At 31.7% G+C, this 72,089-nt stretch overlaps 3 protein-coding genes and 1 long non-coding RNA gene across 9 annotated transcripts; 2 read left to right on the forward strand and 2 right to left on the reverse strand.

Annotated features, from left to right (window-relative positions):
• The first annotated feature begins 18,251 nt into the window (after positions 1-18,251).
• Positions 18,252-24,782, forward strand: LOC121120776 (putative ferric-chelate reductase 1 homolog). Its single transcript, XM_040715649.2, is given in 3 exon segments — positions 18,252-19,663; positions 24,004-24,296; positions 24,298-24,782. Coding segments are annotated over 3 exon segments (1,860 nt in total). The 5' UTR covers positions 18,252-18,384; the 3' UTR covers positions 24,586-24,782.
• Positions 24,783-43,724: 18,942 nt separating this feature from the next.
• Positions 43,725-44,985, reverse strand: LOC139905747 (uncharacterized). The gene is made up of 3 exons (XR_011780780.1): positions 44,295-44,985; positions 44,103-44,241; positions 43,725-44,040 (listed from the first exon to the last, which is right to left on the reverse strand). It is a non-coding gene; the product is annotated as an uncharacterized lncRNA (long non-coding RNA).
• A 5,113-nt stretch (positions 44,986-50,098) lies between these two features.
• On the forward strand, positions 50,099-54,472 carry AIMP2 (aaRS-interacting multifunctional protein 2). 6 transcript variants are annotated; one of them, XM_040713870.2, is made up of 8 exons: positions 50,099-50,372; positions 50,655-50,792; positions 50,881-51,003; positions 51,636-51,873; positions 51,930-52,457; positions 52,702-52,930; positions 53,490-53,919; positions 53,974-54,472. In XM_040713870.2, exons 1-8 carry the CDS (start codon positions 50,265-50,267, stop codon positions 54,382-54,384), a joined length of 2,205 nt encoding a protein of 734 aa, XP_040569804.1. In that variant the 5' UTR covers positions 50,099-50,264; the 3' UTR covers positions 54,385-54,472. The 6 variants fall into 6 exon arrangements, with proteins under 6 accessions (XP_040569804.1, XP_040569805.1, XP_040569806.1 ...); XM_040713871.2 differs by having other exon boundaries at positions 50,111-50,372; positions 51,930-52,409; XM_040713872.2 differs by lacking the exon at positions 50,881-51,003 and having other exon boundaries at positions 50,111-50,372.
• Positions 54,473-55,875: 1,403 nt separating this feature from the next.
• Mapmodulin (acidic leucine-rich nuclear phosphoprotein 32 mapmodulin) lies at positions 55,876-59,116 on the reverse strand. Its single transcript, XM_040713874.2, has 6 exons — positions 58,957-59,116; positions 58,741-58,884; positions 58,152-58,271; positions 57,504-57,771; positions 57,304-57,438; positions 55,876-56,361 (listed from the first exon to the last, which is right to left on the reverse strand). Exons 1-6 carry the CDS (start codon positions 59,002-59,004, stop codon positions 56,285-56,287), a joined length of 792 nt encoding a protein of 263 aa, XP_040569808.1. The 5' UTR covers positions 59,005-59,116; the 3' UTR covers positions 55,876-56,284.
• Positions 59,117-72,089: the final 12,973 nt, after the last annotated feature.

The raw sequence follows: 72,089 nt of genomic DNA on the forward strand, positions 1-72,089 counted from the left end.
GCTGTTATTGCTTGAGAAGGAGGACATATTGAATAAACAATATGGCTAAATATAGTATTACAACAATTCACAAATTGGTTTTGGGTTGTTTTTTCTGGACTCCATTTCGTAATTAAGTCACCCAAGTTTTGAGTCCCCACTTCGTACGTATATCAAAAATTATTAATTTTTTTTTTTAAGTTCAAATAAAAGTTTTACTTTCTTTTTTAAGATTATAAAATTATGGCGAAAAAATAAAGAAATGTTATGAAATACGTTAGCTTTGTAGTTCCGATTAGAACGGGGGGGAAATGGACCTTAAAATTGCAATGGTGTTAAATATGAGTTAATTATTGAACTTAGACTTTATCAATTTAATTAGAGAATAATAATTTTTCATTGTTTGATGATTTTACTTGAGCAAGATTTGTCTCAATCCTCAAAAACTCGACTCAACTCAATATTCAATTACTCGAACTTGATAGCTATAACTCGAATCCAACACTATTGTTTTTAATAATTCCTTTTCAGTCTATTCTAAAAGACACAAAGGAGGATTAGATCTATATAGTAAAAAGTAAGTGTCAATGAATAATGAAATGGACTGAAAGCCTCTACCTAAGGATATATTTTAATGAACGACCTGACCTCCTACATGTTAGTTAGTTAATGATAATATGAAGTTATATAGGTACATTTTTTTAATAAATATCATTAGATGATTGACTGCTTCCTTGGGGCAGGCATAAATCCATGCACACCCATATAAAAAGTAGGTATAGTAAAAAGAAAAACATTATTTTTACAATAGATGGCACTAGTAATGGGTATCTCGCGTTGTATAAGTGTACTCCGTTTACACATGATGGTGTTAGAAAGATAAGATTTTGCATTAAAAAAATCTTTTTGTGGCAGTTGACTGATTGTTTGACTTAGTATTGTTTACGCACTCGACAAAGATGGCTACGAGGAAAGAAAAAATACCCCATATTTTACAGTTTTTCTTCGAACAAGGTGACAACACAACCCAGGCGGCTGAAAATCTGAATATTGTTCAAATTCTTGATTCTGGAACAGCCAATTACACACAATTTTCGTTGCACCACGTTCCAGATGGTCAATTGTCAAAAATGTGTTAAAATAAATGAAATTTTCGAGTCTGACCGTCATCAATTTGTATCGCCTCAAAAAAAAAAGTTTGAGCTACAATAAATCCGGGATAATTCAAAGTTTGAGAAATGTTTATTCAAATAAAAGTTTAGTATTACATTATTAGTAAATGATTTGAAAGTTTGAATAACAAATACTTAGAAATGTAAATTTAATCGAGGTTTTCAAACTTACTTTCTATAATCAATTAGTTACTCAGGTTAATAAATATATTTTATTTGAAGTCGAATTGATTTTTTTTTAAATAATTTTTGTAGAAATACACATAATGTGTCATATATATAATTTTTGATGATATTCCTCAAAAATTATTCATTCTTATTTTTTTAAAAGATAATAACAATGTACGTATAGAGTGCAGTATTTTGAAAACGACACAATTTTCGAATTAACGGAAATTAAAAAATAATTAATGTTCTAATATAAAATTTAAGCTCAATTAATATATTTTATTTTATTTAAAACATTTAGTTATTTTTCCTCCATTCCTGGAAATGAACCAATCATTATCAAATTTCTAATTTTATCAATTTTTTTTAAAAACTTTTATCTAGATTGTATTTTATATAAATTGGTAATATTTTGTATCAAATTAAATCTAAAAGCATTTTTTCTATTTTACAAAGTCCTCAAATTTTCTAAACACAAATTCAAAGGCCCAAGGAACTTGAAACTTAAATTTGAAGTTACATTGAAGCACGGAATATTATTTTTAAATTTGTATTAAAGTGCAGAAACCAAATTTACTAAACTTTATTCGAACATAATCCAAATGCAATGATTTAAAAAATAGCTGGTTTGTAAAATGTTTGACTCTTTTATTTCCAAAAAAAAGTTGATGATTGTACCGAAAATTTTTTTGATAAAATAATATTTTGCAGGTGTCTATTTGGATTTTCAATATTTGATTAGAGGAAAAATTTCATCAAGTAACTAATTTATATCATGAAATAATGTGAAATGTAGTTCGTGTTTTTTATATTAAAAGCATAAATTAAATAAAATCTATTGGTCAGATAAATGTCAGTAAAAGTCAGAAAGGTGTGTCCAATGTCAAAATGATACACATTCAAACATTTTATTGATTGCCCAACCATAAGATCAAAATACTAGCAAAGTATACAAACTATTATGTATGACGGATATATGATTTCTACCAAATTTTGAGCAGAAATCCATTAAAATAAAAATTGCAGTTTCAAATTCCATTGATCCTAGTTTTTGTTTTTTTTTTCTTTTTGACAACTAAATTTAATAATATTTGTAATATTTTTTAAATAGAAATAAAAATTCCCCTGTCCTGTATAGTAAAGGCTTGTATAAATCTATGATTTTCAAATATACATATACACCTACATATATAGGTTTGAGCTTTATGTTTGTAACTGTAAATATTTTTTTTAAATAATAGAAATTTTATGAATAAAAATTATACTTTTCTTCAGTTTATTTTTTCCTATGAACTTCAAATTTAAAAATTATTTTATAAGTTTCAAGGGCGTCCTCTGCATTTTGGTTTCATCAGCGAATTTTATTTATTGATACCTCATATTTTCAAAAGTTATTAGGATTATTGTGATCGGAAGCGAGAGAATGCTGAGCGACTCATGGATGATAAGTTAGATGAAGAAGAGGGAGCCGATGCGATTGTGGCAGAGGAGTTTCGAGAACGGCTCTTCATTACCTTATTATATTATAATTATTTGTGTGGGCTCATAAAAACGCATGGAGGATATGATGCAGATATATAAGTGTAAGCCCCTGTTGTATTCAGAGTGGGATTGATGATCAAAAACAGAGTTTTACTTCCTATGTCCTTGCTAGATACAGAGTGGTATTTATGTTTACTTATTTCTTCGTATAGCTGTTAGTAGGGTACATTATAAATTTCATGACATCTCAGCTGTACTTCACACAAACATTCTTCAAATTGTGAGAGTTACGAAGTTAATTTTCGACAATACTTACAATTTACAACACTATGTATATTTTTTTTTTTCATTCACGTCATGTGAGGATGGTTCCCATCCTTGGGTCAGGCTACGTGCCTATTATATTATATTGAAAATAAAGCAATGTCTATTTCCTTGTTGAATTATGTTGCTTGTTGATTGTTTTTCACATTGAAAACAGTCAACAAATAATTATATAATCAATTTGATACGCCTTAATAGTTGGTAGTAGATGTATATTTAAAGCATTAAACTAAAAGAAAAAGACAGGAACAATTTCATTTTCACATGAATACAAAAAGTTTGCTTCCTGGAGGGGATTTGTTGTTTGTAAAATACATTCATGAATTAATTCTTCGTACTATGTATGAAGAATTAATTCATGAAAAAAAATGTGGATTCACTTTTGTCTGTTAAGTAAGAGATTTCGTTATTAGAAAGGATATTTTGTGACATCACATAAAACAAAGTGACATAAGACGGCCTTTAGCTTGAGTAGATTCCTTGTCTGATGAATATATTTTGCACCCATGCCCCAAATGTCGCTATATATATGATACCACAGATATCGTAGGTAAAAGGACAAACTCACAGTGGTTCCATAGTCAGCTGTAGAGTCATATTCAAACTTGATACATTTCGACTTCGGCTTATTAAGCATAGTATGCTTATGTTTCATTGGTTGATCTTTTTTATATCGGTCACACCAATATTGATAGGAGAAGTCATGAACTACCTTCTTTATGTAGCTTGGAAGCGTCCCAATACCTATATTGGTATTGTAAGAACAATTGTGTAAGACCTGGAAAGCAAAGTATTACATTAAGAAGAGATGAAGGAGCAAAAATAAACTAATACATTAGTCGTCGTAAAATACAAAACAACGCACACTAAATAAATAATAATTTTTTTTCGAAACTCGAATATGTTTAAAACTTTTCGAGCAATAAGAGTATTAATAAGGTCGATAATGGTTTGTGACAGATAAGGAAATATAAATGACGAAAAAAAACCTCTCAAAATAACATTAATAGAAAATATTATTAAATAATATTATACTTATTTTTCATACATTATGAATTAGATTAGATGTAAAATCATTCTTATGAACGTTTCTTCACTTATTATTTTAAAGAACATGGACCCTCTTTTCTATAACAAAATAAATAAAGCCTTTTTATCAGCGATGATGTTTACTTTGTTACAGAAACTATAACCAAATTTTCATTTTTCTTTGATAATTAATTATATATGCACATATATGTGGTTTCAACAAGACCTTGTCGCTTGTCACACAGTAAACGTTACAATCGATTTATTACGAAGTAAATTTGATGAGCGCATTATTTCAAGAAATGGACCAGTTGATTGGCTTCCTCAATCGTGAGATTTAACGCCTTCTGTGTTCTGAAATTTGGTTGCTTGAGTTTGAATTAACTCTTGCAATGCAGCTGTAAACAATTCCCGAATGTATTTATTAAATAATTATTTTCATAGGTTGTTTGAAAGAGTTGGCTAAAAACTGATTCTGGCCCTTATTTCTTTTTGGGCAGAAAAGTTTCAATAACCCATAAAAGTAACAGCGTGGCATACGTGCAACATGTAAAGAATTATTTTTATTATGGTAACTGCTACTTTAATTAAAATAATTAAAAGCTGATTGTTAGTTTAGTTCTAATTAACTCCTCAAAAGTCCATTATCACAGTGAGCTTCGGATGGCCATGGGGGTTTGAATATAATGAAAATATAATATATGAATGTAATATTTTTTTTATTTCAAATATTATGTTGTTAAGGAAAATAATGGTGGTAGTCTTATTCAAAATCAATGCAACCTTTTGAGTTCCTTACTGTAATTCACATAATAAATTCTTAGATAATAATAAAATTAATAGCCAAATCATTTATTTTGTATTCATAGTCACATGGAAATCATTTCCGTTTTGTTTTACTTTGAATATGTATAAGGACCGCAAAGAAACAAAAACACGACCATTAGACCTACCTCCAAGACATTTTCCCACACCAAACAATCGTTATCCTCTTTGGTACATCAACATTATTCACTTATTCATGAATAAGGGAAGGGGAGGGGGGATGTGGGTAGACAAATCCTTGACAAATTTGGATTCTTTTTTCTTTTCTTTTCTTTTTTCAAATGCCAAATTTGAACAATAATATTTAAAAGAAGTTACAAAAAACTTTTTGTTTTAATTTTGCAGTTACAACTTTCTTTATTTTTTTTTTTGTGTGTGTTTCACCAAATTTAAGAAATATTTTTGGAGCAATTTAAAAAAAAAAAAGACTTTTTAAGTATACAAATGTATTTCACAATAGAGACTGTTTAACGTCCGACACAACTTGCCATCATATACACGACGATATATTACTGAAAACATTATGAAAAATTCAAAGTTTATAATACGAGAAAATGATACCACAAAGTAAGTTGAATTCTCTACAGATATTTGACTTTCTCCTAGTGTTTAAAACTTGAAATTCTGTCATTATTTTAGATTGGATAGAAGGTGCACTAGTGACTAATCTTGTGAATAAAAAAGTATCTATTGTGTCAACAAGAAATTATAATTGAAAAAAAAAAAAGTTGTACTCCCTCGCCCCCCTCGGAGTCACGGGCCTGTTGAAGATCCTACCTCAAGGAATTAGAATGGACTTCAACCCAAAACCATATGAACTCAGACATGATTCAGACAAGGTACCAAATCAACTCGGAATTACTGTTGTTTTTGAATAGTTCTCATTTAAATTTTAGATATCAAATAAAATATGAATCTGTACAAAATAGTAGTACTAGTTTCTGGACACGGTGCATGATTACTCCATTATGAATTGGACTTGTTACTATGAGAACTTGACTTCAAATATATACAGGGTTTTAAGTTCAAATCGGAGCTACCGTGTACTGGCAATTTTGTTATGATACATCTGTCTGATGGGGTTGCCTTTTTTAGATACCCTTCTTGTATCAACAATTCTAGTGAAGTTTAAGGCCTCATGACGATAGCTGCTCCAGATATAAAGAAGATTGAATTTAGAGAAGAATAACAGAGTTGGACTGTGACAATGCTTTTTGTTAGATTTTTTGCAAGAAATTGTGCTGTATTGGATGCATAAAACAACTGGAGATCGACCTTGGGTCCGGCAACAAGACTACACACCTTGTCATGTCAGAAAGTAAGCCCTGCTTTGACTTTATTGGGAAGGAAATAGTCCCGTCCCCCCCTCCCCAAAAGTGATAATCTTAATCTAATCTGGGCCATTGTTGAATCTTTAATAAACAAACATCTTTCCCCATTATGACTCTACTTTTTCAAGGATACAATGACCAAAATCCCAAGGAAAGTCAACGCTTGCTCCTCCTTTCTAGCTCAGATCCAATCTTTGATTGATCTTGGAGGAAAATACATGAACAATCTATTTTTCAACATTCACATATACAATTAAAGCTTTCCTTGTTAATCTGCTACAAAATGTGGCCTCAGTGACAATTTAAAGATTTTGAAAAAAATACATCAATTTGATCTTTACACCAATTATTTGCACTTAATATTTTATTAACTCCAAGTTGAGGTACTATGTATGCTAAGGTAGATTTATCCGCTTCGTAATTGAGTTAACGTCATACATATCATATTTTATTAATGAATTTTGAATCCTTGATTTGAGATGTTTGTGAGCTGAATTCTCCTATTTTGTACCGATATAATCCGAATATGTCTAGTACTGAAGTGGCTGAGTTACAAATTTCCAACTTATATCGTTGGTTATTGGATGTATGATCGTTCAAATTATGAGACATAAAGCCCAAATACTGGGTTTACAAAAAATCGTGGACGTTGTATTGAAACTAAGATGAAACTCCATCATACTGAAGTCATTTACGACTCTATAAAATACAATAAAACCCCTTAAATTACCCACAGTCTTCATCCACCAGACCTTTATTACAAATGTATTTTTTTAATGGCAGTTGCTTTTGTAATAGATTTGATTTTTATCTGTCTCGGTCTTATAAAAACAAAGAAAATAAGAAATGCCCCATTGAATTAGCCAAGTGGATGTTACATGACTGGAAAACAACCTTGGCTGTTTTTTAATAAATATTAATTGCTTAATAAACGATTACAATGAGATTTTTGTACAGTGTGCGATGTAAAACCGTGGACTTGACTGAAAATTAATCCAGATTACTTTCTGGTGAATGTTTTAGAATACTATTTTGCGTTATTATAAGTAGGGACAAAAATGCATATCCGAGGCATTCATCAAAAAGTACTGCAGGTCCTTTATACCGAGGTTGGAGGACATGATAGCAACCATAGGAAATCATTTAAAAAAATAGTAAGAAATGTCAAGAAAGAAAGCCTGTGATAAAGCCTCAATGTTGAGTTTATTTTTCGTTATCAAAATATCCACGATTTTACCTGGCAAACTGTACATAAGATTCGAAACAAGAAAAGAAAGGAAACGCATCTGATGTTCTGTAAAAGGTCAAATCATTTTGTTACGTAGAGGAGGAAGTGATGAAATCTACAAAATATTATGATTAATATTGACATGTTGGTATTATTATTTATTTAAAAAGTGTAGAGGTTATTTTGACCCCTTCTCAGTTACACAGTACGCATACAAATATTTCAACTGATTACTTCTTTTTTTTTTAAATATGACCTTTTCTTTTTAAAAGTCAACAAGAGGAATGAGAAATATTTATGTAGAAATCACTACCTACTTAAATAAATTATACAATATAAATACCATGTGATAAAATGTCAATTCCTACTTGGATCTTTATTCCCATTTAAGTTACTAAGTGAGTTTTTCACTTAAGAAGAAATAGTCGGACAAAGTTATACAGTGATACCCTGATATAAGATTTTAATTCGTTCTTGGACAGAGATTGTAACTCAATACATCTTATTCCAAAATAGGAAATTTAACCCTAAAGGGGCTCTAGCGTCCCGTTCCCAAATCTGTATCAATTTAAGGCTGGATTATGCCTTACCTTCATTTGGAAGTCATTCCAGCCCTGTCCTCAACCCCCTGGACTTTGCAGTTGAGGGTGAAACATATCTAACGCACTTCTCAACCAAATCTGGATTCGACCCGAGTTGCCATCATGACTATGTGGTATGCCATGGAGACGGCCTTCATCGTCAATAGGTATCAATCTGTTTGCTGGCGTGTTGAGGCTGCTATTGCTTGTGAAGGAGAACATATTGGATAAAAATATATATATAATATGACAACAATTCACAGATTTTTTTTTAAGTTTTCTTTCCATAAATATCACGTTTTTCATAGTTTAGTAATGCTGTTGCAAGTTTTGGGTACCTACATTATAATTATTTAACTAAGTAGGTCGACAAAGCAGCAAGATACACCCTTAAAGTTATCCTTAAAGTAGCAAAATGTATCGTCACAATTCCAGAATGACTAATTGATCTAAATTATTGGAAAGGGAGACAAGTTGAAGCTAACAAATCAAATTAGGCCTTTCATAGTAATATCTCAACTCACCCCCAAAATTTGAATACCATATTTATAATTGACTGAAATATGTCCATGACTGTATGCATATAATTTGTAAATATATCACGATATTTTTATATTATAAGGCAACTTATAAATATTAATTATATAAAATATTACTTGACCAAGACGATTTCTCAATAGCCATACGTTAAAAAAGTTAAAATATAATGAGGGGATTCAATTAATACGTTTAGTTGGTTTGTGAGAGGCATATCAGTTAGAAGTATTTTTTGTGTTCGAGATTTTTTTTTTTAATCTCCATTGGGCTTTCCATTGGGACGATTGGCCATTGGTTTCAACATCATAACCATATACCCATGGTTTGTCACCAGTAATGACCTTTTTTGAGCAAATCAGGATCAGCATTGACGTCTATCAACAGATCATGAGCGATGCTCATACGACGATTCCTTGGGTCAAAATGAAGCAATTTGGAACAAACTTCGCTGACCCTTGTCTCATCCCAAAAAAAAAATTATGGCACGAGCCAACTGATATGTCAATACCCTCAACAACTTCTTCGATAGTGATTTTCTACACTAGTTCGCCGTTTTCATCTGTTGGTGACGTGCTTGGGCGTCCAGAGCGAGGCTCGTCACTGGCATCTTCCTAGCCATCTTGGAAGAGTTTCTTCCACTAGATAATATTTTTTCCCCCTCAGGACAGTTTCACCGTATAACACTGTCAACATTTTAAATGTTTTGTAGCACTCAATTTCATTTTTTACATGAAATCTGATGGAAATTCTTTTGATCAATGTTTTTCAATAGCAAAAAAATCGCCTAACACGCAAAATACTTTGAACAATTATGCCTCTCACAAACAAACTAAACGTAAATAATAAAAAATCGAGCATGCGTACTGTACATTACGTGTGGAATATGAAAAGGCATCTTACTTTTTAAACACACCTCGTTTAGATAAGAGAGCAATAAAAAACTAAAAAAACAGTACTAGATATTCCATGCTACATACACACGCCTCAATAGTTCATTAATACGATAATATTGTAATTTCTTAGATCAAAATATGCTTATGATATACATCAGGGGGTATTATAAACATTGCACGCCATGACTGTTGTTCATGTAGACAGACAAACTTTACTCTATTAATGTAAATAATTCCATAATTGGGTAGAATTGGCTCACTTCTAACTGGTTTTGGGTCTTATCTTCTGTTTCTCCTTTCTGGAAAGGTTGCGAGATACAATAAAGATAAAAACTTGATATATAAATTTTTTTTTAAATGAAAATTGTGAAACTTTTGTTCAAGATTACTGTTATGTTTTCACACTGCACATATGGCCATCCATTCAAATCATCCTTACGACACATGCAAGACTTCTAAAATACTCTAATCTTTTAATATAACATTCTTTTTAGTCATAGACTTACTTTATAAGTATATTAGACATTCAAGTATTAAAGAGTGTTGAGACTTTTATTCTAAGGGTCAAAGTGTATGGTTTAACCTCTTGGTATTTCAACTAATGATGAAGGATCACTCATTTGATAGTAAAGGAAGGAGGGTGTTGACAAATGAGCTTTTAACACACTGTCTATTTGATAACAATAAAAGAATAAAACAAAATAATTATGTTTAAAGGTGAGGTTGAAAGTATAAATTGTCAAAGGATGTAATTTGATAATATAATATAGAGGGAGGGTTATTATACTTTATAATATTACAAAAAAAATATGTTAAGTAATCTACATATTGGATATTATAATGATCCTTTGTTTCCTCATAATCTCCTTCCATGTCTTCCCCAGATCCAAGTGGTACTCCATTATCTGTGAATCATTTTAGGATAGTGCAGATATTTTTCAAGCCTAACGGGGATTCCCTTTTCTCTACATCGGATCTCTAAGAGGATGTGCACTATTAAACTTTCTATATTTTTGTACAGTGTGAATCCTGGATTGGCGTAGTTTTAAGGGAGTTTCGAATGTCCAGCTTCATCCCGTACTCCACGAGAATGCTTCTCTCCACAATCTTCTCGATTATCTTGCATCTTTGAGCACTCGTAGAAAATGATTCTACTTGTCTCTATTTCTAACCAACAAAAAGAGCCAATTCTGTTCGTTGTATCTTGAAATGACGTATACAGGAACAAGAAAGAGGTGGGCATTCGATGCAGGAACCCTTTCTGTCCAGATTTCATAAATTGATTCACCATATTTTTTTTGCCCACGTATTTATGGGGTTTTCTACGGAATACCCCAAGTTATCAAGTTATTTCACGCGCCCTACTACTATCGTGTGAGAACTTTTGCCCTTGGCAAAATTGGATTTAAATATCAGTAACTCTAAGGGATTCTAAGTATATGGCCGATGGAATGAATTGACTATATGGGAAGGGGTGTTTCGGTTTGGACTTTTAAAGTCCCCAATCCACAGCTGTCCCCCTGAGGTTCATACCGTATATTTATAAACTTCTCAATAAAGAAAACATGAATCAAATCACACACAATTTACTGAGCGTCCAAGAGTTCCAAAAGATCATATATGCAACATTAATTAGATTTTCCATCATTGGATTCTTTCTTAAACTCATTTCTATTACCATCAATAACTTTAACATTGGATCATATAACTTTTTTATTAAAGCACTGCATTACTGTAAAATCTTTCTAGTTTAACTACATTTTTCTTTAATTCTCGTATTTTGCGGGAAAATGCACGATTGTTATTTGAATATATCTCTTCTACCAAATTAGTGTTGCAGTATTTGAACCCCAACTCTTGACAATTTTAAAAGACTTAATCGAATGTAATCTCTCCCAAATTTTTGAAAAACAGAATAAAAGGTTGTCGTCAACTATTTATACTATTATATTAATTGTTATTTTAAGAATTATATTCTATTACAATTTAAAATAAAAACTATTGTTCATATTGCAATGTGTCATGCATAGAGAGAACATTTCGTAGATTTTGAGAAGGAGGCAGAAGCAAAACTTATGACTTAATCTCCAAGATAAAATTAGCTGTATGTAGAGAAGAAGAGAGATGTAGAAAGATGCGATAATTACGAGGGTGGTCGCAAAGTTTTCTGACCACCCTAGCAACAAAGATACTAGACATTGTTTCTGATTTTTTTTATTTCAGCATAGTCTCCAAGTATCTCCACACACTTCTCTCAGCGATGATCCCATCTCTGTAATCTCTCCCTATAGTACCATCACATTCCCACACGAAAAAACTGTTTTTGCTTTTTTAAGGCGGGTTCGCCCTATTGCTGTCCACTATTTGGTCTGTATTTTTGATTCGGCCGTATAATGGTGTATTCAAATTTCCTCAAAAGTTGTTTAATCAATCCCAAAACTCAAATTTATTGCATCTAAACTGCAGTAACAGCTCGATTTTGTCCATTTTTTATAAAAAACATTCACACAAACTTTATTCATGAGACAATCCGTCACGTTAACATCCAAAGCAATATCTGAGTTTTGGGTAAACACCACAGTTTTGTAATTGAAAGCTCCATTTGGCATCTCCAATTGTAAATATAGCTCAAACTTGCTTACTATTTCAGTTACACCTTCACAAAAAATATTAATACAGGGAGCGGGGATCAAATTGTCGCCAAAATATTTTTCTACAAAAAAACAACACATTTTTTAATTTTTTTATTGAAAATCAAAACTATGGCGAGCATATAGGTATAGAGTAGCCATTTATTTGATATAATCACCGTTGGCATCAATAACGGCCTCAATAAGGCCTCTGAACCGGCTGCAGGCTCTTCTGACCATCTCCTTGTCCATGTTGCCGAATACCTCCTTGATGGAGTCCATCAGGCTGGCTTTGCTGCTATGGGGATGTCTGTTGGTATGTCTCTCGACATAGCCCCAGACAAAATAGTCCAAAGGATTAAGGTCGGGAGAGTTAGGAGGCCACAAATCCTTGGTTACGACGTCATAACAGTTCTTGGTTAACCACTGCATGGAGATTTTGGGCACATGGCAGGGTGCTGAGTCCTTATTCTTTTCTCATGGCAGCCCAAATCCCTCGCCATAGCCTTAATGGACCTGGTAGGGTCATCCTCAACCATCTTCTTCACCTTGTCGACAAAGTCGGTGTCCCTGACCTTCCTGTCGGCGCCCTCCTCCTTGGGTCCCCTCTTGATGGTGGTATCAACATCCCAAGTGTCCTCTAGCTACTTACGGATACGCCGAACAGTCCGTAAATTCACTCCTAAGGTTGAAGCAATCGTTGAATTGGAGATTTCACCTCCATTATTAGCCAATGCTATGACCACTGCGGACCTCGAAAGCTCCTCGTTTTACTTATAGCTCTTTATCTCCTCATATGATGACAGCATGATGCTAACTGAACTACGTATCGTCAGCTGACAATAATAGCTTCCCTATTTAGTAACCGCTTTTTTATTTGATAATGTCGTCTTCAAGTTATCAAGGTTTAAAGTAGGCGACAACTTGATCCCCGCTCCCTGTACACTTGGAGTATAACACTACAATAACATTTGAAAGATTCATATATGGGTCTAGCTGAAATTCCACTTGTTGTAGCTTTGAAAATGCATTCAAATGAATTTTTCAAAAGACGTTGTATTCCCATAACTTTTTTTATCCAATAGAAATTCATAGATTTTCATTGATAAACAAAATCCATAAAACCCAGCCCCCAAAGTTCTAGGGGTTATGGACTTTTTGGGGTTTTTTATATATATACATATTATTTTTTTGTTACTTTCTTCCAGTAGTAATTTTCAATAAATGATATTGTTCCATCTGATACGAAATCAAGAAAAAATCCACTACTGTGAACTTTTTAATGCAACAAGAGTAAAATCAAAGGATACATTTTTTTTATGAAGTTCAACGTTAAATCTGATGGACTATGGGAAAGTGACCCTCAACCATGTTGCTATCTCCATTTGATATTGAAAGATCTTTATCAGACCTGCATCTGAGGTCTTCACAGAAAGAAGCATTTCTTATAATGTTTGCAATCGAAACAACTATACATATTGGAGTAAAAAGACAACATCTCCTTCTAAATTAATTCAGGAACATTCGATTTCATACCAGTTTTATGCATGATCGACAAGTTATGGGATAATTTATATTTATTTTCGAACTGAAAACATTACAATTGCCATTTTGATAAATCATCAATCCTCTTTATTTTCAATTCAACTCTATGAAAAAGGTAATTTTTCTCGATAAAGTTGGCCGAGCATATATTTTTTAACATTTTCAGGTACTAATTTTTTATTTTAAATTTTTTATTCCATTCAGTTGTCTCCTTCTCTTCCCGGGACGTCTTGTGCCTGGATGTTGACATGTACTTTTTATTTGGATAAACATTGTTTGCAATTCAGAGAAAACGTCCCTACCATTTTTTACATTTGATTTTGGTTTTTCAATTATTCCATCATGCACGTCAATCTCTTCTAGTAATAAAAAATTAAACTTCCAAAGACCTCTAGTGCTTGATTTCCTTAAAATGAGGCTCATTTGAATAAATTAAGCACGATGGGGGGAAATGAAAGTATGGTAATATATAACAATCATGAATTTCTCTTTTAAAATAATGTCAAATTATTTAAGAAATGAACGATTTCCTATTTGAATTAAATTATCAAAATACTTTACTGCAGCATTTTTATCAAGATCTCATCAGGGGTAGTACCAAGGAGTAGTTTATGATCGTATGTGCATAGAGTTTGTTATGCATATAGTTAATCCGGTGTACTCTAGTTTTCATAATCTGGAGTAGAGTAGTACTTAAATAAGTTCTTTAGGAACTTATTTCAAAGTGTAAATAATTATGGGCTCATTTACAAAATTTATAGTACTTTGTTCCAAATGGTCTATTACAGCTGCACTACTGAATAGTTTTCCATTTTATGTATGAAATAATCACTAAAATATTGGTTAAATATTAGATTAAAACCTATTGTTTATATTTAATATTACCCAAAAAAAATGTAAGAAAAAACAAGTGGTTATTGAGAAGGGTTGAAGAAAAAACCACGTAAGTCCACATGTGATATAGATAGAACGGATTATGGACCCGCATTCAAAGATCCTGGGTTCGTTATAAGTAAACCTGCAATACCCAAAAATATTAAAAACTCAAAACAGCTTCGGGGAATCGAACTTTTTACAGATTTTAAAAAAGATGCAAGGGATTTCTCAGAAATTAACAAGCTTATATTATTGCTTAATCAAAGTTTAAAAAAAGATATTATCTATATCGATGGAGTATTTTTACATATCTTGATTTGTGCATGGAGGCACATCCACAACTTTGAGCAAGTCGTCATACGTATTGCATCACTCAACCTTTCCTCTGAAGAGAAACGGAAAAAGAGCCCAAAATCAGTTGGTTGTCAGCCAACTATGAAATCATTATTCCATATATTTAGAGAATGGTTACAGCTTGAAAGGAGCTAATTCTTATTACACGAATCAACGTTTGGTTTCGGAAGTGGATCTGAAAGTTTGAGAACTCGACATTTATTCATATATTCACGTCTAAAGATCCAAAAACATGGGGGGGATAAGGATTAAGGAAAAAAATACTCACGTGTCATATAAATGACCCTTGATATAATTTTGCAAAATATCAGCACTCAACCTCGATAAATTTTCTACTTCAAAAAAAATAAATCAAATCAATATTGCATCTGCAGTACCACTTCTCGAACCAAACACTCTTTTTGTAAACTAAATCCTACATATTTGACAATTTAATTAAGTGACTTTGTAAGATAAGTAATTTATTAATTGAGGGATTATTATCCTTGAAAGCAACACTCAAAATAATGTGATTTATTAACCTTTAGATTGAATTTTCTCAATATTTGATGATTGGATATCAAATATAAGTAGATATTTGACACCACGACAAACGAGTATTTTGACTCATTTTGTTTCTTTATACTTTTGAAGGAAAGGTTATGATATACAGTAAAGATAACGAATTGATAAGGATTAGACATAAACTAAAAAAAAATATAATTAAATTTATATGATATATATCAAATGTAGAATTTCTAACAACATCTGAAAAATGCTGCAAGTATTGACTTTGAAATAGCGAGTAAATTGAAAGATGAAAGGAAGAATTGTTTCTTTTGTAAAGACCACCATGAAAGAACCAACCATATCTATGGGAATGTATTTCTTTATCTGAAACCTACAATGCTATCCGGAGGGTAATAGATGGGTAAAGATGATTATACCTTTTTCACTAAATAAAAAAAATGAACAATTATATAATCAAGGCTCTTTTTATGCTCCACAAATTATAAAATATCAGGTACAGCAATCAAAGTGCCGTAATTCCTTACATATTGTAACTTTAAATTCACAAGTTTTCAAATATATTGGTTGTCTTTTTTTTTTTGTAAATAGTTAGAATATTGTGCATACTTTATTCAAAGGTTGCGTTAATTTTTGTTGCGTAGTTTATTATTAAACTTTTTTTTGTATGTATATGCGTTAATAATTAGGAATGGGAATTTTGTAGAGGGCGAGGAGAAGGCAGGAGCGAAATATATTTTACTACTTAATTAAAACTCTTTTTAACAGTGTTGCATAAAATGCTGGTATATAAAAAAAATGTAAAAAATAATGTGGTCACCATGACCAGTTGAAGAATATTTAGAAGGAGAGCAGCTTAGCTGTCATGATGTTTAATTAGCAAGCACCCACGGGAGCAAGGAAATAAATACAAATACTACCCAGTATATAACAAGGACTTGTTGGCTGAAATTACTCCCATTACTCAATTCTACTCCGATTTCAACGGGTACTTACACTCATAACTACCGAGTAAGCCCATAGTTTTACTCTCCGTCTTTATACTTTGATGTTCTCTCATCAAGAATTAAATACTCGTAATAATTGTAGCATCATTGGAAAATAAAAAACCAATTGTCAGATTGAAAAAGTCACTTCCGTTATCTAGAAACAATTTTTATTCACCTCAAATTTTTAACAACGACTCCCTGTTAAATGATTTTGTAAGAAAAAAATGTATTAGAAAGCATAACCTTCATCATTTAAAATAGAAAAAGGGGAGTGAAAATATTGTTGAATTATTTTTTAAACGTTTATTTATTATTTTACTTTGTATTACAAAAAAAATCCACCAAAAGTAAACGTAAATTCATCCTTCAATAAGAACTGTTATCTTCCCAACGTTTTATATATTAAGAATCGACAAAAAAGAAAACGGACCGATGACACTCACCGTTTTTCTTATTACAAAATGGTGTTACTTTTATATATATATATAATATTTTAGAGACGGGAATAATAAGCACAATTCAAATATGTTTCATATCCATTATTCAATGTTTTTGCAAAGTATTTATTGATTAGATGTAAGTAATCTAATTGAAACATTTATATTTAATTTCTTAACTTTTCCTCTAAAATATTCATTACTTCTTACAATTAGTCAAATAATGGACTCAATTATATTTGATTTTGAAACATTTTGACGCTACTTTAAATGCCCAATTCAATAAATATTATGTAATATAATTCAAAGTTATAAGTTAAAATGAAAAAATCTATAAAAAATTGATTTTTTTAAGACAAATCTATTTCAGCTGTAATATAAGGCTTATTCTTTATTTTTAGCTCTAAAGGAATACAATTGAAAGAGATATGCAAGGAAAATATTAGCTTTTCAAGTAACCCCCTTCATTTGATTTGATTTGTGTATGATTAGACCCATTTTGTTGGAATTATATTAAAGATAACTTCATTCGAAGGCTGGAATGATTTTTACCAATTGTTATTACCTTTAAGTTTTATCAATATAGTTATTTCATTTCGAATTATACTTCAAAAAGGGATTTCTTTTTAAAAAAAAAAAGACTTTAAAACCCTAACTACTGCAATTGAAAAAAAATTAAAGATCCTTTTCGTTATCAATGGGTTAAATCAGTATATTGAATGTGGGTTTAAGCATAGTGTAATTATAATATTTTTCCATACGCTCATGCTAATTTAAATACAGAAGGTTCTCCTCTTTATAGAAGTAATTAATTTTTTCCGCGGAAAATCAAATAACTTGCTGATTATGTTAACAAGAGCATTAATACAATAAGTCTTGCTCCTGCCTTCTTCTCGCGCTGATAAAAAATCCCAACACTATCTATGAATATACATTGATAATACCTATGGTATGACAGTCAGGAAAAAGAAGAAGAAAATGGAAATTGTAGAATTTAGAATCTAATATTTCCTCACTCTATCGTTGGTTCATTGAACTATGTTTTTCATTCATTTTTATATACCTATGTTCGTACTGAGTACTAAGTGTTGAGCTCCTTTTTTTTCTTCTTTTTTTTAAGTTTGTGATTCGAATATTGTGTACAATAAACACATAGGTATATATAGTAGGTATACTTGTACATAAGTATTTAATGGTGAAAGGTAGTCAAATTAGGGACCACATACCTTCGAAGCATGCAAAGCTAAGAGAGCAGAAGTAAAAAAAATAAAGAAAAAATTTGCTGGACTCTATGTAGTTGAATCACGATTAGAAGAGAAATAAAAAGGAAGGGGGAAATCATTTATTCTGAGGAGTACATAAATGCGAAAAGCTTTATGTTTTTGAGAAAAATACTTTAATCACATTCAACCCCTCTGGTGGTTTGAAGAGGAGTATAATTGTGTTGTTGTTGTTTCTTTAAATACAACTGAATATCAAAGAGTGATTCGATTCAGAATGTCCAGGATTATTAAATTACTTCCATTCCTGTTCCTCAGAGTGCACACCTACAGCAATGGGCCACCTGTACGAGCATGTAAATCCATGATTCCAGAGCATGATGGTGGAGGATCTCTCAGCACGGATACACCCTACACTCTTGCAGTCTCTGACAAATACCTCAAGTCTGGAGAAACCCTTAAATTAAAATTTGCAAGAAGTGGAAACCTGGACTTTCGTGGCTTTCTCATTCAGGCCCGTGATCAAAATAGTGACAAAATAATCGGAACTTTTACTTCAATTGATCGTACTACCACAAGGAGATTACATTGCCTCTCTGAGCGAGATCCTCCTGATGCGATCTCTCATACAACCGGAGAACCGAAATCTAGTATAACAGCCACATGGACTGCTCCGGAGTTCTATGGACAAGAAAACCGAACAGCAGTGTTTTACTTCACAGTTGTCTATAGTCAAAATATATTTTGGGCCAGACGCAATTCCGGAATAAGAATCCATATTTCTCCAAAAGTAATTGATCAACAAAAGCTCAAGTCTGAAGAAACTGCTGCTGCTGCCCAGGAGCTGCCATCGCCCTATTTGGGATGTGGAACCAAAAAGGGTTGTTTTGGATTCCCTGGAAGAAACTGTGTTGAAGAATCATCATGCAAAGGCCTCTTCACCCATAAATATCTTGAAAAGAACAAGCGGTTCAATTTCGCACTTGCTGGAGAGGTAGAAGAAAATGGCTACATTGCGGCAGGGTTCTCTCATGGAGACTCCATCATGGGGGATGACATCATTATCTCTTGTAGAAAGACTGCAAGAGGAGGAGTAATAGCCTTAGGATGGAATGACGGAAGAAACAGTGTGGATCGGCAAATGGGGCTTAATATTCGTAACTACGAAATTCGAGAAAACAATGGAATGATGATATGTAAGTTCCAAGTCAATGATGAGTTGATTATATCAAAAGCAACTCTCAATGATAAACTTAAAGTGGATTTGAAGGAGGACAGTCAGTACTATCTACTCTTGGCTAAAGGATCTCTTTCCTCAGATGGAACAAAATTGTCTAAGCATATGGATAAATCCGCCACTTCAAACCCCATAGACTTTAAGTCTACAACAATTGTAAAAGCGGGTTCATATATTTTATATCAATTACATGGAATATTTATGGTCATAGCCTGGTTGGGATGTTCTTCCATGGGAATGCTTATCGCAAGGTATTACAAAAATACATGGACAAAAATACAAATTGCGGATAAGGACCTCTGGTTTGTCATACATCAAAGTAAGTTATTATTTGAGAAGGGAGAACTCTTCAGAAAATGCTATAAGATTACATTTCCGATAAGGAGCTTATACAATATACATAAATAGGCATATAAACTGCAGTAAAACTGCCATGAACAAATCCTTGCAGTTATAAAACTTGATTACTCAACCAACTAATAAATTTTCATGAAACAATAATCAATTCATTTGCTCAAAAAGTTGTCACAACACCAGTATTTCGTGAAATTAGTATCGATATTTGAATGTTATTAAAATAAAAATATATAACTAAGAACCGGTTTTGATACACATCTACCTCGTATAGTACCGTTTTAAAAGCGTCAATTCTCATATACTTAAAATCGGTACAGTCCCTGTTTTGGGTCCTTAAAAAAGTCCCAAATTTTAGAGTGCCCTTTCTTATTAATTAGTTTAAAAATTGTGTGTATTTTGGTTAAGTTACAAAAAAAGAAATCGAAAATCAACATGGTTTAAAAGAAAGAAGTTTATATGTTATGACGTTTGATTAGAGGAGCTCCAATTAGCGGTGACGTGGGAGGAGGGGGCGAAGGAACTAAAGTAGAACTTTGGCAAGAATGACTTCGATATCAATCTTCAATTGAGTACTGAGTTCAACAATTACTTATAAGTATAACTCTGCAATAGATCTTTTTATGAGGACAGACGAATGTTCAACCAGATTTTGAATATAACTAAAAAATACCCACGATTTAGATCACTGTATATGCCAATCAGCATCATCAATATTACATGTGATACCGTCTGATACTAAAATGTATGTATTATTACATTGCTGGCCAGCGCCTTTATTCTAATGTTTGGATCAAGGTAATTGAAGAGGAAATTATGATTTAACGATAATAATGACTTTTCATCGAATTTGTGTGCAAAATACATTTTATTTATAAAATAAGAAACAAATTTACGTCCAGTTAACTGTACAAATATGAAAATTTGCCAAGAGAGGACGAAAAATCATTTGCTCATCATATTGTAAAGTAGAGACAATATGATTGCAGAGTCAAAGTTAAATTTAACGCATTCAATGGTCAATGATTCTAATTTTGACATAAAAAGAAACCTATTTTAAAGGCAATAGATATATATAGTCCTATTTTGTACATTAAGGATTAATTTGAAAGGTCGTAAAACAGTACAGTTTCTCTTCTTCTTCTTCTCATTGGCCTCAAACGATTAGAATCAATGTATGTTGTTGTTATTTTCATGGTATTTTATTCTATGAGTAAATAATTGTATTTCGAACATGAAACGTCTTTGCCGTTGAACACAAATAGGAAGTATTCACATTTGCAAAAAGTAAATTAACTTCCAAGCAATCAAAGTGATAGAGATTGGTTAGATTTCTAATCAATTACAGTCCCTGATAGGATATATAAGTACATTTGAATATCATATGTTATATTTTTATAAAATTAAATATTGTATATTGGAAGTATATATTTAAACAACATTTATCTCATTTTCCTTACATGATGAGTATTTTAGTATTACAGATTTAGTAATTAAATAAATTTACTCTTTTTTCTTTTTTTTTTAACATTTACTTATCTATTTAACATATACGCCAGGATTTATTTTTGTGGTGTGGGGGGAAGGTTACTTAGTTATTTGAAAAGTTTTTTGGTTTTTTTTAGTACCAATAACACCTATTTATTTTTCAGAAATACACAAAGATACAGCAATATAAGTCAATTCTAAATATCATGTTCATTATAAGTTGCACATTTTTTACCCCGGGTCTGAATTAGATTAATGACCTATTTAGAAAAAAGAAATATATCATTGATTAATTTTCCCCTATTTTCAAATTAAAAATTTTCTTACTAGGCGATAGTTTGCTCAAGACAAAAGAAATTAGTTTCAGCCCCTCCAACCTCCCCCGCACTAATACTCATACAAGGGTCTGCACTTTAACGTAAAAAAATTATTTGTTTATTGAATCAGTAGCATATTTAAGATTCAAGAGTTTCACTACATAAATTATATAAAATCTGACTGGTTACATTTTGAAATGACAGGAATAAAGAATAATGTTGTGAAACTTTGAATAAATTTGACAAAAACTGAAAATATGTTGTCAAATATATTTTGATAAAAAAAATTTATAAAAAACTTGCCACTTTTTTGTTTAAATTTATAAAAAAAAATTGTCAAAGGCGTCCATTGTTGTATTCAAATGAAGAAAATTTCATTCTAAATAGCTCCTAAAAAAATATATTTCCTGAAATTTTTTTAAGAAGAAACAGATTTGACTAAAATTTGGTTCTTGGGTTTTGTGCCAGTAGATTAGCTTAGAAATGAAATTTCGAATCTCCAGCCACATCCAATTCTGAGTTCTGAGGATTTCAAGATGAAAAAATTAGTATTTTGAAGAGTATTTGATTAGCCAGAGTTCGTAAATCAAAAAAATGATAGCCAAGTATAATACATCAAGAAAAAGCTATCAGTTAGCTTATTTTTGTTGTTAAAAAAAAAGTATACCTTAGTTCTTGACTTTAATTCTTTCAAGGTAAATATTCTTTTATTTTTATTTTTTTAAATATTAACCTTATAAAGTTAAAACCCATTTAATCTTTAAAAAAAAGAACTGTATAGTGGAAAATTGATGAAATTTGTTATATTGGTTCATTTTATTGAATGTATTTCTTCATTTAGGTAGATAGTTGTTTTTTTTTAAATCCCTCTAAAATATGAAAATACAGTATGCCCAAAAATTGATTGTGGTATTAAAAATATCCGTTTTATAGTTTAAAAAAAATATTTTTGTTCGGAATAAAATGAAATTTGTCTGATACAATCATTAGGCAATATTGAACTTTTCTGATGCAATAATTTTCGATGATTACATCATACATCAGTATAAAAGGGTTCAGAAAACACCAGAGGATGTTAGTTAAAATCCAATATCCGAAATGGTGAGAGAGCACTCTTTGGAGATAAGGGCCAAGGCTGTTGGCATCATATAGGGTGGATCAAGCCAGAGAGACATTGTTCAAAGGTTACAGATTCCTCTCAGGACCATTGATAATTGGTGTAAGAAAAGGAAAGATGGACAAACCCTTGCAAATCAGAGGGGTCGAGGAAGGAAGACAAAAATTAGCAAAGTTCCCAAACTGGTGATTTCAAAATCTTTGACCAAAAAGAGGCAATCCACAAGGAAACATGCAGCAAGATTGACTTCAAAGGACTATCCAATATCCAAGTATCTGCCTACAACTACCTGCGATACTCTTTGAATGCTTTACCATACAAACCTCGTCTGCACCCCAAACTTTCAGGAAACCAAAGGAAGGCCCCGGCTTCAATTCTGTCGTGAAGGGAAACATTGGACTGCAGAAGACTGGAAATGTATCCTCTTCAGTGATGAAAGTCCATTTGAGCTATTTCATGCCCCAAATCCCCATACAGATCGGGTTTGGGCAAGAGATAAGGGAAATGTGGAACCCACTCCAACTGTGAAATTTCCTCTGGAAATTCAGGTTTGGGCCGTTATCAACCACCAGGCAGTGGCAGATCTTTACCTGATTCCACGAAACCAAACTGTGACGCCCTAGTACTATGTAACGGAGATCCTCAGCAAGTCTCCGATGTCAGCTTTGTCTCGTACTGAAGAAACTGGACCTCCTTTGAAGAGGAAAATGTTGTCTGACACATCAAGATCCATTTTCCAGCTGGAGGGTGCCCCTGTTTACCACTCCAAAAAGTTAATAAAGTTTCCCCAAAAAAATCACTTGTTTAGGTTATTTTATGTTTTTTTTTTAATAAACACCATCAATTGTTGGACATACTGTATAATAAATGTACAAAAATACTACATATTTGAAGGGATTCAAACTTTTACTCCTAATTTCATTAATTTTCCTCTCAAAGACCTTGAAAAAATTTAAGGTTAAAATTAATGTCATGGTTGACTTCTTTTTTGTTTTTGTTTTTTATTACAAAAATCTAAGAAACTTGATACATTGCTAATCAAATATTCATGCTAATGTTGTCATTTTTTGGCCTCAGAACTTAAGAGTTGGATTGAATCACAGATCCAAAATTTCATGTCTGAGTACTGTCAACAATACAACTTACTCAATTTTAGACCAATCCGTTACATCGTAAAAAGGGTTCATCGAATGAACCCTATGTATAAATGTAATCTCTATAAAAAGTTATAAACTAGTTGACCCTCCACATTTACTACACTGAAAAAGGCCCTTTATTTCGTCTGTCCCAGAAGCCCTGCTCACGGTAAAACCATCCCTCTTAATACATAATTTCTTAATAACAGCAATCTAAAGTGTATTTAATTTCCTCTCTTATTTTCAGTCCTCATGATAACTGCCTTGGTTTTATCACTCTTGGCAGCAATTTTCATCCTCTCCAAGGCCGGATTCTTCCCCTACGACTCTAAATTCATCAGTAATAATCCTCATCCCGTCATTGGTGGACTCACAATAGGCCTATCTCTCATACAGCCCATAATGGGAGCACTTCGACCCACCCGAGGAACAAGATTTCGTCCATACTTTAACATAGGACATTGGTTTCTTGGTAACGTCATTTATATCCTTGCCGTAACAACAATATTTCTTTCTGTGGACTTGGATAACGCAAGACTCCCCCCCTTATACATCCTATGTCCTCCTCAGTTTCTTCATCATTCATATAATATTCCATATTGGACTCTCAATCCAATCGCACATGATTGATGAAGATACGAATAAAATAGCGGATTCGCAAGGAAATATGAGGCAAGATAGTCGGAGAGATCAAGTTGGAGCTATTTGTCGAAAGCTGAGCCTTGTGGGTTATTTCTTTTTTTGTGTTTGTTATTGTACTGTTTATGATTGTGGTCATTGCTGTTGCTCCAGGAAAGAGTGGCTCACATTCAGAGCCAATGTCTATTGATGTTGAAGCTATTGCTGAAGCTACAGGGGAGACGGCAACGGAAAGAGTGTAGCTTCATCTCTGCATAGATGCCATTGCATTTATTTAAAATTTGCATTATATTTTCTACTTTTGCTTGATGTAGATTAATTTATTTAAGTATATTTTAAAGTCTTTGTCAATTCTTAATTAATCAAATATAAGGACGGAGAAAATGAGATAATTAATTAAAATTAATATACATAGGGTTGTAAGAACGAACAACTTTAGGTAAGAAGAAAAAAAGAAGCCTAAAAATAATATGATAACCCTGATAATTTAAATAATGTTTTGTAGGAGAGTGCCTTAGCTATCAGCACTTTTCATTTAAATTAGCTACAAGCAGCTATGAGATGAAGGAGATAAAAACTAACCCCACTCTGTGTCTAGCAAAGAAATAGATTAGAATTACTATCATGCCGATCCTCAATTCTACTCAGAGTCCAACAAGGATTTACACTTATAACTCCCAACAAATCATCCGTGGTAATTTATACTTTATTTTCTGAGTAGGGATGGGTACGGGTAATACCCGTAGCTGTCGACTCGTACCCGGAACATCAATGAAAAATATACCTGCATTTTACCCGTAGAAGGGATTCGGCGGATAATATTTGATCAAAAAAATCCGGATATTTACTTTCCGGGATGGGTGCCCGTTTAACTCCATTTATGTTTGATAACTGTAGCATATCCTACTGTAGACAATAAAAAAAGAGCTATTTGTATTAAAATAACACAACCTCGTATATTTTAATTAGTTTATTATTTGATTACAACTCTAAGGTAAGTTGATTTTTTGTTGTAGTCCATAAAAATACTTCTATCAATCTATTTTCATTTCATCAATAAAAATAAGCTTTGTCTAGGTATATTTTATTTTATAAAATGAAGAGTGTGGTCCTTTTTCAACTTAGAACTGCAATAGTATGGAAAGATTATTTGATTATTATGAATGGAATCCAGATGATGATTTTATTAAGCACTATTATTTATAATTGTACTTCTTTATTATTGAATAATTATTCATAGATGTCTATAAATCCATAGATGAACCGACAACTACTGAGAACAAACGGAGTTCTTTTTCTGGAGCATTAGCCCCGAAGTCAGGATCCTCTATTGAATAGTGATTTTTTATCAGAACCAAGATGGACAAAAAGGTTATTTGTAATCTTTGCAAAAAATAATAATAATAACAGCGTGTTGGAGCAGTACCTTTAATATGGTGAAACATCTAAAGTATCTTCATCTTGCGTAATTTAGTAAAGAGTCGAACAAGCTTCCTAATATGTCAGAATACATTATTCGTGTCACAAAGTCATCCAATCCTCGAAAAAAGAAATTAGACAATCTTGTTTCGGAAATAATTATCTCTTATGTTGAAGATTCCCAAATTTGGTCGCCAATCTTGATCCAGGATACGTTTTGCCTAATAGGAAGACTCTTAGTAATAAATTTCTCTCTCTAAAGTTCGACAAACTTCAGATTTCTCTCATGGGTGAATTAGCAACTGCAGAACAGATTTCCCTCACTACAGATATTTGGAATTCCTGTAACAATACCGCCTATATTATTTTGACCGCGTATTTCATCAATCGTATGCTCAACCCAGATCAAAGCCCTTCTTATTTTCAGCAGAGATGCCTTGCTTGCCATTCATTAATGACCCCATAATGCACATAATGCTCAATCTTTCATTGAAAATACTATCCACATGCTATCCATTAAGGAAAAAGATATTGTTATTACAACAGACAATGCACATATAATGATTCGGGCTGTTAAAAATACCAACATCAAGCATGTCAGCTGCTTTTCCCACTCTTTTGATTTGGTAGCTCATGAGAGGATGAAGAATAAGCCTTGGATGACCATAGGAATAAAGTTAAGTCAATTGTAACATTGACAAGACAATGCACAAACGCAATACGACTACTTCATTAAGCTTAATGTTATTATTATTTTTCATTATTGTTTCATGATTTTATGATTAAATAGCTACAAAATATATAACAAGATAAATGATAAAATACTTTCTCCTCATTGATTACCCGCGGGTAATAAAAAATACTCGAGTATCAATGACACTCTTTATCTACTCGAATTATTACCTGAATTTACTCGGGTCCAAAGATTTATTACCTGCAATTACCTGTTCACCAAAAAAAATACCCGAAACCAACCCTGCTTCTGAGCTACAAGAATGTAATAATGATAATCAAAGCTTCAAAAAATAAAAAAAATGATTTAATTCTCAACTACAAAACAAAAAGAACTAACACGCGGGAAATTATTGTTTCTCAGAGCTTTTTATGGGAAAAGAAACAGAAAAAAGTATGTTGGCTGATAGCAATTTCTTCCAAACTATGGATTTTTTATTCAATAACTGTTAGGAATTGTTCACAGCTTCACAAGATATGTTTCGCATTTAACCAATCAACGTTCAGAACACTGATTTAAAAAAAAAACACTCTTTTCGTTTTATTATATAAATATGCATAAAAATTATTAAAAAAGGCAATCCAAGATATTTTTTCTTTAATAATGAAAATATTGAAAAAAAAATCATTTTTAGAAAAAGGAAAGAAATAAAAGTGGCCCACATTGACCTTTGCCACATTTCCAGTTCAGGCTAAAGCCAGCCCTCTTTGGAGGTCAGGACTCCTTTGTCCTAATATTAAGGATTAGAACAGTTTAGCTTAACTTAAGCTTACTTGCTCGTGACGATTTCGTCCCTGATCTTCAGGCTCTTACAAACAATGTAGACTGTTCTCCAACAGGATCTAGTCTGATCATTAATTTCATTTCTGGACAATCCGACTCGTTTGAGTGCAGAAATCTTCATTTATTTTTTTTGTGTTCACCGCCAATTTATTTGTATAAATGAAACAATTTTAGTTAGTGTAAGTGATGTGGAAGTTGGTTTTTGTAGAGACTGTGCGTCAAGCATCTTTTGAATTCTCTAATCCTATCTGCAACATTATATTTAGTCTGACAACCATACAAAATTTAACGAAAACACATTATTTTTAATTATTTCTTGCCCCACATACTTATTAAATACCTTTTAATTCGATGAATCAACAATAATTGACATTTGGATTTTTATTTACAAAGTTCCCCATAAAAATTTTACCATATTTATTTATTATTTTTTTTTTAGAGTGACGTAATGTTTATAAATATAACGTTTATATAATTGATATAACAACTTATCTTAACAACGGTGTTACTTTCAATTTAAGTTTCACAGTAAAGGCCCAAGTTCAAGGTTACTTTTTCTAAGTTTTGAAAAATAAGTGTATAATTAAATATGTGGCATAAAAGCATGAAAAAGTGTGGATCTGCATAAGCTTCTAGTTTATTACATGATACTTGAAAGCCAGGAATGGGCATACTACTTTATAGACAACAAATATGTAAAAAAAAAAGCACATAACAACTACGTGTTGAATGAGATGATATTTGTTAGAACTACGGGTTAAAAATAAGGATTTAAGACTACCCAGTCTGCTGCCTAAATGTCAACCCATCCATCACTTGTGTAGAGATAGTTTTTGTGGATGTCATTTTTGTAGAGTTTGGGGATTAGAAAAGGAAAAACAGCATGTGCTCTTTTTTCCTATGTATTGGGGTTCTCAATATAGGGGACTCCGAAATATCCCATATTCCCTCCCCTCCCATCCTAAAAAATCTTCAAACAGGTATCCCCCTCCCCCCTGTCGACTGAGCGTCTTAAATGTATGACCCTTATATGGATGGATAGATTCTGAATTATTTTGAATATGAGTACGATATTTTTTTTAGAATATTTAGTGTACTTTATAGATTTTCAATGTAATTTATAATATAGGTAAGATCTTTGTTTAATGTAATGAAAACATCAATAACGGTGGATCTAGAAAAAATAGAAATTGGATCTCTCATAATATGAGACCGACAAGAAATCTGAGCATGGATAGAGACCAAACAAATATGTTCATAAAATGAGTTGGAAAAATATCGGTCCACGATCTGAGACCCCAGCCTGGACCAAAAAATCCGTCTAGAAAAAAATAGTTTAAGGCTGAACCGGAAAAAATCGCTACTACACCAAGTCTCGAAACTAGATGCCACCCCTCCTTATGCTAAATATTTCAAGGAGGCTGTAAATTGATAAATAAATCTAAGTAAAAATTTCTATGAAACTTTTTATGCACAGATTGTAGAGCAATATAGTTAAATTTAATTAATTAGAATGGGATAAACTTAGATTTTCATGAAGAATTCAGTTTTTTATATTGATTGAATCAAATTACGTAAGTTTTTTAGTATCTATACAAAGATACCATATAACCATATAAATTACTATCATTGAGTTTATATATTTCTATAATACTTTTGAGAAGAGTTGGGCAAGTTAATGCAACTTAACTTAACTTAAATAAGTTAATAAGTTAAGTTAATTAACTTTTAAATTAACTAGTTATTATTGAAACAGCGTTATTTTAACTTTAATAGTTAATTTATCAAAATTAACTTTAACTTAACTTATTAATTTTTTAAAGTGCATTACCTTAACTTTAACTTAATTTGATTAAGTTAATTAGTAAAAGTGAAATACTAAAGAACTGTCTTTACGTAACTGTAAGTTCTCCGATGATTTAGTTAAACTATTCAACTAGGTCATTCCACATCAAATCGATAAAAAGTATATCTTATCAGTGTCGTAGAAAATGTCGTTTTTATATTATCTCCAATAATTTTATAATTTTACATATAGTTTAAAATTAGATAGAAACTAAAAATCTAAAATTTTAGCTGTCTTTAAATTCCATTTTAGTAGTAACTTGAATCGGTATTTTTTTCTTGATCATTCAATTGGAAGTGGAAAAAAATTTCAGCCAGAGAGACCGACACAATAATCTTTATTTTAAAGCCTTAATAAATCTCTCAATAGACTAACTTAAATAGTTATTTTTTAATATCGAAATTAATTTTTAGCTGACCAAGGTTGAGTGAGTTAATTTAACTTAAATTACTCTAAAGTTAATTAAGTTAAACTTAACTAGTTCAGAAAACACTCAAAATTAACTTTAACTTAACTAGTTAATTTTTATAGAAATTGAAATTAGCTTTAATTCAACTAGTTATAAAAAAATAAAATAATGATCAACTTTAACTTAACTAGTTAAATAGATAAGTTAACTTGTTCATCACTACTTTTGAGTCTCTAGAAAAAGTAACAATATATTTATTTCCCTAACATGAATTTTAAAAGCTACTTTTTTTGGGAAAAAGAGCATTTTCATTTGACGTTAGCATTGTTGATCAGGACCATTTTGGTGGTATAAATAATCAAGTTTTATTAGAATAAAAACCATTTTTACATTAATATGAAGAAAAATTGTGTATTACTTGATGTTAAAATGAGACCAATAAATAAATGGACTGAAACCTTTCAAGAACGTATCCCTCTCATAGTTATTTTATTATTCAGTTGAGAAAATAAGTATTTGATTCATTTGCCGTTTTTTATTTAAGTTTCCTACACTGACAAAAAAAAGTAGGGTCTATAATTTTAATGGTAGGTTTATTTTAATAGTGATGGACTGTTTATGAAAATGAAAAAGCGTTTGGAGGTAGAAAAATGATGAGTATAATACGACAAACAGTTTCCCTATCCAAGATTTTTACAATTAGTTATTTTTTTAGAATTATTAGGGAGACTATAAGTATGTATACTGGGTACTTTAGTTTAAAACTTTTATTGAAAAATCAAATATGGGTACCTTCATAATGTAATAGAGGTGATATCTATTCAATGTAGCCACCTTCAGCCTCAATCACAGCCTCGATACGGTTCTGGAAGCGGGAGCATTCCTTTTCCACAAGCGCCAGTTGGAGCTCAGTCGATGGTAGCGATTTGGCTGACTTTGTGGGGTGTCTGAAGCCCTTCCAATAATTAAGGGGTTTTTTTTTAATTTTTTTTTGTCAGGACTATAAATTTTACACGAAAATAGGGATAAAAATGTATTTTCTTAAAAAATAGAGCAAAAAGTAATATTCGAAATCTTTTTGGATTTTTTTTTCTTTTTTTTTTTAATGGTTATTGATTCTTGAATAAAAATCTGTGAACAGCTATGGACTTTTGAAAAAAAAAATTTAATAGCTTTGGATTGTTTAAACTTTTTATCCTGAAAATTTAATATTTGAAATTTCTTTCGAAAAAATTTAATATTTGAATTTTTTTCAAAATATTTAATTTTTGCAATTTAAAAAAAAAAAAATTAAATATATATATTTTTCTTTTTTTAAGAAATTCCAAAAACCAAGCCTTCCCTACAAAAAAAAAAAATATGTATATAATCATGCAAACGCCATTGTATTTTGTTCTCAGCTGTGAGTGTTTCTGTTTCTTTTCTCCTAAACAGTATACTGAACCTTGATTGGTTGTATTAAAATGGGTTTTTGTTAAGCTGTGAACAATTTTTAACAATTAAGTATTGAATAACAAATCCCATTCCAATTGGATAACTACCCACAGATTTTGGACCTTTTTTCTGATTACTTTAGAAGCAAAGGTTGTGTGTTACAATAAAGTTAATGGCGTGATATTGATCATAATTATTGTAAGTATACATTTATATATATACATGTTGTATAGAAGTTACAGTTTTCTAGGAGTTATAACTTATACTCACAGATTGTACATGCTATAATTAATTGATCAATTGGCATTATTATTAATATATTACTGATATTGAGTCATTACGTTTTTACGAACAAATTAATTTTGGACATTCGAACTTTTTAATGTGCTATACAATGCTAATTAATTAGGGATTTTCATTAAAAAGTTACAGAATCAGAAGAATATTAAATCATTTCTTTCTGCTTATAAAAGATAACGTAAGTAGGTACAAGTAAATATTTCTAGAAGTCAAATTGCTTCACTATAAGAATGAATGAGATATTTTGATATAAAGTGTTATTGGAAACTTAAATAATAATCTTTACATGTTTTGATCTCAATCATTTTCCAAACCAATTAGGAATTAATTTTGATCAAAAGATTATTTCAATCAAATGAAAATTCCATCTTCATGCATATATGTACATATTTATTCAAATATACTTTACTCATGTTATCATCTTTGATTATAAAGAATAAAGGGATCAGGTATTTATGTACCGAGTCCCTTCAATTGGATTAATAATGAGCAATCCTCTTTGGTAAATAATGACTTAAAAGCATTCTATTGGATTTAATCAGGTCCAGATTAATTTATAAGACGACACCAATCGGTGCATATCTTATATATGTTTTCCAGTTATAGGAATGTGTTCAGATAATACTCGTCCCGGAACATCAATGTTGCAATTTTTAAAGTTTTATAAAATGCCCAAGAACGCGTGCAATAATTTTATCTATTTGGTGATCCAAACAAAGTTTCTTATTTTCCAAAACTGGTCATAAATGATGGAAAGTCACACTGAGGATTTCTCTGAGAGTTGTTAGTGTAAGTTCTCGTTGGGCTCAGAGTAGAATTGAGGATCGATATCAGAGTCATTCCTGCCTATGTTCGTACTAGATCTGGAGTAGGATTTGTGTTTGTTGTAAAAGATACAACAGGTCATATTTTATACAACTATAAAAAAGCATTTGGATATTTATTTATTGGCAAATATACGCCCCCCCCCCTAGTTTAACCAATCAACGTTCAGAAGACACATTAACGAAAAAAAGTAGTGGAAAAGTCGCCTGCTAAACAAAAATAGTGTAAATTTTTAAGTTTGTGGCATAACACCGGGAGCAATGTAGCATATTTATATTGTTAAAAGGCCTTGGAACCTCAAACTCCCATCCTCGTCTCATATTGTTGCGTCTTGACGAAGGTGGAGGAGATGGAAACTCTTTATAAGGTGGAGAGATCCAGGACGACCGAGAGAAGTGAGGAGAAGGAAAGGCGTGGAGGAATAAAACAACGGTTATTTATAAGAACATCTATATTATTAGTTAAACAAAAACCCACACTGATACATACATAAAATACACGACTACTTATACTTAAAACGAGGTAAAAGACTGTACTTTACCCACATATATACAAGAAAATAAGAGAAGAGAACAGGGGGGAAGAAAACACTAATACATTACACCATCCCCCAAGCACCAAATCCATGCCGGTACTTAAATAGGTTCCGCTTCATGAATAGAAGCTTATTGATCCGCTCCATCCATAACCAGGGGCGGACAAACCATTTGCTCTTGTATAAATAAAATTTATCTCCATAGACGTGCTGTGCTCTCAGCACGCGCACTGGAGAAAGGAGAACACTACTCCTCATAGAGATTTTAGGAACGTGAGCACACTGCTCGTTCCTGGGAGAAATATCGTTCCCCCTTATTGTGGTTTTTGGGATACGAGCACCCTGCTCGTCCCTGGGAGACATATCGTTCACCCTTATAGAAGTTTTAGGGACACTAGCACCCTGTTCGTCCCGGGAGACATATCAATCTCACTCGATATACCCTCATCCAAGTCTGGATGATCCAGAGGAGAACCCGTTGCACATTCATACCCCAATGAGGTGAACGGGAGAGTAGGAACATCGGAGAACCAGAACTTCATAGGATGAAATCCACTTTGAATTATGTGGTCCCTGACACGGACACACACTTCACTTTTTGAAAGTGACGATGGTTCTCTTCCTTCCTCCACGAGGCCCATACTGAGGCACAGCCCGTATTGATCCGCCTTCCGTAGACGAACGAGCGGTCTCCCTGTCGACGAAAAAGGGCTACCCAACTCCAGCAGGGCTAGCATCGCCGACAATCCCACGGTAGGGAGGTCACGTGATCCTGATCCCATCCTCGTCGCCAATGTTGTGTCTTGACGAAGGTGAGGAGAAACCAAACTGTTTATACCAAGGAATCCAGGATGACCGAGAGAAATGAGGAGAAGGAATGGTGTGGAGGAATAAGGACAAGGCTTGTTTATAGGAACATCTATATTATTTTAATGTAATATCCTACTCCGATACATACATAAAATACACGACTATTTATACTTAAAACGAGGTAAAAGACTTTTCTATACGCATAGATATATACATTTATACAAGAAAATAAGAGAAGAGAACAAGGGGAAGAAAACACTAATACATTACACATATACTCCTCTAATTTCCACCGAATAGAAAAGGTTATAAGGTGCATACTTCTTAAACTAAATATAAATACTAAAACCCAGTTTCCTTCCTTCCAATAAGTTTATTAAAAAAATGATTTATATCGAAGGAAAATATTTGACTTTACGTAATAAAATTTGAATTTGTATGTTGGGATTTAATTCAGACCCATAAATTGACGATTGTTCAGATCATAGTAATCTATATAAATAAAGTAAGTTTGTCATTCTGTATGAAAAACAGTCACGGAGTATACTCTATTTAGTGCACCCTGATGTATTCCAAACATTTTTTTATTTAAGGAATAACAATGTGGTCGTATTCATTAATTAATGCTAACGTCTTCATGTAGTATGTCTATGTAGTATTGAACGTGCGTACAGGGTGCGTTGTATATAGTAATCCCTGATGTATATCATATACTTATATTTGATATATGAAATACTAATGTTGACGTATTAATGAAATATTGGACACATGTACATGGAGCATCGAATATACAGCATTGATTTGTTTGTTTTTGTGCATGAACACTTGAGTAACTAATTTATTATTAGTCATCCCAGTCATATTTTTTTTTATCAAAATCTTATTTCTTTTCTTTTATTCTTGAGGAACGAACGAATATGAAATTGATATAAGCATGCGTGAGCCTTTTCATCAAAAACAGAAAGTAATAAAAGGATTTGGGGAGTTATCTCCTATATTATTTCAGCAAAATTTGTCATTTAGACAACGCCGAATTACTTCGGGCTATGCCGGATACTACTGCTAGTATTTAAAAAATATAAATCAACTAATTTATAAACTACCTTTCTCTTTTTAACATAGAAACCAGGGTAGAATTACTTTTATAGATAAATATAGATTTTTTTTTTTTTTTTTTTTTTTTTTTTTAAGTTGGCGAACAGAAAAGTGAATTTTCTTTTCCTAAGCTGTTATCATTATAATTAAATTCTTTAATTTCCTTCTCCTCTATATATAATTATGTACGAAACCGGATTGAACATTTATGTGTGCGTGTAAAATACAGGAGTTACACGAAAAATTTGTTTTTTCTTTAACATGCCGAAAATGCTCCCAATTAGCATCACCAGTAAAAGTGTTAGACTCAGAGTAGAATTGATGAGTAATTCCTGCTTATACAAGGGTGTTTGCAGGAGGGGAGGGGGGAGGCGTGGTTTTTTAATCTTTTTGAAAAAAAATTCAAAATCCATAGCTATTCATAAAAAAATTCAAAATCCATAGCTATTCATAAAAAAATTCAAAATCCATAGCTATTCATAAAAAAATTCAAAATCCATAGCTATTCATAAAAAAATTCAAAATCCATAGCTATTCATAAAAAAATTGTTGTTTTTGGAAAAAAATCCAAAGTTGCTCAAAAAATTTCAAAATCCACAGTTGTTTACAAAAAAAAAGAAACTATATTAATAAATTTAAAAAATTTGAAAAACCAAATTTTTGTGGAAAAAAAACTCAAAAACTAAATTTTAAATAATAAATTTTTTGGCAAAAGAAATTCTAAAACAAAATTTCAAAAATTAAATTTTTTTCCAAAAAAAAATTTTAAATTCACAACCGTTTGCAGAAAATTAAACTTTGAGAAAAACATTAAAAAAAACACAGCTATTCACAAAAAAAATCAAAACTTCAATTTCAATTATTATAGTTTTGGAAAAAAAATTCCAAAATCCAAAAACTATTTGCAAAAAGTTACATTTTGTAATAATGAAAAATTCAAAAATGAAACTTAAAATATTAAATTTTCTTGTAAAAAGTAAACATTCGTTATTATGGGAGTGGGGTTCCAGCCCCTCCACCTTGCCCTTTGCAGACGCCCCGCCCCTACTTTGTATTTATTTGATACAATGTGTTCATTCCTTTCTTGTCCGCAGTCAATTTCATTAAATATCATGACAGCTACGCTTCTTTCCTCTCAAACTATCCATAAATTGCTTTGGTTATCATGTTGATTTTCAGCTTCTTATTTTTTTAAATACCGAAAATGATTATTATTTACAACTTTATTTATCTCTCAACCCCCTTCACTCTATGCTCCTGACACCAGTCATTGTAAGCAGCAATTAATTACCATAATTGGGTTATTCCATGTGTAATGTTTTAAATTATTTCCTTTTGACATGCATTCAGTTATTCTATGACTCCCTAGTGTAGAAGTGTAGCGTTGAAGGGACCTTCATTGTACTTCGTTATTGTCCAATAAATTCCATGATCCTACAGAAGTGTCCACAGGGGTTGGGCTGGAGGTGCTCTAGACCTCCCAAATTAAGAAATTTTTGCTTTTTACAAGAAAATGTAATATTTTAAATTTAATTTTGAAATTTTTTTATATTACAAAATTTAATTTCGAAATTTTTTTATATTACAAAATTTAATTTTGAAATTTTTTTATATTACAAAATTTAATTTTTCGTAAATAGTTTTTGGGTTATGGAAAAAAATTTACTTTTTTAAATTTTTTGTGAATAACAATGGATTTTTGATATTTTTTCCAAAAAAAAAAATATATTAAATTAATTTTGGAATTTTTTTGTGAAAAAAAAGTAATTTTTCAAAAAAAATTCAAAAAATCAAAAATATAACCTGTGGACGCTCCTGCCCTACAATTTATTTTCCTTAAAAATATCAAACAGGGAATTATTATTTGATTAAAAGGTATGCATAGTGTACATTCTTCAAATAAAAACAAGAAATTGCATTTTGTCAAATTGGTTTAAGGGCATAAAATTGATACGTCAATGCAATAAATATTTTATACACGGAAAACAAAGTTTTTGTTTTCCCCCCCTTCCTTTGTTTTGACTAACTAAGGACTCACTTTTAGAGTAGAACAGTTATAAAATGGGAGAGACAATTGAATTAATATAATTCTCAAATCCACGTCGTAAGGAATTGAAAAAGTAATTGATTGATCTATTGAAAATATATGTTATCAAAGAAACAATATATTCTCACTTCAGCTCCTTCCCCCCGTTAATACTTTCTCATTAAACACAGATTACTTACTGCAGGCAGGGGCGTAGCTAGCTTTCATCATTTGGCAATAGTTATCAACACAATTATATAATTACTTAAACAAATTAGTATTTATTATATACATATATATATGTATATTGTGTATAAGTTCCTATGCATGTACATGTTGCACTTTTTTCGTCTTAAAATGCATTATTTAAAGAACCTATTGGTCGTTGTAATTACCATATATTAATTTTCACTTTGATCCATTAAAATTAAATGGTTATTATGTATTTATGAGTAATATAACTGTGGGCATTTGAACTTTATATAAGGCTTTCAGCCTTTTCATGATGTTTCTTCATAAAAATTTGAGGGCCTTAGAAGTCGGATTTTTTTTAAATCAAAGACAATATATTTCTATATTTAATGTTGCTTATTTAAGCACTCAAAAACTGCGGCTTCCACCTAACGAATCCAAAATATTTTAATATAATATAAAAAAACATAACTTAGTCGGTTACTTTAGCTTTAGCTAATTTTCACGAAAACAATTCTGGCCTGCTTTTATGTTAACACGTCAAAAAATATATACTTTTATTTATACAAAATATCTTACTATGGTTTGTCCAATCGAAGGAAAGTGCTTACCTATTCGAAGACATATATTTTACCTCATTGGATATCTGTCGATAAAACCAATTGATTAGTTAAAATACCAATAAAAATAAAAGTTTATAAGGGTTATACACGTAGCTTTTTTTTAATGATTTTTTCTTTGGCTTCGAATAAAATCAAATAATGTAACACAACAGACTATAACCTTGAGGAACTACTAAGGCAAACTTTTTAATAAGATTATAGTGAACTAAATTAATATTCTATGATTTTTTATTTTCTTAGATTTTGGTTACAAAGGGTCATTGGTGATAAAGTTATAAACATGAATGATTCTCATTCCAGCATTTGATCCATCACTGACCGGCCTCAGGTCACTACAATCTATGCAAACACAGTGATGCACCCTATTATAAGGCCTCAGTTAGTGTCGGTTTTAGGAGGCTAATCCACACTTTTTATTGGAAACCCGGAAAAGGTATATTTTCAAGTACTAATATACATTACAGCCGGTATTGACAGCATTTCATTATATTAAAGACAGTGTGAGTATCCATTTTGATTGCAGATTTAGAGAAGTAGGAACCCGCCTATGGAAGAATACAAGAGGAGCGTGAAGTCTTCATGGAGTATTTGCCTTTTAATGTGCATGAACAAATTGTTACCCTGTTTTTCTTTAGACTGCCTTAAGCGCTTAATTACGCCAGAAAGTATAAAAAGGCTAGAAAATATAATCAAACCTGTGCATTACCAGAGGTCGGAACTTGAATTTTATCATTTCGACTCGACTTGGACTCGAGTCCATATTTTAAAGAGCAACAGAGCAGCTGTAACATTTGACAGATTGCATACAAATGTAATTTATTGAAAAACTACTGACTATACCATATATTAAATAAAATATATAAATACTCGTATATAGCTAACATATGTTAGCATCATAGATAATTAAAGATTGCTAGAGGGCACTAGTGTCGTGTAAGATCACATCAACTGTTGTATGCTCCCACTGTATGATAGGGTTCTAGGACAATTGGCCAAAACCATTTTTTTTTCTTTCTTTCTTGAACTCACTCTTGATCACCAAAGCCCAGTAATCCCTGTTTTTCCTCCATCTTGTAAACCAAGAGAAATCCAGCACTTTCCACATAGCATGCATGTTTGATGATCCAAGGCCCAATCCTTCGATTCGCGTATTTATACGTCCTATAGAAATGTAAGGTTTTAATCCACCCCACATTAATTTTCCCTTTAATTTGTAAATACACTTACATATCCCGTTGGAGAAAGAGGTATATCTCAAGATGTGGATGACTTTTTCTTACTATTTAAAGTATCTTTTAGCCGGGAAAATCTCAATTCAAGTCAGATTTATGGACTTGACAAAACTCGAATGAAATTGAAGGACTCAAAATGAACTAGATGAGCATATATATTATACAAGGACTCAAACTGGTACTCGATGACTTGGAATTGTAAGCAAAGACTTAAGACTTGACTTGGACTTGCACTATAAGGAATATTTCCCACCACGGACAACAGGGGCCTCACAATAGGGTCACTTTTAGAGAATTTACAGTTATCAAATTGCAACAAAAAAATTGTCCCCCCCCCATCCCGCATCTTTCAAAACCAGTGCACGGAGCTTGAACTATACTATTAAGCATACTTGTTGATAATCGTTCAAATGTAATAATTGTTCATTGGTCAAAAAATCGTTTATAAATGACAAAAATTACAGTTTTAAATCGTTCATAAGAATATATTTAAAATAAATTATCTCATATCCCTATTTTTTTTATATCTTTTAGAATCCTATTGGTTTTTTTAATTTATTTTATGAAGTACTTCTATATCTCTCGATATACATATTTTTTTCACAGGTATATATGAAATGTTTCAAAGATAACAACGAATTTAAAATTACAGTACCTTAATAATAATAATTTAATCTCAATCTTTACTCTATGCAAAAATAAATTTATATTTTATTAGATTAAATAAACCCCATATTTAAAGATGTCAGAAATTTGTCTATTTACTATTATTGCGACCATTTTTTATTAAATTGGTTGAAACAAAACGAAAATACATTAAAAAAGCGAACAATTTAGTCAATTACACGAATTCAAAAAAATGTAGTATTTAATGTGAACAAATGATTTAAAAAATTAAAAATAACAAACCTTGTATTATGTGCATTTAATTTAATTCTGTCAATCAAAAAATTTTGATGGAATTTGACAAACATTGGACCCATATAAAATCATTTTTGCAGGAAACGATTATTCACAGCTACAATAAAATTGCGTTAAAAAATGAAAAAATTTCAAATGTTTAGTTTATGAAATGGTCTTTTAATTGTTCATCAAGGTTCAATAGTTGTTTGTATGTCTACTGAAAGAAAAAAACCCATAGAAATCATTTACCTTTATAAACATTTAACAAAATACATTGTTACAAATATATTATTTATTATTTGTAAACTTGCAATCCTAGACTACAATGTAGATTATAGGTACATAATATTCACACTTGGAAATATTGATTGAGTTCATTATTACTAAAACAATACCTATTTATTAGGGTAGTTTGTTTTTCCTATTTTATCGAATTTTTATTAAGGCTAGTGCGGAAAAGTTTTCGTATGCTAAAAAAATTACTATTGCAAAAAAAAAAATTGTTTCATCTTTAGTTCACACGTCTAAGCCAAAGTTTGAAATTAGATCGAGATGAGATGGCATTGAAGGGCTGTGATTACAAACTGTGGCTTTGTAGTTCATCACCTAGGTATCCGCATGGTTATTATTTTTTCATAAAGAAAGGACCTATGTAAAAAAGGTAATTATTAAATTACTTTTCTAAAGAAAAGTTTGAATTAAAGCAATCTTAAACCAAAATATTCGAATTACATATAGGGTTCTCCAGTCATAAAAAGGCTGGAGATGACTGTTGTAGAAGAATGACCTTTTATATATGTTAAAATTCATAAACCACGTGGCCCCTTTGGGGATAAGACCTAAAACCACGTATACCCTCGTTGGGAATGGAGTTTCAGCTTAAAATACGACTCGCTTCTTTAAATAAACAAAGATTAATGTATTTTCCATTTAGCCGATTTCCTTAACTTTCATGTGTTGATTCTTGTACGATTTAATTCAGCTACCTATATTGAACTCTAAAAAGGTGGATGGATAGAATTTGGATTTTTATATTAATTTATATCAATCAAGGGATTAGACTTTGTATCATATTATATTCTGTCGTTAATACTTATTTTGATAAAATTATCAATTCAATGATTATATTAATAATAACTAGTCTCTAAATAATAATTAACAGTTGGCAACAAAATAAATACAGAAGTTTAGCTACCATATGTTTGTTTGTTCAAATTTTTCCTTTCCCTTCTGGCAGTGGAGGTTAAGAGTGGATAAAAAAAGTAGTCGTGAAATTCTGTAGACCGGAATAATAGGTCAAGATGTAATAAATGACATCATAGGGAACAAGTGACAAAAATTTGAATTGATCTTTTTCGTTAAAAAAAGGTAATTAGATGAAATTATTTCGAAATAGGGCAACAAGGAAATTGTTGAACAAACACATTAAATTTATTGAGTAACTCTCTTTCTCTTTATAATGACGTCATTAGGGGCATTTCTTTGGGTAAATCTATTACATCAAAAGGAAAAAATGTAGTAATTTAAATTAATTTTTTTCCATTGATTCCTTATTTATTAACGCTATTTAGGTTTTTAAACTATCTTTCATTGTTACATTCCTGTATTTAGGGATCATTAACATCATTCATTACCCTAAAATGATTTTCAGTGAAACCAGAAAAATCTATATATAATAACATTAGAAAAACATATAATAACATATAAAAAACGTTCATTTTTCTCGTAGGTTATTTTTTTACCTCATGATAACTTTTCTACACACTCCAAAATCGAAATTCGAAAAAAGTTCGAAATACAAGCCACCCTACTATGTATGTCTAGTATGCATTTATCCTTCCATTACAATGATTAGCACTATTGATGTACATTGTACATATAACGTCGTTATCTTTATTGTATCACGCAACCTTTCCTCCAAATAGAAGCCGAAACAAGATCCAAAATCATCTAGTAGTTAGCCGAATCAGTCAATCATACCAACTGTTATTCATTTCTTATATACTTGCAGACCATCACTGTCATATTATTTCTTAACCACTTTTAAAATAAATTACATATTATTACAATCTACATAGTATTTTATTCGATACTATATTATAATATGCTTAGTAATATGTGACTAAAAGAGTAGTTATTATATTATTTCAATGAAGAAATAGCCTAAATTTCTTCATAGAAATAGTAAAATGGCCAATATATATATTATATAAACGACGAGGGATCAGGAAGAAATTGTATCCCTGTTCTTTTGGAAACGAAACATATGTATAGAATAACTTATTACTTTGTGTATTTATCAAAGAGAATAAATTATGAAATAGCCACTAAGTATTAAGGGAGAATAGGGAATCGACAGCTGTCAATAAAATGCTTAGGGTATTTTTGTGTTAGCAAGATAACGCCATGATATACATACATGTGTGTACAACACGGAGGGCAAAGAAATATCTTGTATTCATTCTAAATATTTGTTTTTCATATGCTTTTATTTAATGAGTTATATTCCGCTCTGAAGGACGGTCTGACTTTTTTTGTTTGTTTTTTTGTCTTATATATTATTGCATTTCATCTCTATGTGATTGAATAATAATGATAATAATAATATAATTACTTTGATGATTATAATCCTTATTAAAGTCGACTTGAAGGGTTCAAGGCTATTGATTTGAAATTATTATAGGATAACTTGTAAAACCTAATTTGAATTAGATTGATGCATTACTTTATATACATATTATGCAGTTACCTTTATATTTTCTCATGTTCATCTGTTCAAGTGCTGATTTGGTAATTAATTCGGTTCTTATTTACATTTATTCAAACAAAAGAGCAAACACACTTTTATCCATAGGCAGAGTTATAAATGTGTTCCATGTGGAGGCCAAATGGTATTTATTTACATACTAAGTAGTGTTGTGTCTTTCCTTATTTATTTGGGCCAGTCCAGTTTTAAGACCGATCCTATCAATCCTTGGGACTGACGGTCTTAAGACCTTGGGTCCTACGGAGTGTCAGTAATAGAACTGATAAAAAAGGAGAAATAAAGTTGAGTGTCGTCATGAGTGACATAGCTTTATAAGTTTAAGGACTGAACTGTACCAGACCGAAACTGAACTAGAGGGGGACTGCAACCTTCAGTCCTAAATACAGTAGCGTAACTAGGGGATGGGGGGCGGTCACCCCGGGCGCCGCAATTTTTAGGGTGGCTTTTTGTTGACCCAATGTATTATTATATAATACATTTCTTATCATTTTTCTAACATTTCATTATTTCTTTGCATTTCTCAAATCTCAATATTCGAACTACTCTGTAATTATTTAATTGTTGATAATTGCAATGCAGTACCATCATACCTTGTTCATCGTGAATATTTATTCCTTAAATGTTTATATACATATGTAGTTTGTTTTAAAAAGCCATTCGATATTTTTGGGGGTATATACTTTTGGTGAGCTTCACTCACCTACGAGATGTGATTACAACTTGTTATATTTGCATGTTCTAATTGTACCACCTTAAGCTCTTTCAATGTTTACTGGTTTTAATCACATACACATGTTCTTACTTCCATACCTTTTAGTTATTCTATTACTTAGTCTTCTTTTATCCTTATATATCCTATTAATATAGTTGATATATTGAAAAAACGCGTGCAAGGAATATGGTATCATTGTTTAAAATACTGATGTGATTATCATCTGCCTGCTTTATTATGATTTTTCTATCGAATGTTTTATTAGCAAAATAACATTGACTTCGACGTTTTTATCCGTTAAGTAGATTTGAAAACGTCACACTCCATGAAATAAATTATTCTCAGAATAATAGCTAACTATTTGAAGTTCAAAGTTTAAAAAGCGAGAATTAAATATTTATACTAAAAAATAAACAAAATTAAAGATAAATCACAAAATTAAACAATTAAAATCATATAACTATTAATAATAATAGATTATAAATACATATTGAAATAATAGATTGATCCAGAAATTTTTCTTGTTTTAACATCGATTCAGTTAAATATGTCAATTTAGGTGCACAGGATGGAGTTTAATCAAAAGATAATATCTTCTTCATAAGTTGCTATATACAATTGATGAGATATATCTCTACCGATGAGATCTAATTAATTATTAATAATAAAGTAAATGTCAAAATCATAAAATTAGACAATAAATATATTAATAAAAAAATGTTAGAAATAAATTCATCGTAAAGATTTAGAGCAAAAGCTAATTATGTAGTAATGTCCGGCGATATTACTCCCTATTAAGAGCATCAAAAAAGATTTTTCCCCGTTATTTAGGTGTGCTTATATAACAACATACTATTATCATGAAGGATATACACAATTTTTAATTATAATGCAACACCCAATGTAACTACCCTCGTTGTTGTGACCATTTAAACAGTTCTTTTTGCCTTTTATGAGTTTTCTGAACACCATTTCTCGGAGCCCATCAACCATAGCTAAGCCTTAAGTGATAAAAAAGTAATATTTATTGACTATGTAATATGGGAAAACCTAATTATCATACCCAAGTCTTAAGCGAAGTAAGTAGTCTCAGACAAACTAGTTGCAAACCATCCAAAGCTACTACCCCCGTTGTTGTGACCATTTAAGCAGTTGTTTTTGCCCTTTACTGAGTTGTGTATCATAATTCTTGATATGTTTAGCTAAAATAGAATCATATTTTATCGTTAGATTTAAAAAAAAATTGCATACTTACTGTGAGATAGTACAAAATTCAGAGTTCCATTTCGATATTAGTAAATATTTTATACTTTTTACTGATAACTTGATCGTCATTTGGTGTGGATGACTCAAAACATTTTTATATGTATTTCTATAAATGAGATCAGTACCAACATCCTCTATTAATTTAATGATGGTTCCTTGGGAAGGGAAATGTTTACCCTTGTATTTCTCCATAAATTTTTTGAACGTAGATAATTATCAATGGATAAGGTACATGCAATAAGCATCGTTGTGAGATCAAAGTTAAAGTCTGACTAGATGTATTCATCGTTAAATTGATTTTATAGATGAATATCCATACTCTAGTTATGAGATGAGGATAATGAGTGGCGTGTAATTCTAGACAGGGGACTAAAGGCACATTTATATCGACAAATCCAACAAACCATCTGTTTCTCATCTGGTAAGTATTTTCCAAATTCCTAGGCCTCCATTTTCAGAAATCCAGACAGAAGGCGACGTTATTTTAGGCATTTTATTCAGTTCTCTATCGACTATCCCCATCTAATATTATTATATTAATATTGAATAATAAAGGCGGGAATTATAACGTTCTTGCTTAATAGAAGAAGATGTATATTATTTAATCAATGATGCCATAAGTATTTCTTCTCTTCTCCTCGCACGCTTTTGTATTCTTACCAAAATTATCACCCTTACCTATTAATTCTCCGTCTATAACAAACCTAGGATCAGCAGTGTGTCAGTGAGTGGAATTATTAGGGTTGTTGGAATCGTTGAAAAAGAACGAATTTGATTGGTTGAAAGAGAGTATATAAAAAAAAGGAATAAAACACGTTGGTACCCTTGCATCTTCTAACCAAATTTTCCTCAGTATTGTACCAATCATCAGCAAAGCAACTTCCCCTCACTGCCCTCTTACGTGCATCATCATCATAGCGAATAAAACTTGCCTTTTTGCATATGTTTCTAACAATGGAGGTACTGATATGTGGAATTGGGATTTGTAAAATAAAAGTATATCTTACCATTTTTGCGGTTTCTCGTACCCATCTCATTCTTTATGGCAAGTAATCCGTCACTCCAAAATCTCCCATCACATCAATAACTTAAAAGTCTTCAAGAAACACAAGATTCAAGGAGAATTAAACGGTTCATCATTCAATTTGGGCGTGTCGTGTAACATCCCTTTAAATGTTCTGGATCATCCCAATTTCTCCAAGTTTTTTGAAAAATATCCTGGAAAAACATAGATTACATAGAGTTGCAGATATGGTTAACAAAAGTTTCTTCCAACGAATGAACTTATTTCTAATGTGAAGAAGATGTATTTGAATTCTGGAAGAAGAATGAGAGTATTTACTGCCTCGTACGAAATTCCCCTTCCTCCATCACCAATTATAACAAGATAAGGAACTTGGTTAAAAGCAGTGGAGTACTACTACCATCACTTCGACGTCTTCAGAGAATATTTAAGCAGCCTGGATGAAGATTTGGCAGCAATAATTCTAGAAAAAAAAATGAATGTTTAGCGTTGCTTGCCATAGTAATATAGCCATATACTATAATATTCTCATTTCAAAATTCTTAATGTGGCACCGGTAGAATTGTCGAATTTAAAAATATTTCATACAGTGTATTTTTATTATAGGCCGTGGAGGATTTATTATTCAAATCATTTGAATTTGTCTTAAACTATAATTCACAGTTCCGAGTCTTTCAGTACCTTCATAATTCTAGTCGATTTCATAGCTTCATCTTCGAGTTACTTAGATTCAGTTACTCATTTTTGGGACTCAGGCAAAGCCAGTTGAAAAAAATATGGAATGGATGAAGGTTGACGCTTCTCCCTACTCTTGTCTTTTGTATTTAAATTTCCTTTATATGTTATTGTGATCAACCATGTAATCGAACAGGACCAATCCGAATCAATTTGGCACCCTATGCAAAATATTAGCTAATAATATGTAAATTCAATATTATACTTTTACACAAAGCTGAATATATTAATTGCCTTAGACATTTATGCCTATGAAAAATACAAAATTGAACCATGTACAAAAAGGAAACTGTAGACTAGTGTTACAAAATAAAAATATTACAACTGCACGAATAGTGATATGCACTTATTATTTTCATACAAAGAAATGCAGTTATTAACTGATCGGAGCATTGCATTCCAGTTGGTTTGAATCCGATAATATAGACAAGTGATTCGGAACTAATTTTATCCTCTCACACGGTAAGATCCCCCTCCCTCCCCCCCCGAAAAAAAGCCTTGCATTAATGTCTCTTATAATAAAAGCAGAACCCACCAGTCTGGAGATGTTAACACCGTCGACAAACTAGGACCACTTTGGGGATATTAGAAATGAACTCACAGGAGGGATTTAGAACCTTTTGAAAAAATCAGCAAAGCAATTAAAAACCAATCGGAGGCCTCTCCTAAAAAAAATCAAGCAGAAAATAAAAAAAGGAAATCCGACTGGCCCTGACAATTAAAGACTAACCAGACCCTAGTTTTATGGGCACAACTTGTACCAATTATAGTTTTGGAAAAATTAAGCTCGGCCCGAAAGTCGGATTATGTTCGGGGTCACCTATTTTTTTTCTTCGTACCCATTATGGCACCCCTGAATGAACAGCAAACTTTGCATTTGCCTATATTGTCTACTCCACAGGTCAATCTTTCTATTAAATAAGGTAACTCAGAAAAAATATGTAGCTTCAGCTATTTTCTAAAGGAGGGAGGCTGTTGAAAATAAATTGGAGGTTGCCTTGAATAATTTTGATGATATTAAAAAAACAAAAACAATTTGAAAAATTGGACACCATTTTATAAAAATTGAGGGGACATTTTGGGACCCCTGGGATTGCCTGTTTTGTTTTTAGTAAGCTACGCCCTTGAGGCTCATTTTTATGCATTACGAAACAAAAAGGGGTTTATATATTAATAAGTATTTTTCTAGGTTGGACTTTTTATAATAGATAAATATTAAATGAACAAATAAAAATTCAAAAATGAACGATTGAACGGAAAAATGAATGGCGAACGGAAAGTTTTTACAAAATGAACCATACAACGGAAAAAGAGTGAACGGGTACAAACCTGTACTATAAAATTCTCATTTCAAAATGCTTAATGTGGCACCGGTAGAATTTATTCAAATTTAAAAATATTTCATAGTGTGTTTTTATTATAGATAGAACATTTTTGTCATACCGCAAAGTCAATATTTTTTACTTGGAGGGTGTATGATGCACCCTATTCTGGGGTAAAATATGTATTTGTAGAACAATAGTAAACGATGCTAAGAAATGAATGCTACTCAAATATTTTTTCTTTTCATCGTTCAATTTTTTCTGTTCAAGTGCTGAAAAATCATCGGAAAAAATGAACAAGGCTCATTTTTCGTTCAATGTTTAAGCTTGCCAAGCTAGGATTTTATCCTGTGATCTTGGAATTACGTTTTTTCGAGATTTTTGGGGGTTTAAATCTACGATAAATTCCAAGGAAACTTGCATTTGATTCTTTCATAATATAAGCTTACTTTATGGAATACATCCTATGAAAAGTTTGATACATATTAAAGATTCACTTGGTTTAAAATTTGTAACTATTTATACATTGCAGTACAAATGATATGCATCGACAAAAAGGAATGGTCAACAAAACATCTATAAGAAGAAACCAACAAATGAATATTTAATTAATTATAAATTCACATATTTATAAAATAAATATGAATAAATATTGGATCTTTACTACTAGCGTAGAAATTATTTTTTAAATATAGAATAAATTAGTTGAATTTCATAGCATTTATCATTTATTTACTATTTCATCCTGTAATTTCCTGCAATCTTATGTAAGGTCCATTTTCCAGGAAAGTAGAAATCCTAATATCTATACCTGAGGTTCTTAAACTTTTTTAACACATAGAATACTTGTTGATTTTTGTTTTTCGTAGACTCCCTATCGAATTTTTTTAAACTTATTAATTTAAAATGTTTTTGACAACTCCCACAGAGATTTTCACTCTGATAGGGTTCTTTTTCAATTTCAGAAATTTAATAAAAAAGTGAAGATCTTTTTTATCTATAACCCCAAGAAGTCAATACAGACCACTTTAGAAACCAGTCATCTAGTACCGATTTTAGCGTGCTCTTGTTGTAGGCCATGCCATAATGGAAGCCTGTTCATTATATACAGTGTGTCCACAATTAATTGGAACTACTTTAAAACTTCATCCAGATCCATAATGTGGATATTCGGGGTGAAATCATACTAATATAAAAGGTTGTGCGAACAATACACTATAACTTCCACCACAATTGTTTGGACTACAAACAATAGTCATCATGGAACAAGCAAGACGCCATCCTCGAATTGTTTCGCGCGGGACACAAGCCCTCTGCTATCTACAAGCTTCTTAACTACCTCAAGACCACGGTGTAACGGGTCGTCAATGCCTGGGAGGTTGAGGGGAAGGTCTGCCGCAAGGCCCATAACATGACAAGGGACCGAATCCGCACTCCCCGCTTCCTTGAAGGCCTCCGGAAGTCCATCAAGGCATTGCCGGGGACTTCCTTGTCCAGGTTGGCCAAGAACCGTGGAGTGAGCAAGCAGCTGGTCTCCAAGGCTGTGAATGAGGACCTCGGGTACAGATCATACCGAATCGCCAAACAACACATCCTCACGGTATCCATGAAGGCCACCAGGCTCATCAACGGTAAGCGTCTCCTCAATGACCTGAAGAGCCATGGAGGAAGAATCATCTTCTTCTCCGACGAGAAGAACTGGACTCTCAACCGAAGCTACAACGTCTAGAATGACAGGTGGCTTCCCAAGAGGAGAGAAGAGGTCCCTGCGGTCTTCACCACAATGTTCTCGGCCTCCGTGATGACCCTGGGTGTCATCTGCAGCACCGGTGAGGTGATGCCTCCTTTTTTCTTCTATCCCAAGGAAAGGGTTAACGCGAAAAAGTACTGCGAAGTCATGGAGGAGTTCGTCATCCCCTGGATGAAGGAAGACCGCATTTAGTCTTTGCCTAAGATCCCGCTCACGGTACAATTGACCCTGTATGGAACCCTTCTTTATCATTTAACTTGAGTTGGGGATGTTCCCCGTTCAAAAGTATTTATTTTCAAACAATTTATAATTTTTCAAAATTATCCTAATTAATGGAATAATATCATTGCCAAATCGACCTCTGCTATCCATTCATTGATGGACATTGTTTGCTACATTTTTAAAAGACAATTATTTTGTAATTTAAAGATTAAACGGGAATTACAGCTTTTTTAAGTAGAATCAAGGTCAAATGTTATCCTTATTTTTCTCATATATGTACAAAAAATATAGAAACTAAATACATCTTGAAAAATTAGTACCTTCAATGGATTTGTATTGTTCCAAATAAGTGGATACTAATGCATCATTAGATGTATTAAGCCTTTTGTAATATCCATTTGATAACATAAATCATCTTTTTTTTTTTAGTTAACAATGCTAACTGTCTCCAGAATTAAATATAATTTAAGTATTATCATTTTCTTGATAAATTGATATATCTTTCAATTTAAATCTAAGATATTCTCCTCAATGATGAAGCTCTTTTCCCTCTCTATTGTTAAAAAATGACCTAAGTGTACTTTAAACTTAAATTTCACATATCTTTCTTTTTTTTCAGACACCCAAGGTCATGTTTTTTTTTATTTCATTTAGTTCAATTATGAAGGATATTGCATTTTTCATTCCTTGTAGAAAATTAAATATCATTATTAACGCTACTTTTTTCATCAAAAAGCCCCACTCAACCTCTTATAATCTTATCTTATAATTTCTCTATTTTTATTGTCAACATCATTATTCTTTTCTTCTTTATTATTAAACTTGCTGTCGAGGTTAGAAAAGATCCTCCGTTTCCTACGCCACGTGAACTCATTGTTTATACGAACAGAGTAGTTATTAACTATCATGTATAATCTAAAGCCCATTAATGACTTCTCCCAACCTATTGAAGTCCCGGACGTCATGTATCGTCTCAAACCCATCAACGACGTTGGAGAGATTCGTGAAAAAGGAGTAAGTGTTCTTTGTATGTGAAGGAATCACGTGATGTATATTCTAATGTCTTATTCTGATTTGAATATATATGACGTCATATTGAACAATTATTTTTAAATAAAGTAATGCATTTAATTTTTGTACTTTTCTTGTAATTACTTTTATTAATTATTATGGAAATGCATTTTTCGCTTGCATGGAATGATAAAGTAATGCTTAATGAGTTGCTTAATCATGTCCATGGATTATGATGATGATGACACTCGATGATGGATTCAAATTTTAATTATTTTTACTTAGAGTCTCTCGTTCTCCGGTATTGAGTCCTTGGAAAAACGTCAAGAGTCGATTCTCCATGGATTGACTGGCCTTAAAGCTCATCTTTCTGCTTATAAAGTATCTTTAGGCTTGGATCCCATCCCCACCACTTCTTGCAATGTAAGATTGATTTTCACGGAGTAGTTCCCGCTAGGGGCTCTCCTCTATATACTTTCCGTCTACTATGTATTTTAAAACATGATTTTAGTTGATGTTGAATAGAGTTCAACAGCATCAAGCCTATGTTCTGGAGAAGGTTGATAAGATACAAGGCAACATTACATCTATTCATCATCTTTTGACTTCTAATTTGTCAAATGATGATCTTGAGGTACTTGATGTTCCTTCATACCAACGTTACTTCCCTTGTTGCCTCCTTAATATAATAAATAATTCTACAATAAACAAAAGAAATTAATGACTTTCCAATTAATAATACAGTTGTGATCCGTCAACACAAAATCAAACTAAAATGAGTGTGGCTTATATTTGCATTCTTCAACTAATTCTCGTCAATATCTTTCCACAAATTATTCTTATTAACTCTTTGCACCCCCCGCAAATTGCACTTAAAGGAACCAAAATTTAATGTTAAATTGATTTTATTTGAAAGGCCATCTTTAAATTAATACAGGTTCTAAACTATAGTTAAAATTCTCAGATATTTAACTCATTCCGGATATTTGAATAATAAGCCTATAATTGACTCAAATATCTATGAAATATTGACCTGTATGTTTATACGAAGTAAAAAGTTAAAATGGGATTTTCTCCTTGTCTTCATTTTTGGTCAAGATTGTTTTTATGTTGACGCACCACATTTCTCCTAATAAACTCATTTGTCTCGTCATAATGCACCTTCATCCTTGCATGTTGTTATAATTAATTCTTATTAACTCAACTATGATATTATTTATATAGCAATAATATGAGGATTTATTTTAAATTTATAATTATTTGCAGTCATTTTCTAAACAAGACATTGTCATCTTTGCTCATCCCTCTTACCCTCCCTATGGAATCCTCCTCGCCTTCCATCAACTTAAATCCAAAGGTCTTAAAATCTACACCAGTTGTCATGTTCACTCATCAATTACATGTTCTTTACCTGAGACTGCTCAAGATTTTTTACCATCCCATAATGATAATTTAACTCGTCCTGAAGCTGATTTGATAATCACCATTATTTGGAAAAAATTAGGTAATTATATTTTTTCCAATCGTTCTTGGGAATTATTCATTTGATCTATTTTACAGGGGATCGGGATGCCACAACTGTACTCTCACCATTGATGAAGCACTCATCCATCAAAGGAGAGATTAATATCCTTCGATATTTAGCACGACTTTATCCATCTATTTGGAATTATGAAGGTGCTGAAGAATCAAAAGTTGAATACTTTTTGGACTCAATTCATTCAGATTTGATTTGGCGTGAGGGTTCAGAGAGAAAGCAAATGGAGGAAATTATTTTCAAAAACCTTGAATCCACATTTTTGTTGACAAGTTCTTCATCCCCATTCTTTGGAGGGGGACCTGAGCCTGGGATTTTGGATTTAATTTCATGGAGTATCGTTACTCGAGATCACGGTAAATTAGCTGTTCCAAGTACTGCCTTGAAGAAATGGCTTACAAGCTGTAATAAAGTTTGTGCCTTCTATGGAAGCAGGCAGCATAGATTAAGCTCTCATCGGCATCGGAGAGTTTCTCATGGAACTAGTGGCCACAACCGCAAAAGTAATTCAAACATTAAAACCCAACCAAAAAACCCAAGTCCCAAAAAAAGTATATAATTTAATAATTAATTAATTTGTATTAATTCACTCTGTTGTTAATTATATTTGTTTTATTTATAGGTGAGTCCCATTTTTAAATTAGAGTTAACAATTTTGTGTTTTCTAAATTGTTATCACTTAACAAAAGAAAGATCAAATAATACTTCTGGATTTAAAAAAAATTTATTGATAGTGTTGAAATAAAAACACATTAATGGAGAGCCAAAATTTTATCCTTATTATTTCCCTTTTAGCTGCAAGGAACCTTCTTTTAGACGTTGAATCCGATTATGTTCCTGGATCATTAGTGAGTCGTCAATGGCCACTTATACCTGATGTAATAAAAGGGGATTCCTCAAATTTAGAGTTTTTATCTAATGTAGAGGTGGTTGTAACTGAGAAACTCGATGGGTCGAATTTAGCCTTGTCTAGTAATGGTGTTGTAGCTAGTAGAAGGATGGTGCTTCTAAAGAATCCGGACAGGTTGGTTAGGACTCTATACATTTTAATTTATTAAGTAGTGGGGTGTGGGATTTTATAGGGTATTAGCGGTCCGTCAACATAAAAATAATCTTGAACACAACCCCAATATTAGAGAATAATTTTAATTGTTTTTTTACTTCATATATATAATACAGTCCAATATTTCATAAATATATTTTAGTTAATTATTGTAGTTGTACTCAAATTTGTGAGATAAGTTCATATACCCAAGAACTTTTGCCAAAGTTTAAACCCTTTATTTGATATAAAATACCCCTTTCAAATAAAATCTATCAATTTCTTATTCTTTTATTGTTACGATCAATTTTGGCTACTTCTGGGTGTGTCATTAGAGGTGCCTCCTAAGACTGATTAAGAATAATTCATTGAAGATAATTATTTGTCAAACAATACAAATATGAACCACTCAAATTTGGGAAAAATCATTCTAGCTTACTTTAGTGTTGACTGGCCATATTTGTTGGGAGTTCTTGTATTATTTTCTATTGAGTCTCCTTATTAGACTTTATTCAATATTTTATCTCACTAATTTATCTAGGAAAGATTTGAGCAATTATACATTTTCGGGTGTCTCCTTAAAATCTTTAGAGCCTCATATTAGCACCATATCTTCGTCCTTTGCAAATTACTTTAAAGAAACTCTACAAATTCATACTTCCCTACTCCTCACTGTCTACGGTGAGTTAATACAAAAGGGAACTGCGACTTCTAGAGAGGATAAGTTCCGATATAGAGAGAGGGGCTTCCTTCCTGGAAATTGGTACGCCTTTGGTGTATCCATAGTTGTTGATCAAACCTCTGTTCATGAAATTATTGAGAAACTTAGAGTTATTGGTTTTCATGCAAGGTCTGTTAAAGCAAAGGGCTTATCTGGAGAGCCCCTTGAGAATGATCATATCATAGTTACAATGAATCAATGTTTGGAGAAGGTATTTAATTTATTTCAACTACCAACGATTCCTACCGAGGTATAGTTTACTTAGTATATTTTATGTTTTTATACTTCAAAAAAAAATGTTCAGTCATTACCTTTTAGCAAATTGTTTAGTGAATATGAGGGTAAACTTCTTCAACCAGATTCATGTGAGGGCGTAGTTATTACACTTCCACCTCATGGAGCTTCATTTAAATGGAAACAGTGCTCAGGAGGGTATTCAATTAAGAACGGGAAATTTTTTAAGAATAAGTCGACTGATCCTAGATACAGTGATATATTACAAATTATGAAAAAAGTCGCTGGGATATCCAAAGACCAAACAATTGAAGACTTGTTAAACACAGCTCTTGAATCTGCGCGGACAAAATATCCTTCTGAAGGGAATCATCGAACTCAAGATCATATCATATTAATTACAAAAGAAATTTTGGAAGATTTAAAGGATGAAAAATTAAGTGAGAATGAAGTCTACGAATTTGTTATGAAGCATTGTTAATTATTAATAGCCAAAGGATTTAATTTATTGAGAATTAGTTTAAATGTAAACCGAATTGATCATGAATAAAAAAAATATTACTACCTAATATTTTTAACCAGTAGTTAAATTTATTACCCCTCTCCCACCCAAAACTTCAACAACAGAGTATAAAGTTATTTTATTCAATTTAGGAGACATGATTTTAATAGATTTCGGCAAATATATAGAGTATGTTGTATTCGAGTTTGCTCAGGCAAAGGAAAATATTTTTTCATTGAATGTATAAAAATTTAGTTTAACAATTAAGTCGTCATTTTGACTACTTCAATGAAGCAGTCAATTATTATTAAGAGAATAATGTAGGTAATTTTAGAACATTTTTTTGGCTTAATAGGAAGTTATTTCAAAAAGTTACATCTATTTATATAATCACAACGAAGAATACGTTAAAAAAGTTCAAGCTGTCCTGTATAGATATTAACATCTCAGTCGTATCAATCGTCTTCTAGTTTTTTATGAATGATAATATCTATCCGACCAATATAATATATCCGGGGAATTTTCCTTTAGAAGGCACACGGAAAATGCGACATAATATCAAAATAGAGATTTAAGATACATTTAGACCTCGGCCTAATGGACTAGTAGAGGGGGAGGGTGTTCGTTAAAGCCGGTAGTCTGTTACGGCAAGGCGCATGTTCCAATAGCATTATCCCCAAAAATGCATATAATTTTTCCGTACTTATTTTCTTACATTCGTTTTTTCTTCGTTCCGAGATGCTCTTGTATTCTTCGAGGTTAATGGAGATAAATGTATTTCTGTTAACCTTGGTATTGCTTGGCAGCGACCTCCATTACAAATCGGGTTCGTCATCGTTATATACTTGATTGAAATACAAGTCTTATTTCATGTGAAATGTGAGCTTTGTGAAGAAAATAATAAGTTTTTCTAATAATTCCGAGAAATTTTCTGAAAACTCTCCACTTTAGTTAACTCGAGTTTTTATAGAGTTCAAGTCTACTCAAATTTAGCACTAATAATAATGAGTAAAAGAATAGAAGTCCTTATTTGAACGAAATATATTTTAGGCAATCATGAAAGATCGTAAGACACTCATGATTATAACTTATTTAGGTATAAATCGCTAAGAATCGACTCTTATGGAATCATTTGTATATCCAGATGTTTAAGAAAATCCCTCATATAATAAATACAAGACTCGAAATGTAGCAGTTTTTATGTTTATTTTATATATTTTAAAAAATAATACTACTTTTTAAAGACAGGAGACATTGGCATGTTCAGTATTTTTTCCCTTTTTGACACGTAGTGATTTGAGTGAGTAAATAAATAAAAATATATTTAGAAAAAATCAAATTTGGAGGGCATGGATGGAAGTGGTAAAAAAGATTGAAGAAAGTAATTTCTTCCATGGGCTTTGAGATCTTTTTTTTTTTTTTTTTTTTTTTTTTTTAAATCTTTTACTTTACTATCTTGATGGGCCGGCCGAAATGTTTTTCATAAAAAAATATTGATAAAAAGTATGAAAAGTTTGTTTGAGTCTATGATGATATGAAATATTATTACTATTGAACTTCTTCAAAGATTGACAAAGTAAAATTTTGAATTACATTTTCTTCAAAAAAAAAAAAAAAAAACAACACAAAGTTGGCCTGTCATTATTTTTAGTAAATAATATAGATAAATATATATAAATGAAGTATATATATATAAATTATAATCTTAGATATATATAAAAAAACTTAATGCACAAAAAATTATTATTAAAGTGTATATAATATTATTAAATTAGATATATTGTTTCTTTAACCAAAAATTTGTAAACATGAGGCAGGAAGATTCATTAACATCTTTTTTTTTAGTATATATATTTGCATTTGAGTAATTAAGATAGATCTAATTTTTATCTTCTCCGCCTCCGCCATCTCCTTCATCTTCTAGCTTTCGTCGTTTTCCTTTGGGAGCATCAGAGTCTGGAAATAAGAGAGGAATGAGTTACTTAGTTGGTTAACATTTGTACTTTTTTTTTTTTATTTTTTAAAACAAAATTGCCGATTCCAACCCCCCCTTCAAATTAACCATTCACAATATAGTAATACTAATGAAACAAAACTTAAAACACAGCCAATTTAGCCACTAAAATAATAACTTCCCTCATCATCATAGCAGTACTTAATATTTAATAAAATCTGTCAAGACGTTCTATAATTTTCCTCGGCCTTATAAATTTGAAACTGTTGATTCATTATTGTAAAGACACGTAATATTTAGGTGTAGCATTTGATTGATGGTCTGTGTTATATGCAAATTATAGTTTCTAGTAACAAATGATCAAATAATGTTATGTAGCGTACTAGTTGCAAATTTCTTCATCTTAAAATGCTTTATTTAATTACAACATAAATAATTTTGATTACGAACTATTAATTGATGCTACCCTTTCATCTTGATGAATTAAAATTTATTGGTACTTATAGGTAATGTAACTATGGACGTCTGAACTTAACTATGTGCCATAGAATCCTACCTATGTATGAGTTAATGTCATCAAAATTATCAACATCAAATGAATAATTAATTATTGCATTATTCTCATCCAAAGCAGTACTCTAAAATGTTTCATCTCATTTTTGAATTGCAACTTGTACAATTTACTTTTTCTAGTTATAAATTGTACACAAAACACATAAATCATGAAAATTATAAGAGTTTAGGGTAAATATACGCATCATGAGTGATACATATATTAAACGAGAATGAGAGAGCAAAGGAAACTTTCAAAATGGGTGTCAATGATTAAGTTATTATGATACATATGATCTCGGTTTTTTCTTTAAATAACTATCATTAAATCTGATCTTTTTAGGGATCCTGAGCAATAATTAGAAAATTTGCCCAAAATATCAGTCACTTACTTTCTTCGTCATTATCCTCTTCCTCTTCGAGATCTTCCTCTTCGTCTTCATCATTGCACTGATAGTCCCCATCTTCTATGTCATTAAAATTTGTATTGTAAATAGAGGCTAGCCCAGGACCCTCATCTTCATATTCTGAAAAAACAATAGATAAATGATAAATTTGCAGATAATTTATCCGGACGCGGCTGAACCCTCACCCCCTTCATCGTCCTCTTCTTCTTCCTCGACCTCCTCATCCCCATCCCCATCCTCTTCGTCATCATCCTCATCTTCTTCATTAATATTACCACCATTTACCCCATCATAGCTCTCAGAGTCAGACTCTTCAGCCTCGTTTTCATCAACGTCATACCCGTCTAAGAACTTGAGATTTGATATGAACTCAAATACTTTGGTTCGATAATCCTCAATTTTACAGACGTCATTATTAAAGAGATCCAAATGCGTCATGTTTTTAAAGGACTTCTGAAAATTCATAACAAGGAGAAAAATATAACAGTGTTTTAAAAGTGACTATTACGACATTAACAACACTCAATGATTTACAGAATTTGATTGTTGTCAAGGGATGCAAAATAATCATATGTATGTTATATATACTTTTGGCAAGTCCTTATACCAGGCAATGAGTTAACTCAGAGATTCACAACCTTATTATCACTATGAAGACCCTAGGTGTAATCGCTTTACACGAGGGAGATCAGTTAATTTTGCAAAAATATTTGGGTGTAGGTTTTTTTATTTTTAAAAATACATTCTGGATGACCTTGCGCTTTGGGAATCACTGAGTTAACCTATTCTGCTGTAAATATAACTTGCTAAATTTTTCACAGTGACTGACTTACCAATGGTTCTAGAGTTTCTAGATCTTTGATTCTGTTGTTACTCAAATTTAAGTGAGTAATGCATGGACAACCTTGGAGTGAATTTAAGCCGGAGCAGATGCGATTTTCACTCAGTTCCAACTAAATTAAAAAAGAAAGTAAATTAAGGCTATTACGTCCTAAGTATGTATATTATATTGTACATATAGTTTTCAAAAAACTATATACGAAAAATGCTGAGAAGACAAAAAGTAGAGCCAGGCCACGTGGTACTGCAAATTGAACAAAAGAAGATCAAATGTATATTAAGAATTTAGGCTGTTAAGTTAGAGTGGGGTTTAGTACTTTGGGGGAACTTCTGAGTTAGTAGTGAGAAAACAGAAAGATGACCGTTTATCTTAAATATCCATGGAAAAATCATTGAGCAGAAGACTTTCCTCAATGTCTTAATTATTCATCACTACAACAATCTCATCCCACTAATAAACTTAATGTAGTGACCACATTGCACATTAAATGTGAGATAAAGGGACAATGGCTCAAAATACCCCTAAATATGCCCATTGACCACGTTGGGTAGAAAATTGATGTATGTGTGGTTTTACTTCACCTTTTTCAACTTGGGAAGGGAGGGAAATCCCTTGAGAGTCGTAAGACCAACGGAAATTAGACTAAGAGATGCAAGGTTTGAGTATTCATCCGTTAAACCCTCGATTTGTGTAGCGCGAGAATTGTCCAAATTTAACTCTGTAATCTATAAATAATAAAGTTTATTACAAAAATGGATTCCTTTCCATGGCAGGATGCAAGAATTCCGTCACTTTACCTCAGATGGATCCTTTCCACGTCTCTCCAGTTCAATCCGTTTCTCCATTGTTGACAACTCCGTTAGTAGGAAATTCTTTTAACAATTTAAGAAAAGAAAAAACACGCACGAAAATAATAACAAAAAAAAGAGGAATGAAAAAATCTTCTCCTTTTTTTTTTTATTTGAGTATTAGTTATGCGGCATTATTTTGCGCGTTCATTTTTATATATTTTTCTAGATAGCACTATGTATGTTCGGATCGGTTTCAATAGTACATTTCTCCCCTCATCTTATTCAATTCCATAGAGATAATTCAGACAATAATAAATAAAAAGGCGAAAAGGCAGGCACACTACTAGCTACACCTACACCACCACAGTTTTGTTGTATTATACATGCCCGCCCAAAATCAGCCTTTCTTACATACGCCTTATTCAAAACTCAGGCACGCCCTCTATATTGGATGATATTAAAATGCAACATTAGTAGTGCGTATCTTTCAACTTTACTGTTATTATTGTAAAAAGGCGCAAAATATAACTTCTTTTCTGATAATAAATAAGATATTGAGTCCCTTAAAAGTATCTTTCCTAAACATCCAGTCCTGTTTTAACATTTGAAAGAGTTGTCTTACGATTAGTCGAGGTAGGCAGCTAGTGGATATTATTACATAAGATTTTCCTTATCGTTCTCCTTGATATAATGAGCTGATGCAAATTTGCGTAACGAGGATAGAAAATTATGTTACTTGTTGCGTACGTACACTGATGACGCGCATGCATATATAGAGGGCGTTAGTGTCAAACATGTACTGCAACGAGTCTGCCACCTATTGAAGGATATACAAATAAGTAGAATCCTTGTTATCTAGCTAGCTTGCTATTCAATAGCAAATAACTATTCCGTTTTATCCACTTTTTTAGTTATCAGCTCCATATTTTTGAGATAATCTATTCATTACTAAATTAATTTGGTAAATTTTAATTTCCAATTCGACAAAAAGAATTGAGAAATGTATAATATTAATAAATTATCGAGATTAATTACATAACATTTCAGTTCATTTATCAGGGATCGACGGTCATTAAAATTAATCACTAGCTAACAGGGCTAGTCAAATTTTTTTACTAGCACAGATTACCACAAAAATTGAATCATTTTTAGACTAGTACTTTTGTTCTAAAGTAAATTAATTTTTGGCTGAACTCAGAGGAAGAGAAATATTGCCAAATTTGCCCTTTAGAAATATATTTTACTTAAAGATCACCCATAAGATTTGTTTTCAATGTATATTTGATGAATGAAAAGTTGAAACAAGGTAATACTGATGATTTGAACCCAAAATTGCCTGTCATATGCAGTATTTAAGGTATGGCATTACGTAGCCAAATGGGCTAGATATAGACCACAGACCTGCACGAGCTCGACTTTTTTTTTTAAATAGCCATAGTGACTGTCGAGCCCTGTTAATAAACAAATTATACTTTTTGTAATAATTCCATACGATTTAGATCCTTTCCGTGGTCGTATAACAAATCAAATCACCTGTATTGTATGTATTTGTAATCGCCCAGTGTGCAGGCATTTGCGGCTCATCCCCGGCTCATAATTTAAGACACCAAATCTACAACGTAATTAGGACTCATATTTAAAAAAAAACCTTTTATGCTGAAGATTTTAATGCATTATAATTTATAATATATTCGGATGTGTGGTTTACAAGTGTACTCAATAGAGACCCATGGCTAATACTTTTTCTTATATCAAAAAGATAGAACGTCCTGTCCCCATATTTGTGCTACTGACAAGAAAAAGTGTTTTACAACCTGAGATTGATTCAATTTTCTATTTATTATAAAGCTATGAGACAATCAGTCCATGTACAATGAACGCACATATTATGTAAAGAGGAATATTTCGTTTCAACACTTTTAATCTCTAAAGCCTTTGTATGACCTCAGGTATGAGGATTAAGGACCCCTAAGTACATCACAATAAATGTTATCTTCAAAACATCAACAACTCCTAAGTATTTTCTACTTCTCAACTTAACTTTGCTTAAACTCGAATTCTTCGTTGGTTTCCTGTATTAGTTTGCCCGCACGTCATACTTTCTCTGTCTATCTCAAAATTGGAGAGAGCGACAGAGGATAATTGAAGTTCAATTCTCGCAACCTTTTAGAAATAAGGAAATAACTTTGGTACGTCAAGTATAGGAACGCGAATTGAAAAGAAGGTGAAGGATTTTGACTTTTTCAGGTTATTCGGATAATTAGCACTTTGAAGGGTCACAAAATTAGATGGAAGGTCTTATTGTGCGAAAGGGCATACTTAAATTAAAAAAAAGAAACATTCGAAAACAAATTAAAATCATTAAATTAAAGCAGTCCAAAATTTCCAATTCGTTGTAATTTAATTCACAATCCTTCCAAAAGCCAATATTTTGATCTAAAGCTATCGAGAAAGTACAATTCGGGAATAATATTTCAGATATGCTTCTTCTTGGATGAAAGTAATGGGTATCATTCTGCTAATTATCCGAATAACTCGAAGAAGTCGAGATGTATCTCCTTCTTTTACTATTCGTTCCTTCGCTTGACGTACCAAAGTCATTTCCTTATTATTAAAAGGTTGCGAGAATTGAATTTCAACTATCCTCTGTCACAACCTCCAATTTTGAGATAGAAAGAGAAAGTATGACGTGTGGGCAAACTTTTACAGGATACCTACCCCCCTATTATTAACACATTATCGTTACCCCACAACCTCTCATCTCAAAAAAAAAAGGCGCAAAATCAGTTGGTAATAGTTAGGCAATGTTTCCAAACTTGGAAATTATCATTTAATATTTATTGAGAATTGTTCACAGCATAACAAGATATAATTGAAATTCTATCAGAAGTACGTCGTAACTGCTATTGTATTACGCAACCTTTCCCTCACAAAGAAACAGAAAAATGGAAGTAATATTATTTGATAGTTAGCCAAATAAGTCAATCATACTAAAAGCTATTGATCTCTTTAAGTACTCCCAGTCCCAGTCTAATTTTCAATTATGAAAATCCAGTGTAGAATGGGCATTCAAAAAACAACAACATGGTAACCCTAACATTTTGTAGAACTTTTCGCAGGAGAATCAGATACAATCAGCTGTGACAATGGAGGAAGGAGAAAAGGATATAAACAAGGACATTTGCTAGAATTACTCTGATGTGGATTCCCAATTCTACTCTGAGTTCAAGAAGGAATTAAAATTATAACTCTGCAACAACAAATCCACAGGGTTACGTTCCGTCTTTTATGAGTACACACAAACGTTCAAACAGGTTTTGAAAATAATTGAATTTATTTAGGAAAAGATGTTCACTACTCAGGAATTAAATAATAATGACAACTACTAAGGAAAAGAAAATTCCTTCTTTATACTACCAATTACAAATTAAAGGGCCAGCTTAAAAACACACGGAATTTACATTATTGAATTCATTGTTATATTAATTATCCATAATTTTTAAAATGAATTATATATATATATATAATTCATTATGTTAAAATCATATATGTATAGTCAATGATGTAAATCCGGTGTGCATTCCTCTCCTTTTGGAAACGAAGTATAACGATAGTACAACTGATTTACTTCGTTTATTGATCAAAAATAATAAATTATGACGTATCAAGTGAGATGAATGAATTGACAGCTGACACAAAATACATGAGGTATTTTTGTGTTAGCGAGGTAAAGTCGTGGAAGCTACAAACCAAGTGACGAAAACGAATACGATGTAAACGATTAGGAGTCCCCGCAGTTCAAGTCCTCAATCAAGGAATTTTTACTACTTGAAAAAATTTTCAAGGATTTATTTTGTATAAAAAAAAAACTAAGCCGCCACCTCTCAAAAAAATACAATCCTGGGGACACTCTTAATGATATTTGTGCCAAATATTGTTTGCTACAGGAAGAACTTTTTCTCTGCTATGGAAGTCGAGTGTATTTGAATATTACTCAATAACTAATTATACAACACCCATGAATCCAACTGTATAACTGAATTAACAAGGTAGATTCTGAAAAATGAAAAAAGAAGGACACGCCATGACAGAATGGGATGCAGTGACGTCATCTGTGGTTTCTTATAAAACGACATCTTGTGCGTTAAAAAATATTTCAAATAGACCATGAATCTACTCAAGCAATGCGTTTTGCCACTGGCTTCCCCATCAATATTAAGAGTACAAATGAAGGACAGGGGAGGGTGTGTGCAAAAAATGGTAAATACTTTGTAAATGGACTTTAAGGGGGAAAGAAGGAGAAAAATCGATATTTAATAGCAAAATACAATGTAAATTTGTGTGTTAGTGAGGTAATACCCTGTTAAATGAAGAATACTTCCACAATATGTAGAAGATGAACAAACTAAAATATACGTATTATTCCCAAGGTGATTGTTACTTTCTGTATCCTGGTCTAATATAAGTATACATTCTTGTGTGCCCTGGTGTCTCCTCTATCTGATAATTATAATTATCATCCAGGGGGGTGTTTTATTTTGTCCCAAGACGTAAAACTAAAATCTTTTCGTGATTTTTGTACAAGATTGTTTTTATACTGACACACAACATTGTTTGTTCCTTCTATATAAAAAATAACAAAGATCATATGAAAATCAAGTGTTGACATAGAGCATTTATAAGATGGATGAGATAGGATGTATCAAAACTCCTTCAATGAATCACCAAACATCACTAATTGACCTTTTCTAAACCATAAAAGTAAAAACAATAAAAAAGAAATGCAGTATAAAAAAATAAAAAAACGGGAGAGAAAAATTCCAAGAATTATATCTCTTTTCTGAGAACACTTCATGGATTTCCCCAAAATAGTTGAATGGTCGTGGGTTGTGTGATTGCTTTCTCTACTTTTTCTTTCTCTTCCTCTGTTTGTTGTTAATGGACTTTACGCGAAAGCTACTACAACTCTTTGGGAAAAATCCCACCTTTCACTTATCTGTTTTATGCGTATACCAATGATTATAGAAATAGAAGGATAAACAAAGGAACGGCTTACCATGAATATACGAGTCAAGGGATTTTTTATAAATTAATTTTCCGCCTGACTCAAAAGGACTGGGAAAAACCAGCTTCCTTTGGAATAATTTAGAACTCAAGAAAGATTAGATTAAATTAAAGAGCATTACCAGGGATTACAGACTAATTTCGAGTAGATCCGGGGTGTTTTTATGCCTCCGAGTAATTTGTAGCTTTATAGCCTTAATAAAAAAGAACCTTTAAAAGGTCATAATAATGCAATTTAGTTTACTGATGAGTAGAGTTTCCATAAAATATAACCCTTACGTGTGAAAAAAATGATATTCTAGTTGGCAATCTGAAGAAGGTTTTTCTTATTTTCCAGGGTTGTTCTAATTATTATTTCACTCTTCAACAGAGAATATCTAAATATGAACTAAATAACTAGGAAAACTACCTTGGGGAAAATTACCAGTGGAAGATTGCCTTGGAGAAAATTGCCAGTTAGGCAAAATATCCCGTATTTTGTTCAAACTTCATGATGAATAATAACACATTATAAATTTATTTAATATTATTTGTGACAAATTATAAACATATTTGTTTGTTCCATCCTCCCAGGGTGTACCTTCAAGTGGAGTAATATTATTGCAATACAATTTCCTTGCATATTCTTAAATTCAATCTAATCTTCTAAGAAATGGATCGAGAGGATTGGAAGGAGGGAGGGAGGAATAAATATCTTAGGGCCTCTTAAAATATGGTTGAATACCCTCCACCCTCGGGTTGGCCCGGTGATAGAGTGGGATTCCTATAAACTAACGCCAATTCAACCAATAAATCCAAGGAATCCCATTAATACCAAAAAATAGTTCCAATGCCTCGGGTTCCACGGGGGACTTGGGGGATTCTTAAAAACCACCAACAAAGCATCATACCCATCCAAAAACTAAACAAATAAACTGTTAAACGATTAAAATAATTATGTTATTTAAATTTTCAATCTTTTTTTTTTTTAGCTTTTCCATCCATGCATAAATGTCCATTTATGCTAAAAATACTTGTATAAATATAAAACATCGAGAAGGAATAAAGTCTTATTTTAAAATAATATTAATAACGTGGATTTGGGGTTTCAACAAGATTAAATTTATATTCTTGATAAAAATGTGTATAAAATATTAATTGTTTTATGCGAAATTTGGGAATGAAAATAGTAACCTGCATTTTTGATGAAGTTGCGTATATTAAATAAAATATTATAAATTTGGGCCTACCCTTGTACGCCTCAGTCATCACATTGAAGAATAAAAAAAAATCCAAGCCATCAAAAGAAAAAACGAAGACATTTCTATGTATGCTTCTGATGATGATTATCAAACGGATCAGTTGAGAAAATCTCATTTCTGCCCATCGTATTTCAAGGTAAGGAGCACCATACACCATACATAACAGAAAACTGTTATAGATGTCATTCATCAAAACGTAGTAAATAAATATTTCTTCAGCAATACAGAGTGTCTCATCTACCTCGCAAGTCTGGCTATGCCCAATTCTTTTTTAAATGTTCATGACCTTCCGAAATACCAAAAATTACTAATTATGAACTCATAGCTACTTAGGAGATAAGAGCTGTTATCCGAAAAACGGAAAACTGCCCTGGAGAAAAATTGCCTTTATTTTATTTAAAATTTCTGATGAAAATAACAGATTATTAATTCGACTAATATTATTTATGACAAATATCTAAGCATATTTGTTTGTTCCATCCCCCAGGGGATTAATTTCTTATGTCATTTGTTTATATAAAATAAGACCTCAATCAAAACAAACAAAAAACCGAACTAGTTATTTAAATTTACTAAACCTCGATTGGAAAAAAGATAAATACACAAATAAATCCTAAACATGGCCTTATACAGATAAAAATAGAATTTTAACTAATCAGATTTAATGTTTCAGGAGCATACTGAAAAAGTGTCGGGTATAAAATGTAGATTCACAGATATGAAAACATTTTTGTAATTCACAAGGTGAAATTACGATATATGAATTTTGACTTTCCACTTATGCTACCTCCAATTTCGAGATAGAACGAGAAAGTATGACGTGTATCCATGAAATTTTTACAGAGTATCTAATAAGCTAGTCTGCTTATGAATGAAAATCCTAGTTCCAACCCTAGCTCCTCCTGAATTTGGAAGATTCCCCCTCTCTGGATTTAGTTCTGATTACGAGACTATATTTTGAGCATATATGTATTTCAATTGGCAATGTTCTTTGTCTCATATTTCAATTGTTAAGACAAATGATGAATGAAAATATATTTTTTAAATACAAGTACAAGTTGTCACCAAAAAATGAATCATTTACGACATTTGTGATGACTGATGAGATAACACAATGATTTAATTTCCATTATATGTTAGATAAGTTAATAGTGTAATTCTTTGAGACATTAAATGAAAGGCATCCCAACAATTTATAATTTGGACACAAATGTAATATTTAATTAATCCTAATATGATTTATAGAGAGGGTTCACGATATCCACCCAGATGTTATTCAGGGAGAAATATCCTTTAATTTTTTGGTTTTACAACTTCCATTCCTGATTAAATTTTCGGTTTTCCCCATCCAATTTTCTATTTTGCTGTTAACCTATTTTCTGCATCCAAGATACCATGAATGACTACATTGATATTGACCGATCAATGCTTAGAGATGTGAAAATTGCTAGAATTCCATTGAATGTAACAATCACGCTTGAGAGAATGTTATTTAAGATATGTAGCTTTGAGTAAATACAAATCTACTGACAGAGATTACTTTTTTATTTGTCAGAGGTTAAACAATTAAAGAAGACGAGACTCAAGCGTGAAATGAGTGAAAGAAACAGGTGTGCTGGTAATTAATCAAAGCAAGAAGATAATAAATATTAATTATAAAGATGATATTAAAAAAAGGGAATAATTAAACATTAAATATTCAATTGTAAGGCTTTTTCATCAGGTTTTCTCTCTATTCACTCTTTTTATCAATTCTATTGCCTAGTTTCCTGTCCTCCCCAAACAATAGACTCAATCAGAGCCGTCAGCACGAATATATCAGTCCGGAAATTTAATGTATGTAAGTAAATATATGTAATATTTTAAGGAAAAGGCAGCGGTTGTCGTTTTAACCCCCACACAAGAAAATTTCTTGTCACAGATCTCAATCAAATGATGGTTGGTAATTAAAGTGATTGATTTTATAATTGACTAACGCGTTATGAAACATAAAAATAGGGCATGAATAAATTTAAAAAATTAATATTTTTTTATTTGATTTGGAAGATAGAGTTGTACTGATTAAATATAAGTAAACATTTCAATATCGCAATTACGAAATTATTCTTTAGAGAAAAATTTCTCCAGAGCGCGTTGTCCATTAAGCTACATCGTTCAATCCAATAAAATATTCATTGCTGCTAGATGTTCCAAAGATCCTAAGACTAGTAAAAAAACAACTAATTGAACAATGGTTTTACCATTATCCAATTTCTTTTCCTCTTCTCTTTCCCCTTATTAGAGTTCCGAACCTTTGATTGCTTGAATTTAAATTCACCCTTGTGAATCATTGTATACCTCTAATATTAAATAAAAAATAAGCCAATCATTGAGAAGAATTGTTTTGTAAGTACTAAGGATCTTCTTCTCTCCTTCCCCCTTCTCCTCCTTGATATTATTTTATTATTTAATATGATCTATATATAAAGTACCTTGTTTTATTTTTATGGTATCAATAGCCGGACGTCACTTGTGTATGTTGAGTAGTCTAAAGGACTCTAGGCAGAGAGTGGACACTGGAGGCAAGGAAGCTAGGATTTAGTAGTTCTCAATTCTGATTAGCTTAAAATTAGAAGCTGCTACATGTTCCTGCAGACACGCAGCTAGTTTGAAAAGGGCGTCTCCCCCTAGTGAAAGGAGAATAATAAGGGCGACTACGTTAGAAGAATAACACGATATTATAGGTCGGTGTTAGATACAAAGTCTTCCCTGTCTTTTGATTGAATTGCTTATTTTTCCCTTAACCACTTTTTCTCTAGAGTCCTTTAGAGTAGTTTATATTATGTATTTGAAGATAATATGTATGTGTTCTTTGTAAATCTCACTTCTCTTTCTCCGGTCGTCCTGACGACCCTGTTATAATAGATTGTGTTTTACACTCGTTGTCAAGACACGACAAGAATGACAATAACTGGGTACTAGTTAATTTCGCACATTTTCCTTTTTGTATGAGAGGGTGAGAGATACAATGAAGGCAACAACGTGAAATAGACATTACAGAAAGTGTATGGCGTTGACTTCCTGTAGAAGTTGAAAAACAGAATGTTTAGTAAATAATAAAGAGACTATTAGGATAAAGGAGTCAAACCAGTTCAAATTATAAAGAAACAAAAAACTCCTACCTAAATTAGGTTTACTCATTAACAAAAGATTAGGAATGGGACTCAAACTTTTTCTCCAAAAAAATCCCATCCCTAACAGTGACGCAAATAAAAATATAAATATAGTGTAGTAGATCATTTTAATGCTATCAGAGTTTGAGGTCATAATTTCTTACCCAATGATATGTTTGTATCCTCGTCTTCTTAGTCAATACTATACGGGTTTACCTCACTAACACAAAAATATACAATGCATTTTGTCAGTTGTCGATGTTGCGACTTCTTTTTTCCTAATCAATGCCATGAATATTATTATTTATATTTGAATCAACCCTTGTTAAGCTGTGAATAATTCTTACAATACAATAATAATTCCATAGTTGAAGGTTAATAGAAATACATGGTTAGATCATAATGTAATGGGGCTTGCAATAATTTTCAATTGGTGTACTGCAGCGACTGCTAGGCAAGACAAACAGATTTTTACGTCATAGAGTATAACAACGGTATATTAACAGCAAATAATAACAAGAAATTCTATGATTATACTCTTTGACATCACTATTTAAAAGCGAGGTGGAAGTCAAACATCAGTCGGAAATAGTGTTATGGTATAACCTTGTATTTCTATTTACCTTGCCATAGTGGATAGGAATTTGCTGACTACCAAATAACTTTTGCGCCCTATAATTTTACTAATTTGGCCCAACTTCGATCTCTACTGGTCTCATAGTAAAATGTATTCTCCAAAATATAATGGTATGGATCCCTATAAAAAAAGAAAATATCTGGTCCATATCGGTCTAGAAAAAATCACATATGACCAAACAGGGAAAAAACCTATTTCGAACCGAGTCTAAATATGATTAAATACATACTTTAAAGATCAGGCTCAATGGTCTCAAAACTAGTTTTGTATCATTCCTTATTTATTGAGACCAGTCCAGTCTTAGGACCGATTGTATGAGTCCTTGGGACCGTTCCTTAAGAACGTCGGTCCTTCAGACTGTCAGTATTAGAATTGATTAAAAAACCAAGGAAATTGATATCATCAAGGACCGAACTTTATACGTTTTAGAACTAAATATTCCTAATTAAAGAGAGCACATCTCAAAACTATTTTTTTGATTATTATTATATTTGATAAATAAAATGGAAATTAAATTAAATTTAAATAGCTGTGATAATTATTTTCATAAGGAATGCTCTGAACCCTTTGTAACTTGTACATATATTTTGCTGATAAAACGGGGGGAGTTTATATTGAGAACATGCAACCGTTTCCAAATATAATTCAGAGGACGCTTTAACATTTCTCATTTTTTAGTAGGGTTGAAAAGATAGCAATCAAATTGCATTTGCAGTATGCGTGGTAAAATGTACTATATATGTAGTTAATGGATACGTTTGCAAAAAAGATACACAAAGAATAATGACTCACAATGCGTCAAATATGTACAATGTACATACTAATTTTGAATTTCTTGTACTTCCATAACTTTGCAAAAATACAAATCGGAAATAGTCATACAAATCCTTTATTTGTATTATTTTGTGCTTTGGAGGGTCCAATTTTCCATTGGAAACTCTTACTATGATTTTTTTTTATTTTACTTATAACTAGGTATGTGAGTGAGGTTGGTACCCTAGTTTTTTGTTTATTCTTTAACTTCTCTCTCTGAACAATGAATTCCCGCCTGCATTTAGTATAAATTCTTTAAAAAATACAATATATATATATGAATAATATTTCCGTTGCACTGAAGCTATTCTAAACGTAGAGCGTTCGCCTCTTTATGGTTGTAATTCATTTTTCTCCTCCAAAAGGGTTTTAATTAAGTAATACCATAAAACGATATACTAGAAATATTGGCCTATATATGTTATAACGTAGTAATATTTATTGGAAATCTCTCCTATGCTGGATTTTTGTTCAAAATTGTTTCTTTGTTACAAAGGCTCACAGTTCGAGTTATTCCTATTGAAATTTCAAAGGAAAAGATAAGGAAAATTCATTCACTCTATGTATAAAAGGATTTTATTGCACACACATAGAAAAAAAACCATACCTTTTCTTAAAGTACTTTTATGAGTAATAATATATCAATTATATCACAGCAAAAAAAAAAAAGAGGAGGAGAAGAGAGGGAAAGCCATGCTTTCTATAATTTCAAAATTTAAGGGAGGAAATCTTATATAAAAACATGATATCTTCCCCCATAGCCTGCATAACTCTTTTTGCATATAATACACGCAGAGGGTAGATATCCAATACTTTTGTTCATATTTGTATCCATATTAATGAGATAGGAGCCTCATTACCATGGATCATGAAACCCAAGTGGACTTACAGATAAAAACATCTTTTTAATGACATCATTAATACGTTTTTCTAAATACAGTTATTTATTGTCCTGTGATGGGTTCTCTAAAAATGTTCCAAATTTTTTGAAGCACCCTTTACAAGACAGAACTTTTACTAACATAAAAGAAAAGTACCTTTTTGTTCCAATTGAATGACTTTATAAGATCTTTCTGGCCTTATTTAAGTATTTATTATTCTGATAAACATTGGATCCTTGATGGTCGAGATTAATTGATGATGACATCACTGAATAATATTTATGATGACGTGATTTAGAAAAATTAATATGGGAAGGCTTTTGCAACTGATTTCGACGTCTCCTTAAGATTTAGGACGTGATTTCAAAAGTTTGGGACTAATACAACCATACTTTAACTCAACAATTTTATCAATCCTGCTTCTAAAGGAGGCGCAGGTCTTATTCACAAGGCTTGTGGTTATCTCCTCTTTCAATGGAGTTTACCTGATATCCCCACACCAAATAATACATAGGATTAAGATCTGGATGATTATACAACCATATCATCTCCATCCTAGCCATGTCGTTATAGTTCTCTTTAAGGCACCCGAGATTTTTCACTGACACAAACATGATTCTGTTGGGCCCTCCAAGTAGTATTGTGTTGCTCCTTATTTATTCGGCCATTCCAGCCTTAGGAGCAGTCCTATCCGTTCTTAGGACTATCGGTCCTTGGAATTTTTGCAAAAAATGTCGATGGTTTATTAAGGAAAATATGATACATTAAGAGCATTGAATATATCTTGCATAAAATATTCATGTTTTCATTATAATACGAGTATAATATATTATATCTTTGACATGCTTGAAATCTTATATTTCGAACGACATCTAGCATAAATCGATTGCACTTGTACAAAGAGAGATCCTAATTACAAGAAATAATTGGAGAAATAATGAATTTCTTTTTACTACAGGTGTTATATTATAATAGTGTCGTCAAAGTCATACAACCTTACAATTGTGTTGTATAATTATTCCACTTAGTCTAAAAAAGAGGAAGGCAGCGGTCCCTTGGCCCTTATAGTTCCGGTACCACCACTGTACAGTATGCAATATAATATGCATACTTAAGAATGTAGGTAGATATTGTAACATCTGGGCGTGTAGTTTTATTTTCCAATCTAAAGAAGGGTTTTCACCGTGTCTTTATTAATAATTTTTTCTTAAATACCTGTTGTAATAAAATTGATAGGCCTCATTACTTTTGCAGAAAAAAAATAGAATTCACAAATGAATGAATTGCATATAGGTAGGGCTTTTGCGTACCAGTCAGGGCTTTTTTATTTGATTATGCTGTCATTTAACAT

Source organism: Lepeophtheirus salmonis, chromosome 6 (genome assembly GCF_016086655.4).
Source record: "Lepeophtheirus salmonis chromosome 6, UVic_Lsal_1.4, whole genome shotgun sequence".
Lineage (NCBI taxonomy): Eukaryota > Metazoa > Arthropoda > Copepoda > Siphonostomatoida > Caligidae > Lepeophtheirus > Lepeophtheirus salmonis.

Bases quoted from the DNA above. Each gene is read 5' to 3' on its own strand.
- AIMP2 (XM_040713870.2), top strand. From the start codon at position 50,265: ATGTATAATCTAAAGCCCATTAATGACTTCTCCCAACCTATTGAAGTC. The intron at 50,793-50,880 runs GTAAGATTGATT...ACATGATTTTAG, and splicing joins TCCCCACCACTTCTTGCAAT to TTGATGTTGAATAGAGTTCA. The intron at 53,920-53,973 runs GTATAGTTTACT...AAAAATGTTCAG, and splicing joins TACCAACGATTCCTACCGAG to TCATTACCTTTTAGCAAATT.
- Mapmodulin (XM_040713874.2), bottom strand. From the start codon at position 59,004: ATGGAGAAACGGATTGAACTGGAGAGACGTGGAAAGGATCCATCTGAG. The intron at 57,772-58,151 runs GTAAGTCAGTCA...ATGAATTTTCAG, and splicing joins TAGAAACTCTAGAACCATTG to AAGTCCTTTAAAAACATGAC. The intron at 56,362-57,303 runs GTAAGTGACTGA...TCTTATTTCCAG, and splicing joins AGAGGATAATGACGAAGAAA to ACTCTGATGCTCCCAAAGGA.